General features: G+C 32.0%; 2 protein-coding genes across 2 annotated transcripts; one reads left to right on the forward strand and one right to left on the reverse strand.

Moving 5' to 3' along the window:
• The first annotated feature begins 2,649 nt into the window (after nt 1–2,649).
• Nucleotides 2,650–31,168, forward strand: LOC143080951 (GDP-mannose 4,6 dehydratase-like). The gene is made up of 11 exons (XM_076257151.1): nt 2,650–2,834; nt 5,513–5,557; nt 6,097–6,184; nt 8,669–8,778; nt 9,525–9,717; nt 12,046–12,150; nt 17,954–18,081; nt 21,912–22,030; nt 22,299–22,395; nt 25,557–25,625; nt 26,736–31,168. The coding sequence occupies exons 1-11, from the start codon at nt 2,775–2,777 to the stop codon at nt 26,796–26,798; spliced, it is 1,077 nt and encodes a 358-aa protein (XP_076113266.1). The 5' UTR covers nt 2,650–2,774; the 3' UTR covers nt 26,799–31,168.
• A 37,600-nt stretch (nt 31,169–68,768) lies between these two features.
• On the reverse strand, nt 68,769–70,233 carry LOC143080952 (uncharacterized). Its single transcript, XM_076257152.1, has one exon. The coding sequence runs from the start codon at nt 70,015–70,017 to the stop codon at nt 68,905–68,907; it is 1,113 nt and encodes a 370-aa protein (XP_076113267.1). The 5' UTR covers nt 70,018–70,233; the 3' UTR covers nt 68,769–68,904.
• Nucleotides 70,234–72,089: the final 1,856 nt, after the last annotated feature.

The following is a 72,089-nucleotide window of genomic DNA, read 5'->3' on the forward strand; positions in this document are numbered from 1 at the left end:
TTTTGTACCAAAAAATATACCTCATATAAAAAAGAAGATGTGGTATGATTGCCAATGAGACAGCTATCCACAAAAGACCAAAATGACACAGACATTAAACAACTATAGGTCACCGTACGGCCTTCAACAATGAGCAAAGCCCATACCGCATAGTGAGCTATAAAAGGCCCCGATAAGACAATGTAAAACAATTCAAACGAGAAAACTAACGGCCTTATTTATGTAAAAAAATGAACGAAAAACAAATATGTAACACATCAATTAACAAACGACAACCACTGAATTACAGGCTCCTGACTTAGGACTGAACAGAACAGAACAGAACAGAACATATTTTATTTCCAATTAAGGGCCCACAAGGGGCATACAGAGCATACATGAATAAGTCAAAAGAATATTGATTTGCATAGATACATAGATACAAACATTTTTTTACATACAGTTACAAACTCTTTTAGGTCATTTTTTAGTAGCAATAAACAAAAAAACTATGTTAATTGGACATGCTTTGATACTATATATGCCCTTGAATTTTTACTAGATAACATTTTTGTTCGCTTTGGAAATTCCGTATATCGTCAGATTATCGGAATTCCAATGGGGACTAACTGTGCACCACTTATTGCGGACCTGTTTTTGTATTGTTATGAGTTACAATTTATGACAAAAATAAACAAAGACCCATCGAAACAACATCTGATAAACAAATTTAATAATACTTTTAGATATTTGGATGACATTTTGGCTCTCAATAATGACGACTTCAGTATGTATATTAATGAAATTTATCCTGTTGAACTTACTTTAAATAGAGCTAATACTAACAATGACCACTGCCTTTTTCTCGATCTTGATATCTATATCACTAATGGAAAGCTGAATACTAAAATTTATGATAAAAGGGATGATTTTTCATTTCCTATCGTTAATTATCCGTTTTTAGATGGTGACGTTCCCTTGTCACCATCTTATGGCGTTTATATATCTCAACTTGTACGATTCGATCGTGTATGTAACAATGTTTTAGATTTTAACGAGAGAAATTTATGTATTACTGAAAAATTATTACACCAGGGTTTTCGATATCACAAACTAGTCAAAACATTTACTAAATTTTATCATCGGTATAAAGACATCATTCGTAAATATAGCTCAACATGCAGACTTCTAATACGTTCAGGTATTTCACATCCAATTTTTTATGGTAATATTCTTTATAAAGCACAAAGGTGTCAGTATTCACCTCAGAAACTTACAAAACCTTTGAATAGACTTATTAAGAAGGGATATAATTACGATACTGTTGTCAAGTCATTAAAGATTGCATATTTTGGCGTTAATATTGAGTCACTGATAAGGTCTTTGCATCGGAACTAAACACATTTATTCTAAAAACAGTTGTTGGCATGACACGGGTTATGTTCTTCTCATATATGTTATGATGGTATGATACTAAACCCCTAACGGGACGGATTGTGCCTGCTGTTCATATGATGAAATCATAATCTTTCAGTCAGTTTAATTGAAGTCTGGAGCTGGCATGTCAGTTAACTGCTAGTAGTCTGTTGTTATTTATGTATTATTGTCATTTTGTTTATTTTCTTTGGTTACATCTTCTGACATCAGACTCGGATTTCTCTTGAACTGAATTTTAATGTGCGTATTGTTATGCGTTTACTTTACTACATTGGTTAGAGGTATAGGGGGAGGGTTGAGATCTCACAAACATGTTTAACCCCGCCGCATTTTTGCGCCTGTCCCAAGTCAGGAGCCTCTGGCCTTTGTTAGTCTTGTATTATTTTAATTTTAGTTTCTTGTGTACAATTTGGAAATTAGTATGGCGTTCATTATCACTGGACTAGTATATATTTGTTTAGGGGCCAGCTGAAGGACGCCTCCGGGTGCGGGAATTTCTCGCTACATTGAAGACCTGTTGGTGACCCTCTGCTGTTGTTTTTTATTTGGTCGGGTTGTTGTCTCTTTGACACATTCCCCATTTCCATTCTCAATTTTACAATACAATTACTAACTCATATTCACTTTAATAAATTTACCAACAGCATTAAGGACCTGATTGTCTTCACAGTTTAATAAATAAATAAATTTATGCTGATTATCAAGTATAGAAAAATTCGTAATTCTTTGGCAAACAAAGTCAAAGAGAGCATCTCTAGCCGACAGGCACATACATAAATAGTGTGGCGGGGTTAAACTTGTTAGCGGGGTCCCAACCCTCCCCTAACCTGGGACAGTGGTATATAACAGTGTACATCATAAGAACGCAGTTTATTGTATGGGGAAGAGGTGGGGTGGTTGACCAACATTTGTTAATAACCTCCCCCCTAAATTACTAATTAATCTGAATTATTGAAAGATTGAACACCTCTTTATGCCCAAAAATTGTCATCCCCCCTTTATTTTTCTCTAACCTTTGTTGGGTTACAAATAACCAGTCCCTAAAATCAGTGGTTATTTTATTTTTGTGTTAAAAATTGTTGTCCGTCTAACACTGAAAGGATGCTGTAATCATTTAAGCTTTATGGACAACATCTTCTTATTTTTATAAGTAGGATAACTCCAAGGATGTCCGGAATTAAATAACATTTTAAACATCGAGTATACATTGTATCGCCAGTGAGATACGTATTTATTCAGTACAAGCTAAAGTTCTCCACACAGTGGAGTTAGCATACATAACTACAACAACTACAACAACAAAACCATCACGTGATCAAAGTCAAGTTTTTTTTCTCTTGAACACGTTACACGTCAAAATGGCCACGAATGGAACTACCCGTAGGAAAGTTGCTTTGATTACTGGTATAACTGGACAGGTAATGAGTTAATTTAAACATTTTAATGTAACATTTCGGCAGATTAACCAAAAAAAGGCATCACTGTTAAAACCCACGCCGTAAACTTTTGGCTTTAGGTTGTTTTAGTACAGGTGTAGCCAAAAGTGTTAGGAGTCTACGAACCCGAACTCGGACCTTAATGATGAATATTTTATACTCTTTAGGGCGTTAGCTTTCTTATACCATTATATTAATGAGGGATGAGATTTTTCAATAACTTTCAGTTGGATTTCAGGAATTTTATTTTTATTCAAATATTCACTATTCAATAAATCATGGACTAGTAAATCTATAACCCTCCCCCAGCTTATTATGTGCAGGTACTAAGATTTTTAAGTGGGTGTAATTAGGGTTCTGTGAAATTATATGGGTTATGCTCAGATCTGTTTGTGGACCTGAATATGAAAACATAAGATTTGATTTATTCAAATTTCAATAACTTTTTTTCTACCCAATAAATTGTTTTCTTACCTGCAATTCTAAGTTCAGACTTATTCAAGCTTCTTCATCATGATTATCTTTTTTTTAATTTTTAATGCATCATACCTGCCAACTTTTCAAAATACCTATGGGGGTTTTACATGAAAGATGGTTCTTATAGTCCTACAAAACCTTCAAGGGGGCCTTCTGGCCTTCAAATATATTTTAATGTGGTTTTTTGGTTTCTTCGTGCTTTAACAAGCTCATAGCCATTGTTAAATTAATTGTTTTCTTTAAAATATTGGACAAAATTTCCACTTGGGAGCCTCCATGGGGGAAATTCCCCGCAAATAGTGACAGTTGGCGGGTATGAATTGCATTCAGATTTTGTTGCATAAACAGTCATGACAGTTGAACTATTTAGTAAAATAAAACAAATTAAAATTATGAAGGTACATTGTAGTACCGAACATCTTGCCTAGAATTGATTTGGCTCGTTTAATTATCATTTAATTTTGACGAAATATTCACTTTGACCCTTTCTCAAAAATATAAAAATTTTAAAAAAAGTATTAATTTTGGTTGCGTCACATTCACTGTTCTAGAGTTATGACCCTTTTAAAATGAAAAAAAAGGCTGAATATTTGTTTTCCGTTCTCTAACTTAAGTTTGCCCTCACCAAATGTGTTATTGTACGCACACAACTCAGATCAAGTACGAAGTTGGCCATGGGTAGTGTCACTTTTACCATTCTTGAGTTATGTCCCTTTATGATATTGTATGCAAAAAAGTGGTGTCCTACATATCCCATGGACACATTCACCATTTATTCAGTTCTGAAATTTTGCAGCAAATACATTTAGTTAAAGTCATAAGAAACCTCAAATTAAAAAAAATTATGCATATGTTTTTAGCTCACCTGGCCCGAAGGGCCAAGTGAGCTTTTCCCATCACTTTGCGTCCGTCGTCGTTAACTTTTACAAAAATCTTCTCCTCTGAAACTACTGGGCCAAATTAAACCAAACTTGGCCGCAGTCATCATTGGGGTATCTAGTTTAAAAAATGTGTCCGGTGACCTGGCCAACCAACCAAGATGGCCACCATGGCTAAAAATAGAACATAGGGGTAAAATGCAGTTTTTGGCTTATAACTCAAAAACCAAAGCATTTAGAGCATATCTGACATGGGGTTAAATTGTTTATCAGGTCAAGATCTATCTGCCCTCAAATTTTCAGGTGAATCCGACAACCCGTTGTTGGGTTGCTGCCCTGAATTGGTAATTTTAGGGAATTTTTGCTGTTTTTGGTTATTATCTTGAATATTATTATAGATAGAGATAAACTGTAAACAGCAATAATGTACAGCAAAGTAAGATTTATAAATAAGTCGACATGACTGAAATGGTCAATTGACCCCCTAAGGAGTTATTGTCCTTTATAGTAAATTTTTAACAATTTTTATAAAATTTGTAAATTTTTACTAACATTTTCCACTGAAACTACTGGGCCAAGTTCATTAAAAATAGAGATAACTGTAAGCAGCAAGAATGTTCAGTAAAGTAAGACGTACTAACACATCACCATCACCAAAACACAATTTGTGATGAATCCATCTACTTCCTTTGTTTAATATTCACATAGACCAAGGTGAGCGACACAGGCTCTTTAGAGCCTCTAGTTTTTATAACTTAATGGATAGTTTTCATTATAAAACTTATGTACATATACTTTTTTCTGAAGAAAATTCTGTAATTTATTCATATTTAGAAGAAGTTTACTTTATTTTAATTGCTAAGCAATTCCCCGGACATATTTTCCTTATGCAAAGTGACCTCAGTGTGACCCATCTCATAAAAATCTGGTGATCGCAATAAACATGGATGTCCTTAAAATAAACTATTATCTGAATTTACATGTTAAACACGTGCTCAATTTCCATGCTTTTTTGTCGATTGTTGACAAACAGGTGACAATCGTTAAACTTCGGCTTCAAAACACGAACTTTAATTACCTGCCATATTTTCACAATAACACTGACCGATTGAAAAAAAAATTGACGATTATACGAAATTTACACGAAAAAAATGATAAATTTGTGCACATAAGACTAAGTTTATGATGTTTGTATGCATTGGTTCAAGAATTGGAAAAACATTATTTTTCACCGGTCACTCTTTTCTTATGACTTTAAATATTGGTAAATTTATTGATACTAGAACAAACATTTCGTATTTACAGGATGGTTCTTACTTAGCAGAGTTTTTGATAGAGAAAGGTTATGAGGTATGTATTAAACAATTATATCTTTATTATCATATTATATGTATATCATATCTCGATCCATATAAAAACCAAGATGCCAAGTAAACAACTATCCAATTTATAACAAAACAATTATGAAGAACAAAAACCACAGAATAACCAGCAAATAAGGATAGATATGGGTATGATACATATACATGTACATATATGTTTTGAAGACAATATCAAGAATTCCTAAAATGTACATGTATGTAATCATGTCGCAGAGAGATAATGAATATGTTCATTTGTGCATCCTGCTCCACCAGGGACAAATCAAAATTCAGATGAATATAAGTCCTATTTGGTATAAATGATGCTATGTAAGGAAAATAAGTTTAAGATTGTGGCTGAACATGCTAAAAGAAATTGGAACTGTAGCTATCATAGAGATACATGTATGTGACATACTTTACAACCAGTCTTCAACCATGAAGTCATAATTGTGTTAATTACACAATAGACAAAACTGATTAAGGGTTAAGAGGCCTGCAGGCTGACATACTTTATTATAATTTTAGGTTCATGGTATAATCAGAAGATCAAGTACCTTCAATACAAGCAGGATAGAACATTTATATGATGATCCTAAATCTCATAAAGAAGGATGTAAGTACAAACACAATACCTCAGGTCACCTCAGGTCACCTCAGTCCATTAAAAAACTTTTCCAACTTATAGTTTGTAAATCAATATTTGCACATTTTACTTGCATGTCTTTACAAAATTTGGCAAATATTTTCTAGTAGGGATACATTTTACTAGGCTTGGCATCTGACTAGTAGTTCACAGTGCAGTCTCATGCCTTCTCAAGCTAGATAATTATTATCAACAGTCCAGGCAAATTGTTTTCCATCTGAAGTCAAGTATAAAGCTCAACAACACTGAAATGTGATAAAATTGATATAAATAAGTAAAAATTACAGAACTTGCCTTTTGGCATAGAAAAGGGGAAGTAATCCATTAAACTTAATAAATAGAATGATTGTAATTGTATTCCTCATAAATTGTAAAAGACATTATGTGTTCATAAGAATATACTTCAAAAACAGAGAATATGAGGTATTCAATTCATCCATGACACAAAATCAGTTCAAGCAATACACATTGTACTTGGTTAATATTATTTACAAAAACAAATTATTTATGGATTGAATCAGAATAAACCATTGCTTTCTTAAAGTTATTTTTAAAAGAGAAATTATTTCCAAGTTTTTTTCAGTGAATTTTGACAACTTTTACAACTGTTTTCATGCTATAGTAAGGACCAAAACAGCCATAAAAACTTTTACATGTATTGTATCTTATAAAAAACAAGTTAGATTTTCTATATATAGATGGCGGTGGATGTAAGTAATACAGAGGGTTTTATTATTGCGTGCATTTTTCATATTTATTTTCATGTATGACCATGTAATATTAGTTTTTAGATTCTCGTTCACAACAGAACAAATGTACATTGGACCCAGTAAAGACACTTTAAAATCTCAACTAGGGATGGGAGTCAAGTGGTTTTTTTTTTTAAGTGAAAATATCAGTTAAATTCAAAATTTGTCTCTATAAGTGGTTACCCAATTTTGAAGTGCCTTCTCTGGGTACAATGTTTGTTTAAATACAACAGTTCAAAGTTGGTTGAATCTAAACATTAATTTGCTATGGTCTAAGACATCAAATAATACTACAGTGTAACTTGCCTTCTGGGGAACCAGAAAAAAATGCCAGATTAAGTAGGGTGTTGGAATACTCAGTTTTTTTCTGCAAGGATAGACATATTTTGGGACCATGAAAATGTGTCAGTTAAAGCAGGATGTTGGAATAACTGGGGTGTCAGAGTAGGCAGGCTACACTGTATAATCATGTATAATTTTCACAATTTGCATGTAAAACTATTACACTTCATAACATTGTGTATCTGTTAATTAGATGCGGACTGATGTCCAGTGGTTTTTTTCTGCAATAGTAGAATAATGTAGCAGGTATTCTGTAGAATTTTTTATTTTTGATATTTATAACTTCTAATTTCCAGCATAATATATCTTTTGTTGGATTTTTTTCTTCTAAATTTATGTATATAAGATAGAGAGTAAGACGATCTAAACACCACAGAGAAGAGAGAGAACTTGTATAGAAAACTGGATCCCTGTTAATATGTAGTTCTTCGATAGGCTTGCTGTAAAATATTTATTGGTTGCCTGTTAATAGCAATATCAAGTTGGGCTAGAAGTAAACCTGCACCAACCGTGCAACCAGACAAATCATTTGAAAGGGCCTGTGACCTTTTTAAATTGCTCAAATCATACTTTCTTAAATTTTCTTAATATATGAAGCCTCATCAGGTGTACACAGTGTTCGAATATTTGATCAAAATCATTGACAAAATCATTCATTGTAATACATGTATTACCATTTGTGTGTAGTGTATTTGTAGCTGGGAAAATAAGCGAAAAAATTATAATGCTTACATGTGTGAATGGAGGATATTTTAATCTTCATGTATCTTTTGATTAAGTTACAGACTACAATCTTTGTTGTATTAGTTTTGTAAACCAAATAAAATGGACAGAGCACTCAAAAACAAATAATTTGATGTCAATTTTAAAAATAATTAACTTGTTCTTAAAGAAAAAGAAGTTAAAATTTTTTGTTAATGAATTGACATCTATAACAAACTTGCTGCAAGGTGCAGGAATCTAATATCTGTTCTGAAAATATCAATGATGTCATTGTTTAATTAATCTTTTGAATTGGAGTTATCTTCCTTTGTCCATGATTATAGTTGAATCAACTACAATCAATGCTGTATACATGTTATACAATGCAATGTTTAATTTTACTTTCCACTGATAAATTAAAGCAATCTTTACCCTTCAGTGCTTACAAGCACTTTGAATAAAGTCTTTGGTTAATGAAAAGTAAATGTTACTTCGAAAAGAAAATAGCAGATTATGAGTGTGATTTTTGGTAAACCTAGAAAACTTGATATTGCTTTTAACAGCTGTGAATAGCATAGAGACAACCAGGACATTAACATCTACATGCATATTAATATTGTGGCTAACAGATGTTAGACATGTTTATTATTTTATGTTTCAGCCATGCATTTACATTATGGTGACTTAACAGATAGTACATGTTTAGTGAAAATAATAAGTCAAATTAAACCTGATGAGATTTATAACCTAGGAGCTCAGAGCCATGTAAAGGTACGATTTTTATTTGTAAAAGGAATCAAATAAGCTTTGAAAGAGGCTCATTTGTTTGATAAATTCATGTTGTAAAAACTTTGTATAAGTTGCACAATACTGACAATGAGATAATAGAATGTTATTTGAATATTTTAAAGAAACAATCAGGTGTTCTTATGATAGCAAAATGAGTTAACTGGCAACATGTTTGCATAAATTGATGCTAGAAATCTTAAATTCTATAATGATGATGATGGATGGCTACTTAACGTCTAGCGGCAAATAAACATGCATATTCAGGACAAAAACATATATCAATCATGTAATATGATTATTTACCCTTCTATGTACAAGACCGACATGCTGAGCCTGACTTTTTACGTGCTGGTCCGCATGAAGACATGTTACCTTTCCTGGAAACATTATTCTAACTCTGAGCTGGCCTGTCTTTGTTCTTAATCTTTAATGTTATGTGCTTAGCGGAGAAGCAACAAATACCATTAGGATAAGTAAACTATATTTGTTATCTGCAATTCACAGGAAACTTTGACGAAATGTGAGCATATGTCGATATCATCTTTGCCAAGTTGATAAAAATTTATACTTCAGTTTGGCTTTTAATATACATGTACATTGACATTGACTTTAATAACAGTTTGCCTTCTTGTCCTTCTATCTAACGTATTGTTTGAGCTAGCTGAATGCACAGCCAATGTAAATGCTTTAGGAATATTACGATTATATGATGTTTCTTTTTATTTAAGGTATCTTTTGAATTAGCTGAATACACAGCCAATGTAGATGCTGTAGGAACGTTACGATTATTAGATGCCATTAGAACCTGTGATCTCTCAAGTAAAGTAAAATTTTACCAAGCATCTACCAGTGAAATGTTTGGAAAAGTACAGGAAATACCACAGAAAGAAACTACACCTTTCTATCCTAGATCTCCTTATGGTAAGATTGTATTTTAAATCTCCTTAATATATAAAGATCTTATACTAGATCTCCTTTAGTTTTTATGGTGAATTTTTATTCTAAATCTCCTTGATATACAAGATTTTAGATCTACCTATGGCCACATTCTTTCCTTTATCACCTTATAGAAATATTTATCTTAGATCTGGTTATAGTGAGATTATATCCTAGAACACCTATGGTGAGATTCTATTCTACATATCCTTTTGGCAGATTCAATCCTAGATCTCCTCATGGTCAGTCCTGTCACTGTCAGATTCAGGTTTTATAATGTTATGCCCCACCTACGATAGTAGAGGGGCATTATGTTTTCTGGTCTGTGTGTTTGTCTGTGCGTCTGTTCGTCAGTCCGTTCGTCCCATTTCAGGTTAAAGTTTTTGTTCAAAGTAGTTTGTGATGAAGTTGAAGTCCAATCAACTTGAAACTTAGTACACATGTTCCCTATGATATGATCTTTCTAATTTTAATGCCAAATTAGATTTTCGACCCAAAGGAGTAGGTCCAGTAAGACAGACCCCTTTTTGGCCCAAAAATATAGCAGTTTTACAAAATTGTTAAAATGTAAACTTTTAGTTATTTATTGGACAGTATAATGCTTCTGCTACATAAATATGGGCTTTTTTTGACAATCCAATGCACATATATCGGGTACTATCACCATTAAGTCATGCTAAATTACTGCAATCTTCACAATTCTAGCATTTTAGTTAAATTTTAGACGGTTTTCGTGTAAAATGAAAGTGGCTGCATTTGTGTTCATCCTTAATATTGAAATGTAAGTTTTATTTTATGATAATACATAACATGTATAAAGTTTGAGGATGAACAGGGTTGCGGCCACTTTCATTTTTGACAAAAACCATCTGAAAAGTGACATTTATCAGCATATTTGGTAGATTTTTCATATTTGAACATAAATCATAACGTTTTAAATTACTAAATCAGTTAAAATCTTTCACATAAACCAATTAAATCAAATGAAATAGACAAAAGTGTTTAAAAAGTGATCAAAATCTTTTGTCAGATGAACCTGAAATTTGAGGCCAAAATTGGTCCTTATCGGACCTACTCCTTTCATGGTCCACTGAACATAGCAAATGATAGTGCAAGTTTCAGGTTAAAGTTTGTTTTTTTTTTGGTCAAGGTAGTTTTTGATGAAGTTGAAGTCCAATCGACTTGAAACTAATTCCACTTGTTCCCTATGATATGATCTTTCTAAATTTGAATGCCAAATTAGATTTTTACCTCAATTTCACGGTCCACTGAACATGAAAAATGATAGAGTGAGTGGGGCATCAGTGTACTGTGGAGACATTCTTGTATTAGAATATTCTTATGCCCCATTTATGAGCATTATGTTTTCTGGTCTGTGCATCTGTCTGTCCTGCTTCAGGTTAAAGATTTTGGTCAAGGTAGTTTTTGATGAAGTTGAAGTCCAATCAACTTGAAACTTAGTATACATGTTCCTTATGATATGATCTTTCTAATATTGATGCCAAATTAGAGATTTTACCCCATTTTCACGCTCCACCGAACATAGAAAATGATAGTGCGGATGGGGCATCCGTGTACTGGGGACACATTCTTGTTATATAAATAAGTTATGCTGTCTATCATGGATACTATTATTGCTGTAAAATTGATTGAAAAATGATTCATTTTATTATCAAGACTGAAAGGACCCCATTGGAAAAAAGCTTTGTTTGCTTTCATCCATCATTGGGTTAAGGCATTAGAAGTCCCTATGTAACAACCATTGATATATTTTAAGGTGGTATTATGTAATTGTATATATTAGAAATAAAATTGAGAATGGAAATGGGGAATGTGCCAAAGAGACAACAACCTGACCATAGAAAAAAACAAACAGCAAAAGATAACCAACAGGTTTTCAATGTAGCAAGAAATTCCCGCACCCGGAATAAATATTATTATTATTATTAGTCTATCCTAGATTTCCTTATGTTTAGATTCAATCCTAGATTTGCCTATGGTCAAGTTCTATCTAACATCTAGAATTTGAGATCTTCTTATGTATGGTGATATTTGTCATTCCAAAGTAAATGATACTTTATGTGTCCAAAATTTGCCTTTGAGGTATCTCAAAATAAGTCAAGTTTCTTTCATTTTATAATACATGTACCAATAATATTTGAAAAAGAAAGTTGTAACTATCCTATTTTAATTCAATGTTTTAATTGGGTGAAAGAGTGTATAATGCTTCACTCAGTCTTATTTACATGTGTATATTAAACTAGAAAAAAAAGCTTTTTGATATGAATAATGAGTAAATCTGTTCAATTACAGGTGTGGCCAAGTTATATGCCTACTGGATAGTTATAAACTATAGGGAAGCTTATGATATGTTTGCATGTAATGGAATCCTATTTAACCATGAAAGTCCAAGGAGAGGTGAGACATATTATTCATATCTATATGTTAAGACAAAAACTAGTTTCTGCAAGGTCTGATGTGGTAGTCCTTATCATCTGTACATAGGTTATGCACTTTCCATCTATTATATTTGTGTCGTTGCTTAAAACTATTTGCCCAATTGCAATAATCTTTTTTTTTATTCAAATTCTCTGTCTGCATAAAATCAGATGAAAGACATGGTCATAAGAGGTGGTCTTTATTGTTTGTCAAATGTAAAAAAGAAAATATCTGAAACATCAATGCTACATGTTTTAAAGCTTTACGTGTTTGGTGATTGAAAGCTCCTCTTTATTAATGTCTTATGAAAATCATTATCCTCTATTCTAAAGAATAGTTTTGACTTTAACATTTAATGTTCAGAAAAAATAAAATAGATATAGAAAGATGTGGTATGAGTACCAATGAGACAACTCTCCATCCAAATAATTTATAAAAGCAAACCTTTATCAAAATATTGCTTATATCATACATGTATGGTTTTATACATCTTTGCTGATAATTTCTTCTTCAAATCAATAAGGTTACAAAATCGGCTAACTTCAAGACACAAGCACAAAAATGTTTCTGCACATTTAGGGAAAAAAATAATCTTGACTTATTCCCCTTTGAACATATTTTATTATTTTATGACTATTTCATTGCTGACAATTAGTAACCTGAAAAATATGTTACGCTATAACAATGCAAAAAGTTGATGGAATTTTAATTGTTATGGCCTATTCAATTTAAATTTTCTAGCCACATAAATCAATAGAATTTCATTACTGTCTGGTTAACCATCTGTCACATGGTAGATATATAGTGTAACAGGCTTCTTCACTGAACAGTTTTACAACTATATAACTTATTTGTAATTACACATTGAACCTTTTTTTCTAACATAAAAGATTAAAAAGCATTTCATACTGAAAATATATGCTTAGATCAATGGTTTTACAAGACAACATGCATGCAAGAGGTGTAGATAAAAAGTATTCATCTTTATAATGTGGATTTATTTATTTTTATTGTATTAAAAAAAAAGGTGTGGTATGATTGCCAATCAGACAACTCTTCACAAGAGACCAAATGACACAAAAATTATCAACTATTTAACACTGTATGGCCTTCAACAATGAGCAAATCCCATATGGCATAGTCCGCTTTGGACTTATTTAGATACAAAGTATTGACAAATATGATATACAGTAACAAGTCAGCCACTGAAAAGGTTCTTGCTTTGCCGTTTGGGACAGGCATATACAGAATGTCATGGGCTTAAACATGTATCCTGGTGGGCAACCCTCCCCTAACCTAGGACAGTGATGGTACAGTACAGCATAAGGACAAACTATAAAAAATAGAGGAAAAAGGTTTTAACTCATCAGATAAACACAAATAGAAATACATGTACATCTAACAAAAACATAGAGTACATGTATGTGAATTTTAAGAATATGTTACTTTTTGAAGGGTGTCTTATCTCATGATCTAATCATTTACATCAAGTTGATTTGTTAATTATTTTGAATCAAGTCAAGTGTTTGAATTGGCTCTTTTCAATTGAGAAAAACTAATGGCTTTATATAAACAAAACAATTTAGAAGAAATAAATATGACAGACATGAATCAAAGACAACCACTATACTACAAGCTCTTCACTTGTGACAGACATGAATCGAAGACAACCACTATACTACAAGCTCTTCACTTGTGACAGACATGAATCAAAGACAACCACTATACTACAAGCTCTTCACTTGTGACAGACATGAATCAAAGACAACCACTATACTACAAGCTCTTGACTTGTGACAGACACCTATAGAATGTGATGTGGATCAACTATTTTGCTGGCACCAAACTCCTAATCTTGGACAGTGGTGTAACAGTTCAACATAAGATTTACAGTCTAAATTTGACTTTTTTTAAAGGATAAGATCATTTAATGAGTTGTCTCAGTTCACTCACTGTTGCCATAATAAATAAATCTTCTATATTTGCTCTAATTTATTCTCTATTGAACAGGAGTCACTTGCCATTCAACTGTTTTCCTAGTTCTTTGATCTACTTTAATGTTTTGTGATTATCTCTATTTTGTGCATTTTTCCTTTGATCTTTTTTTGTGATAGTTTTCATATCATGCTTCTTGCTTGAGATGGAAAATTATCGCTAGAAACTAAGCATGCATGTGGTGTTACTAATGAAATTGACATGAAATTGACAACGTCGTCATAGGTAAAATAGCGATAAACAGATTATCATTGTTCATCTCAACTCAATTGCCTTCCTCGCTTTCGCTGTCTAGGGTCAAGCTAGAAAATCAATCTCGTTGAGATAATCACGAATAATCTATAATTAGTTCAGTTTCTAACCATTAGGAATATGCCATCTAAATGATCTATATATATTTAGGATTGAGTTATTTCCCTTTAACTGCTTAATTGAAGCACTGAGTGTAATTGTACAAAGATAACTAATTATACCGAACAGTACAACAAAACACATTGAAGTTGGTGTCAAATTGTATATCATTTTATTTTAGATGTTACATGTCTTCTGATTGGCTGAAAGTTTATTGTCTATCAACTTATACACATAATTTGGTCATGTGACTATAAATTCATCAACGTTTTTTTCATGATTTATTCCTTAAAATGGATTTCTTATCCTACCCAATGTAATAATGCTTCTATTTGAATGGTAGAGACAAATAGTATTTTTCACAATTTTTTTATACGACGGCAAAAATTGAAAAATTTTTGGTCGTATATTGGTATGATGTTGGTGTCGTTGTCGTCGGCGTCGTCATCCGAATACTTTTAGTTTTCGCACTTTAACTTTAGTAAATGTGAATAGAAATCTATGAAATTTTAACACAAGGTTTATTACCACAAAAGGAAGGTTGGGATTAATTTGAAGTTTTGGTCCCAACAGTTTAGGAATAAAGGGGCCTAAAGGGTCCAAAATTAAACTCTGTTTGATTTCATCAAAAATTGAATAATTGGGGTTCCTTGATATGCCCAATCTAACCGTGTATGTAGATTCTTAATTTTTGGTCCCGTTTTAAAATTGGTCTACATTAATTATAATAAGGTCCAAAGGGTCCAAAATTAAACTTAGTTCGATTTTAACAAAAATTGAACCCTTGAGGTTCTTTGATATGCTGAATATAAAAATGTACTTAGATTTTTTATTATTGGCCCAGTTTTCAAGTTGGTCCAAATCGGGGTCCAAAATTAAACTTTGTTTGATTTCATCAAAAATTGAATAATTGGTGTTCTTTGATATGCCAAATTTAACTGTGTATGTAGATTCTTAATTTTTGGTCCCGTTTTCAAATTGGTCTACATTAAAGTCCAAAGGGTCCAAAATAAAACTAAGTTTGATTTTAACAAAAATTGAATTCTTGGGCTTCTTTGATATGCTGAATCTAAACATGTACTTAGATTTTTGATTATGGGCCTAGTTTTCAAGTTGGTCCAAATCAGGATCCAAAATTATTATATTAAGTATTGTGCAATAGCAAGAAATTTTCAATTGGACAATATTCAGCAATAGCAAGAAATCTTCAATTGCACAGTATTGTGCAATAGCAAGAAATGTTCAATTGCACAGTATTGCGCAATAGCAAGAAATCTTCAATTGCACAGTATTGTGCAATAGCAAATATTTTCAATTGCACAGTATTGCAACAAGCAACAGCATAATGAATTGCTCAAAGGCCAAAAAAATATTTTAAGTTCATTAGACCACATTCATTATGTGTCAGAAACCTATGATGTGTCAACTATTTAATCACAATCCAAATTTAGAGCTGAATCCAGCTTGAATGTTGTGTCCATACTTGCCCCAACTGTTCAGGGTTCAACCTCTGCGGTCGTACAAAAAAAGTGAAATGAAAATTATTTACTGATTTATTTGGAAGTTATTAAGAAAACATTTAAACCGTTGAAATTGGCTTGTATCAGTTTAAAATATAAAAAAGTCACTAAATTTGTCCTTAAATTACAAAATAAAATGTACTGAAAAACCTAATTAGAAATTAACAAGTCAGTTTTACAGAAAGTAAATTTTTGTTGTAAAAGTTTCATTAAAAGCATTGATAATCTTTGCAGTAAAAGCTGGTCAACATGTTTGTAAGCAACCTGAGCCCCTGCTATGCTTTAAAAATCTGACATGTGCCAGGTTAAATGACATGCTGATGGCCATTTTATTTTCACTAAATTACACTCCAATTTTGATGGGAATCCTCATATATTAAATTATATTCTTAAATGATATGACCATTTGGTCAACTTCTTTTTGTCGTTTTTTATTAAATGACTGGAGCGAGGACAAAAGGAACAATATCCCTCGTTGAATAGGAACGCTGTATATATTTTCACACCAAATTAAAACGTTGTAAGGACTGGAATGTAACCACCTGGGTTATTTTTACTTTTATTGTACGATTGTTTATCCAGATTTTCTGTCTTGTTTTGATTTTGAAACTTATCCGTTTCTCAATAATAAGGTGATGATTTGACAAGCTATTAATTCAATAAGAGGTCCTCAGAGCCTGGTAGCCAATCACAATTACTAAAATTATCACATGACATATAATCGAGGATAAGAAACCATTCCTTTTCTTTCATGTTTTTGTGAAATTGACTTTGGTTGCTTGTCAAGTTCTTAATTGATAGAGTGTCTCTTGTTCTATGATATAAATCCTTCTGATTTGTTTTTGTACAATAGCCAACATGCAAGTGATACAATGAAATAGTCCAGTCACTTCAAGTGTAATCTGTTTTCCTATTAGATTTTGCCTCTAAACAAACATAATCAAATGTATTGTGATACACATTAATGGACTTGTCTGTTCCGACCACTAAACTTGTTAAGAAATTGACATTATATAAACATGGTAGATTACTGATCAGTTTCACAGACAGGAAAGCAAAGTCCAATTTCTGACAAGAAAAAGTTTCAAAAAAGAAAGATGTAGATTTGTTTGACGTTGAAGACTAGAATTTTAATTATACAAGATGTGACCTGTCTTTCCTCTTTAGAAGGTTTTGTACTGCACGGCTATATGACAGATCTATGGAAATAAATAACTTTACTATAAATAATTTTTTCCCTTGGTCCTATTGTTTCTCTCCATATCTTTCTCTCACATTTGAGTCGTCTCCTGCCATAGCTTCTTATTTGTATCCTAATGCAGGCCCTGAGCCAGGAATTACCAAAGGGGGGTACTTGGACTCACGAACTCAACTTTAACAGTCACAATTCAAACAGAACATTGACTTAAACAGTGCTTATTTGTTTTCATGGTGGAGTTCGTACTAACCCCTGAAACCCCCTGGCTACAGATGTGTAATGTAACTTTACATGTACAGGAAACTTGTTCTTTCCATACAGCTGTAAATTGTCCTCAATACTTTGATATTTTGACATAGAGTTTTGTTTAAATTCAATAATTTATAAATCTTTTATATCTTTCTAAAAATAGATTTCAAAATGTATTTCCTATTTGCTTTTGTATTATAATAGAATGAAAGAGAAAGAATCTGGTTTAATGCATGACAATTACAAATCAAAGGGACATTGTTTTCATAACCTCTTTGCTTTGTTTGAATAAACTATACTTTTAGACTTAACAGGAATCATCTTTAGTTTATACTCTATGACTGTATATTATAGAAATTTGTCTTATTTTTAATCCTGGTCACGGCACCAATGTAGTTTATGCAATGCCTCAAAACCTTAAATGTTTAATGTTAATGCAGTTCTCAACCACTTTAACTTTCAATCACAGGTGAAACATTTGTAACCAGAAAAATTACTAGAGCTGTAGCAAAAATAGTGCTTGGACAACAAGAAAAAGTAGAACTAGGAAATATAGATGCCAAAAGAGATTGGGGTCATGCTAAAGACTATGTAGAGGTATGTCATTTCTTACTTCAGGTGTTTAGTTACACCTTTATTTATCAGTTTACAAAAGTTCAAAAGGTAAGGGAAAAGAACTGTTAGTCCATAATTTTGTTACTGTGGAATTGCAAAAAAAAATATGTCTTATTGTTGTCTTGCAATGGCTGCAGAAAACTCATTTTTAACTGTACATTTGTATCATTATAATTATACCCCCGCTTTAAAAAAGGGGGGGTATACTGTTTTACCTCTGTCTGTCAGTCCGTCCGTCCATCAGTCCGTCCGTCAGTCAGTCCGTCCCATGAAACTTTCGTCACATTTTTCTCAGGAACTACACATCCACCCTTTCTGTAATTTGGTATCAACATTTATATATGTCAGCCATACCGTGTGATGCGTTTTCAGATTCATCACTTGACAACTTCCTGTTTACCGAACACTTGTCTGATTTTACACATGATAGCCAAGTTGAAAATTTTCGTCACATTTTTCTCAGGAACTACAATACAAGGATTTCTGAAATTTGGTTTCAGGATTTATATAAGTCAGCTATACCGTGTGATGCGTTTTCAGATTCATCACTCGACAACTTCCTGTTTACCGAACACTTGTATGATTTTACACATGATAGCCAAGTTGAAAATTTTCGTCACATTTTTCTCAGGAACTACAATACAAGGATTTCTGAAATTTGGTTTCAGGATTTATATAAGTCAGCTATACCGTGTGATGCGTTTTCAGATTCATCACTCGACTACTTCCTGTTTACCGAACACTTGTATGATTTTACACATGATAACCAAGTTAAAAATTTTCGTCACATTTTTCTCAGGAACTACAATACAAGGATTTCTGATATTTGGTTTCAGGATTTTTATAAGTCAGCTATACCGTGTGATGCGTTTTCAGATTCATCACTCGACAACTTTCTGTTTACCGAACACTTGCATATTTTTACACTATTAATATTATCCACTTGCGGCGGGGGTATCATCAGTGAGCAGTAGCTCGCAGTTTCACTTGTTCATTCTTGTTACAGGTCGATTTTGCAAGCTGCTTTAACAAAATAAAGGATTGAATTTTTAATAACTTCGTGTTTAAAAATACCTAGAAATGATAGATCTGACTTTTGAACTTTGTAATTTGTATACTATGTATACAGAAAAGATATCTTGTATTGATATAAGCTTTCACATATCAAAGTCACAATAATAATGAAAAGGATATCAAAGAATCATATTGAAACAAGAGCAGTGCATCTCAAAGCAGTGGATAGAAAAAGTTTGATATAATGTATTTGATACTGCACTTATGGTGTTGAATATATTGTATTTGATACTGCTCTTGAGGTGTTGATATATTTGATACTTTACTTGGGGTGTTATTATATAACAAAGAAGTAACAGTAAACCTTGATGATGAATTTGAATCTGATTAAATTCTGTCATTTCTTCCCCTTTCATATGTCAGTCTCAAGCCTTAATTGTAATGCATATCTCCTCTACTCCTGACAAAATGAAAAATCAACTTGTTATATTATGAGAAAAAACATTGTTTTGTTGTGGATCAGTCTTAGTTTTCTTCAGTGGAACATTTACTAACTAAACAGTGTTAGTTTCTTGAAATAACATATTGAGAAAAGACAAATCTTAACAAAAATATGTACCAAGACCAGGATGGGGAGATTAGTTTTCAAACGTAAACATTCCAGGTTTGTATATAAATATTCTCCCATTCTACTTCTTCCTCACACAAAACTTGTAAATTAGGAGGATAGAAGTGCAATAATTCTGAAATAAACAATTCTAATGTTGAGTGATTATTTTTAAATTTTAGAATTAAATTGTGAATGGTGGTTTAATCTAATAACTGGTACAAAAATGAGAAATTATAAGATTATGAAGTTTTCGTTCCATATTTACCCTTTTATGTCTGGAATTTTAAAGGCAGAAATATATAATGGATGTAATTTAGTTAGGATAGTTGGAATATACCTAAAGTTGTTTTTCATCAGTATGTATGTATGAAATTTTAAGACTAAGGTCAAATTATTACACAGATATGTGATGGTTTACTTACCAAAGTTAAAAAAAAAAAGTTTTGTCTAGTTTCAGTTTTTTTCTTAAATAAAAATGAACATTTATGAAAATTAATTAAGAAAAACTATGTGAAATATCTGGAAATGGCAAATCTGTTATTTATCTTTTTATTATTTTATTATTGGTTGGTGCACAATGGGGTTGGATGCCCATGCCCAGTTGCAAATATTTCAAAACTATATCATGAAAATAACATCTTAGAAAGATATTAAAACAGTACAAAATTTGAAATTTGATGATTTTATTCTATAAGTCAAATGAAAAAATGCATTTTATTAAACAATTATTATGGTCTGCCAATGAAATAAGATAAGAGTATTCCACAATAATAAAACTTCATTGTCATGTGGGAGGCGTTATCACTATATAGAATATCACTCACTATCTATTCTGTTTTCAACAGCTTTTGAAATATACCAGCTAAGATTATAGTATTATAATTCATTGAAGTTCATATAGAGTTTATTGTCAAATAAAACGTGTATTGTTAATGTCTTCATGTAATAACTAATGTTACTTGAGGTACCTGTAGAAAAATAGTATTTTGAACATAAAGTATGGTCATTTATTATTCAAATTTAGAAAGACATATAATGGATTTATTCTATTTTGTATTTTTAACTACTGGTATTACTAGCATTCTTAAACATAATTGATATTATCAATTTCAAAATATTTCGTATGGGTCATTGTTGAGAAAATTTTATGTATTTATTAAAAATATGAATAAGTTGTAATTAACATCATTTACGCACGACAGTAATTATATGGCAGAAAAAAAACAAATAACTATATTAATATTGAAACTAGTTCATATCAAATATTTTTAGATTGCAATGCATAAGTTTTACATATTCAAATTTTAATTAAAAAAATCCAAAACTGCACCAATTTAAATTGCTCAATTGGTGCTATAGTAGTTAAACAACATATAAAATGCTATACTGCAAAATTCAGAAATTATTACATGTATATGCATTTATTATTGCAATTTTTTAAGAAAGGACAAAAATGTGAAAGGATTTACTGTGATCTCCGTAATACCTGCATACATATGTAGGTAAACAACATTGTGTAAAAGTAAAATCACAAAAATATTGAATTCTGAGGAAAATTCAAAACAGAAAGTCTGTTATCAAATGGTAAAATAAAAAATAAAACATGTCAAATGAATGGACAACAACTGTCATATTCCTGACTTGGTACAGGCATTTTCTTGTGTAGAAAATGGTAGATTGAACCTGGTTTTATAGCACTAAACCTCGCACTTGTATGACAGTCGCATCAAATTCCAAAGTCATATAAGATAACTGATTGTGAGTTCTAATTATTGTGATATTCACCTTGTCACATTATTATAATTTAGCTATAAAAAAATTGAACTTGCAATAATTTTTGAATTTACCGTATACTTAAATTAAAATAATCCCAATATAATACATGTATGTCCTATAATGTCTAAACCTAACCTCGTCCTGAACATGCATGAAATATTTGCCACTGGACGTTAAACAATGGTGGTGGATGATCATGCCCATTAAGCAATCAACAATCAATCAATATAATGTTTAAATATTGTGTATATTTTGTGTAAATATTGTGTATATTCTGTGTTAATATTGTGTATATTTTGTGTAAATATTGTGTATATTTTGTGTAAATATTGTGTATATTTTGTGTTAATATTGTGTATATTTTGTGTAAATATTGTGTATATTTTGTGTAAATATTGTGTATATTTTGCAGGCTATGTGGTTGATGTTACAACATGATAAACCTGAAGATTTTGTGATATCTATGGGAGAATCACATAGTGTCAGGGAATTCATAGAAAAAGCTTTCAAGGTTGTCGATATTGAGATAGTGTAAGTTTTATTGTTTAGAGATATTGTAATGTGTTCCATGGACATTTTCTCTAAAGATTCTAAAAATAGAAATCGAAAAAAAAAAATTTGATGTATTTCAAATTCATTTTGCAATCTGTTTACTAGTCGTAAGAAAAATTATTGTTAAATATACATTATATGTTTTAATAAAATTTTCATATTTTATTTAAAATGAACCTTTATAAATTCATGTAATTGGATGTTTAAAAACAATCAATCGTTCTTATATCTTGTATTTTATTTATAGCTGGGAAGGTGAAGGGCCGAATGAAGTCGGCAAAGACAAAAAGACGGGAGCTGTCCGAGTGGCAATAAATGCTAAGTTTTATAGACCAACAGAAGTTGTAAGTTTCTTTTGGGGTTAAGGTTTTAAATTAAGATAATTATTTATTTATTTATTTTTTTGCACATAAGAACTGTTTCGTTAACTCGATGTTAGTTCATCTAACAAGTAAATGACGGGAACAGTCAGTAGTTCAATGAAGCCTACATTAAAGATTTGCCTTATTTTTTAAGAAAATTAAATAACAAAAAAATGAAAATATGGAAAATTCTATGTTGAAATTAGAATTTGAATTAATGTGATAAAAAGAAAAATAGTTTTCATTTCATTTGAAAACCATCAAAACTTCCTTAAGATAAATGGCAGTCCCTGTAATGGCATATTTCTAAACAGGTGAATAGCACAATCAGTTCTCTAAGTTCAGTAATATTATAAACAATCCTATTTGTTAGATATATCAGAAAATAAATTAAGAGGAAATCTTTTGCTTCAATTGATGTTTATTTTTAAGACGAAAATTGTATTTCCAGGCCATTTATAATTTGATGAAATTGTGTCTTCCCCACACACAATGTATGTTTACTCTATAGAGAGAAACATTCATAGCATAGTTAGTGATCACGGCAATATCTTGTAACGTCTCAGTTTCTCAATTGTTATTATATTTTCTTAGCTCAAACGACTCATTTGCAACAGTTTTGATTTCTGGTGAATTATCTTTTTCTCTGGCTTTTTGAACATTGTTATAAGTCTTGGTGCAGATGACTTTTTCGCCTTCTGATTGGGATAAGAAAAACAGATGGATGTCATCGCGGGTTGTGTTTGATGGATGAGGTTCACGAATCTAGAGCTCAGGTGTGAAGGAAGAAATTAATTTTCTCTACATTAAGTAAACGAATTCTTTGTGTGTTACTGATGGTCTTAATGAATATAACAGGTCTAAGATAAATTAAGTTGGAAGAAAAACCTGTTGAAAGGTTGTACACAAGATGAATAGTAGAAAAAGTGGGATATTACGTTTTAGCATGGGAAAGTCTTCATTTGTGTCTGAAATTCATAATGACTTGATATTATTTTATAAGAAATAAACATGGCTTGTTCATTTTAGAGAAGGAAATTATACAACAATTTGAAAGGAAAAAAATGTTTAACCAAAAATAAAAAAATAAAAATATCATTGCTGTCTGTGATGAAATTTTCAATGTTAGTCAAAAGTTATGATTTATTATTACAAAATGTAAGAAATGAAAATTATATAAAGAAAACATATAGATAGTGTAACAAATTTGACTAATTTTGTCATCTTAACTTCAGATTCTCAATGATACTTAATTTTCTTCATTATGATTTTTTTTTTGTCATTGGAATAGATGAGTAAAAAAATTAATTAAAATAAAAAGGACTTAGGATAAAACAAATCAGTTTATTCATTTAGTTCAGCTTCAGGGAGAAAAAAATATAGGATTTTTTTTTTTAAGATATATTTATTTTTTTCGGAATTTAGAGCAATGTTTTGTATCCCATTAACAATACTTATATTCATGTTTAAAAAAGTGTTTGCTTAGGGATTTTAATACTTACCTTAATAATAAATGACAAATAAAAGTAATAAGGCCAGGAGATAATGTAAGCCATTTGTTTTATGTGTGTTACATGATAATTCTTGTCACTTTTTATCATCCTGAACTTCATCATCTTGAACTTCATCATTTATCATGTCCTTAAAAGGTTTTTGACAGTTTGGTGTTATTTATATAAGCTGGATGTTTATTTTTGTTGTTTATTTTATTGTTAATGTGGTTTGAGGTTGAAAATAACAGAATGAACATTTTTTTTTTATTTTTTGCGAGTGAAAATGGGTTCAAAATTTTCAGGATTTTTTTATTTTGTTTTTGGAGAAAAATCAGTAAAAATATTAAGATTTTTTAGTTATTTTTCTTTTTTTTGGAGGGGGGATCTCAGAATTTTTAGATCTGGACATTGAAAAAGTGCTATCGCATTTAGGCATGAGCCATAAATACAATACATGGTATTTTGTTTAAAGATCTAGAGATGGCTGTGTATGAGACAGTCTAGATTTTATTTTATTTATTTATTTAAATGCTTGAAAGGAAACCATGACCAGAAAACTATGTTCTGTATAAAAACATAAATAATTAGCGTGTTATAATGGGAAATTATGTTGTCATTAATTTGACACTATTGGAATGTCCATCATCAAGACTTAATTACTGACTAATTATCCTTGTAATTAATACTACTAATTACCTAACATTAGTAGAATGCCTGGGAAGATACTAGAATTCTTCATGGGAAGTTGTAGAGAATTTCTATGTAATATATATGTTAATACAATACACAGCTATATACAAACATTTAGGTTACAAAGAAAGTTTAAGGTTTTCACAAATCCAGTATATTATACATAGCTATTTACAAACATTTAGGTACATCAATAATTTAAGAAAGTTAAGGTTTTCACAAATCCAGTACTGTAAATTCAGAAATTATTGCGTGCATTTATTATTGCGATTTTGTCATTTTAGACTAAAATGCGATTTTAATTTTTTACAATTTTGAGAAAAATCCTGTTTAATCCATATAAAATATTTTAAAATGCGAGTTTAAATTATTGCGTTTAAAACTCTGTCGCATTTTTCGCAATAATGAAAACCTTGCATTAATTTCTTAATTTACAGTATATTGAAAATAAAAACTTATTGACATGTGACTTTATAAATTATTGATGTACCGTAAAATTGAATATTTTTTAAAGCATGTTCCTTTGTTGATGATGAAAGTATTCACTAAAAAAGTGAATTGGCACTAAACACCTAGTGGTATGCATAAATGAATGCAGACTCTACATAATTGACATTTTGAAAAATACAAATTTAATTAAGTGGAGAAATCTCAATTGTAATGAATTGATTTCTGTCTTTTAAAAAATACTTTAGATGTTGATTCAGGGTTACTTTGTATTTTAAGAGTGATTTTTTTACTCAGGGAACAGATACAGTCATAATCTAAAACCAACAATTTCATTATAGCCATGCTTATTCAACAAAAGTTTTGTCTAAATAGCATTAATATATTTGACATTTCTGTCAAAGTTAGAAGACTCATGAATAAAAATACATACATAATAATTAATTAGTGATTTTACCATATGAGTTTCTTGAGTGGAGGATATTTATAACTTTTTATATTTGATTATTTCAGGAATTCCTTTTAGGAGATTGTACTAAAGCTAAGACTGTGTTGAAATGGGAACATAAATATTCATTTGATGTAAGTATCATTAACATCAGGATCTGGAGGACAAGGTCTTTATTTCTTTGTCTTTTTTAATTTTTTCAAAGCTATTTTTCTCTATTTTTTGGCCAATTAATCTCTTCTGTATATTTTATTACCCCACTATTTTTTATTTTTATGAATTTTTGCCTTTTTTTCTCTCCATTTTTGTGGCATATTATTCTTTAATCTGTAAGCCCCATCCAGACACTCTTAAATTAAAACCGTTTAACTTTGTATCTTCTTATGCCAATTTTATAATGAATTAAAGGTTATGTCATTGGGACAGCAACCCAACAACATACATTCCATGAAATAGCCATCTAGATGTCAGTTCCTATAACCAATGCTTTCCTGTCATCTTATTACTAGTGTCATTAGTGACTGGTTTTCCCTTGAGTATATATGATTATTTGAGTTCATTGATATAATTATGCTGACACAGTTATGAAGGGGATATTCTCATTAAATGGGCAGGAAATATGAAGGTTAATAAATAGTATACATTATTATATAGGGCTTTTCTTTCTGCTCTGAAAACCCTGTAGTGACCTTGTACTGTTTTCTGCTTTCTGGTAGGGTTGCTGTCTCTTGGTCAGATTCCCTGTTTCCAATTTCTATTTACTCTTTGTCAAATACATACCTTGCTTACCTAACTGATTGACTTGAATTTGAATATTGTGTTAAATGATCATAAAAATATATGATCCCAAAATGAGACAACAATGGATTGAAGAAAGATGTAAACCAACTACAGGTCACTGGTTGTCAACAATGAGCAAACCCATCATGTATAGTACATATATAAATGGCCTTGTGATTACAAAATATGTATCAATCAAAGATGAAAGCAATGGTGTGATTTATACATGTAAACATATGTCTTTAGCTATATCCTTTTCATTAAGAAGTTATTTATTGAAGATTCTTCTTTGAGAGTCTTTTCATCACTGTTATGTATTTAATTCACGTATTACTGAAGGGTTATTCATATATCAAAATGAAATATCTGTATAATTAAATAACAAAACATGACTTGTTAACTTTTCAAACAAGAGTTATCTCTCTTTGTTCTGGTGATTAATGGTTATTTTTTGTATTTTTCAGACTCTCGTGACAGAGATGGTGAATTCAGATCTGAAACTGATGAAATCCAATCCTATTGCATAACATGACTTTTACATAGAATTAGTGGGATCTTATGAAATCATGTTTCTGTCCATTACAAATTTTCTCATGTTATCTTAGTGTGGACTCAGATAGATAAGTTAGTGAAAATTATAAAGATCTGAAATTGAATTAAATGTGCAGGGTATCTGACCTAAAATTGAGTGTGACTTTGAAAGGTTGTTTACAGAAATTATTATTTTCAAAGCATCACTTCATTTTCATGTAAAATAAAGTCCCCATATTTTGTTTTTGTATTGTACTTGTGACATTCCTTCAACAGATTATATCTGACGACTACAGCAATAAAGTTGTAGAGTTGCCTCCCTTAATCTTTTATAACTGTCCAATTTTTCGCTGCTCTCTCAATTTTATGTTGAAATTTCAAATGAAGTTAGAGTTAGCGTGACTGTTTTCAATTATTATAAAGAAACAGATCTAGTATCGTTGCTATTTTATTATTTCACTATTTTCACAAATTATATTTAGATAAAAAATCCATTAATAAAAATAAGGATTAGGGCCTATAATAAGCAATACTATATCATATCATTCTAAAAATATGCAATGGTCAAGGCAGTTATTTTCTTACATATATATCAGAATGTTTACATCGGATACAAGTATGAATATTTGTAATGGTCAGTTACTTACTGTTCTTAGGTGTATTATTGTCCATTATTTGATCAAAAATAAATAGAACATTATTTTATGTGCCTTGTGAAAATGTAAAAGTATAAAAACATTTTAATACATAGAAACAAAGGTTCTAATTGTTTTGTAGAAACTCATCTCTCTCTCAATGCAGTGGGAACCTTATCTGAACCACATCCCTCCCCTACACACTTTTGAAAGCAAACTCATTAAATATGTTCATGATGTTCAGATAATTTGTTTAATATTTGCAAGATATTATTAAAGAAAAAATAACTCTGGATATAATGGAATTTGAAATTTATAATGGAAATTAATTGGAATCCATTATATTTTATGTTAAAGAATCATCAATCAATATTTTACAGACATACCAAGTTATGATAAACACACATTCTTAATTGATCTTGTTTTCTTAGGGTATTATAAGTCAGAGGAGATGAGTTTCTACAAAGATATTTTATTCATGGGTTTTATGAATATTGACTTGTTATGTGATATTATTTTTTTTTAAATCTTATACAAAATTTTTCACTTTTTTATTATGATGCAGTTAAGATTTGTTATGAATATGCTATATTATTCAGGGATCTCCATGGATGAAAATTGAACGATGGAGGAACTTTCACATTACAAACCGTGTCTACGCTGTACAGTGTAGCGCGATCGGAAGTAATTTATCCCTCTATACAAGGAATGGTGAACATGCTAAATCATTGCTTATTTAAATTATATTTATTTGAATTTTCATTATAGAATTAGAAGTATCAATATTTTCATTTATTGCCGTTTTTAACCATTCAAATGCCAAGTCTTCATGGTCCCCCTTTAGTCGAGAATGACCAAAAGCTGTCATGAAGGTCCCCATGTAGATTTCTTGTATTTTTGGTAATTGTTATGGGGGTTAAAAATCAAATGATGTGGAGCTTATTTTTCATGGACAGTTGTCAAATTCAGAACCCATTACCGGTATGGCTGATTTACAGCAACAACAAAACGATTCGTACGGGTTATGTAAAAGATTAAAGAGATTTGTAAAGCAAACATTGACAAATGAAAACGTTTTTTATGACTTTATCTGTCAAATTGATGCTGTGCAACATGCATCTTTCGAGTCTGAATAGAAACCGGAAACGCGGATGTATCAATTTGATTGTAATATACGAAATGAATTCGGAATTACGATACGATATTTCTTTACAGGAAATATTTAGGTTTTTACTTTTAAACTTTTAAAGTAATTCTAAATTATCGTTACAGCAGTGTTCAAGTTATTTGCAATGAAATAATATTTACTGTTTTGTGTCTTATTTTTAACTTCTTAGAAAAGGGGCTCATTGCGTAAGTCAAAATAAAGCACGTGTTCTACTTGTTAAACTGTTTTCTTTGTAACTGGATTATTATTTTTTTTTTATTTAATCTAAATTAACATAACCATTTGCTAAAACTTAGTTGATTAATTCGACAAATGGATCGGTTATCCTCAGATAGTATTCTCCTGTGTGGTTTGTTGATCTACCTGTACAAGCTCAGGTACAAGTGATTAGCGATCTTAATCCGGATATCCCTCAGGTGTTAGAACTGTATTGGATTATAACATAAAAAGCCTAAGGGTTATGCAATTACATGCATTTGATTATAATTGATAAAAAAAATGGCGTCGGGCTGCAAAAAACGATGAAATTTTGAACGATGGCGGAAGACAATTTAACGATGGCGCAAGACAATTTAACGATGGCGCAAGTCATTTGACGATGGCGCAAGACATTTGAACGATGGCGGGGCGCCATCGTTAAACAGGCCATGGAGATCCCTGATTATTAACTCCTAGTGATTTTGTTACAATTGAAAATCTCCATTCAACAGTTTGATAAATTAAATATTTGCATATTACCAATAATTAAAACAAACAATTTTCTGTATTTTTCTGTTTATTGTTCACAGGTTAAAGGAAATTATTTTTAAATGCTGTTAAAAGATAGAGAAGCACAAAATATTAGAGTTATCTTTCTTTGTACATTTAATTCTTTGTGGGACCAATCAATAGTAGTTTATATGTCACTGAGGGATATGTATGTTACAGTTATACTATGTGTTTATTTGATAAACACTGTTTCAAAATTTATCATGTGGGTGGGGATTTCATTAAATATGGATGGTTGCATTTTCCCTTAGAATTTTGTTAGAGTTATGAGTGAAATGAAAATCTTTATTTAATGGTGGTCTTGCAAAAGTGTTTCCTGTTGAATTTTGGAACAGCCCAAAGTACTATGTTGTGCATTTAAAAAGTTGTATATTTATTTATTTTGAATCTCACATATCAAAACAAAAAATTACAAGAAGTGCGATTTATCATAGATGTCCATACAGTTATTAATCTTCCAAGGAAATAAGACAAAATGATCAAATATAAAAAGTAAATGGGTCTTTAATATTTTAAAGAAGTTTTTATTTTTTTCATTGATCTAAAGGGTGAAACAATTTAATATCTTATCAAACATATTATTATCTCCACTGTGAATAACTACAACAGAGAAAGGAAGATTAAACTAAAGAAAAACAACATCTGTAAAGTTGTTTATTGACTAGGTATGATAAATTAAACTACTTGTATGCTATAAGGCATAATACTTGGTTTTATTCATCTTCATTAGCAAAGGGTTACAATCTGACCCATTCCTTTTAAGATCATAACCCTTAGCCAGTGGAGATGGGTTTTACCATTATATTAGGTATCAATGATACTGTGTGACGTCATAATGGTGAGCATTTACATATTGGATGAAATATGGATATAGTTTTCTTCTAGAATTGAATTAGAATGTGTAGAAATATAATCAATTATCTAGTTCAAACTTCCTAGCAATATTTTGTTTTGGTGTTAATCATCCTCAACAGAGTTGGGGGGACATATTGTTATTCTTCCGTTCTTTATTTTCATCTCTTTTTATTGTTCCACACATTTTTCCCATGCTATTTCTCAGAATTGAATGGACCAACTTTGATGGAACTATACCATAATGTGGACCACTATGTGATGGACCAACTTTGATGGAACTATACCATAATGTGGACCACTATGTGAAGCAAGGGACATTGGAATGGTTCTAAATGGCTGTTACCATGGAAAAAGCAAAAATGTAAAACAAATCTATATTCTAAATCTTTTGTTATAAGAGCCAACATATTGAAAAAAAGAGGGTGTAATTAAGTGCTGTAATAAATATAATTTTACTCGTTCTAACGTCCAGTTTAGTATTATGACAATCAATGACCACCTTTTCCACCAAACATAATAGCTGGGACTATTATACTAACTTAAGACTTAGTATAATAGTCCCAGATAATATCCAGAATATTTACGGTACAGATGTGAATTAACAGAGAATCTATTTTATGAAATACACTGTACCAATTATGTTTTTTACAATGCTTACAGAAACTGTTATAATTTGGTAGGCAATCAGAAATATGTATTTACTTCAATTATAGACCATGAAGTTTATAGGTACTCCATGATCAATCCCAGGTTCATTGTCAGTTGTTGCAATTCATTTTGCTAATTTTGTACTATTTGTTGTGAAAATATTTATCAAATTTAATTCTTTTAAATTACAGAACAAAGTATGTATATAATAGATGAATTAGGTGATTCATGCAAATGGTGATATCAACTATTTATGGGAACTTTTCAACAATAAAATAATGAATTTGTATAATATCTTTCTTTTTTCTTTCTACACCAACCAACAACACCTCCGAAAAAAACAACTTCACAAGAACAACTTATGGTCTATAAATCAGTATTAAAGAGCCTGATTCTTTGCCTATCATGCTGTAAAAGTTATTTACCACACAATAAAAAGTCTGCACAATATAACTACCTACAGGTTGGTGACAATTTTGGACAAGGAATTAAAAGTGTCACTTATGCCAAACACATCTTGAACATATTTTGTGTTCCACAGTATAGCAGAAAAACTGAAAGAATGTTGATATAAATGCACTGTTTGAGAAAATTCTGTTCAAGTTTCACTGAAATCAAGTTAATGATACCAGATTTTCCTACCTCTTTTGTAGAAATGCTTAGCCATTTGAAAACCACAGAAGGTGGGGACTTAGATTTAAAGGAGAAGGTACAGGCAAGGTTGATACTTTGCGACTCTTGAATTGTTACAATCACATACAAAATGTGACAGGGTTTAACATTAAGGGATAACTAAACCTGGAACATTAGTAAAACAACACAGCAAATGAACTAACCCTAACCCATTTCCATTCTCAATTTTACATTTACGATAACAATAATATTTACTTGAGTACAGGGTTGAATTGATAACCTTTTAAAGCAACTTTAAGTAAGTGGTCGATAAGTTTACCCAGATCTTATCTAATTTTACCGGCTTGGTAAACAACATCCCCATAAAATTCAGGACGTGCTATCCAATCTATAAAACTTTTCTACAGGTACAGCCAAACTTCCAAACCAAATATTTGTGTATATGAAAGAATATAGTAATGTAATTAGTAATTTTAGGTACGAAATCATGGCTAAACATTATTTACTAGTAGTAGTACATAGATTAACGTTCATTCATATCTAAAACGCCGCTACAGATACAGACTTAAAGAATGGGTTGTAATATCTGAAAACAGTAGATGGTACCAGAGACATATATACAAATATGCATATATGTCTATGATGGTGTTAATGGCAAATCCCTGTCCAAAAAGGAAAATTAACAACAGAGAACGAAAAGTCGTCCCTTTTGTCGTAAGTTTATGTGTAGGGTTTCCTGTGTAAAACGGAAATACATTGTATATATAAACCTATAGGAAAGGGCAGTTATTGCTGTTTATATACTTAACTCATTTCAAGTCATACAGAAGAAGATGTGTATCATCTATGGGTGCCAATGAGATAACTCTCCATCTTAGTCACAATAAGTAAAAATAAACCATTATAGGTCAAAGTACGGCCTTCAACACAGAGCATTGTCTCACTCTGAACAGCAAGCTATATAAGCTACTTTTAAACCATTCAATTGGGATAACTGAATGGTAAACGTTACTTAGGGTAAATATCGACAATATATCTAGAATTGTTTTGTCATTTAACGAAAATATATCATCAATTAGTAAGATTTGTTGTTTAATGAAATTATCAAATAAATTAAATTTAGAATAATCTTTACTGAGTTTGTCCAGTAAATATTATTCTTAACAGTTCAGAAACACGCCTGCTATTATAAGGTGCACACATGGTGTCCATAGGAATACCTGTCATATTTACCTTTCTTAATAAAGAAGAGGGCATAAGTTCCATTTGAATTAAACTTAGTTGTGACCCTCTGGCATAATAATTTATTTTTGTATTAGATTCAATGAATGCAAGATTAGCCATGTTTCAGACTCAGCATCAAACATTTTCTGGGACTTGGAAGAAATATTATCCATTAACTCGCATATATGCCCCTTGAACGATACAGGTTCTTTGAGCTTCTATAGTTCGGTTTTTGCCACTCAAACCTCCTCCTAACACACGATCAGAGCTAATCATGACTATACTTGATATAAAAATAAGCACACGTGTCGCTTCAAATAAAAAACAAATCTCTTACTGTGGTTTTAATATGACTAATATAAAACCTTAGGCTCATTTCTATACACCGACCCAGCTGCATTAATTGTTACTTCGAATTAATTTATTAAATGCTTGACAATTAAAAAACAGAGTTCAAATTCTCATTTATTTGATTATCTTCTTAAATTCCGGAACGATCCGTAACAACATTATGTTTATTTAATCAAATATTTCCGCAAGATTCAATATATATAACAATTTTAAATTCGTGCTTGTATCAGTAATTGACCAGTAGCAATTAAATGTTTATTAGGATTTATAGAAGTGATATTGACTATCTTTAATCTTATTACTGGTGAGATATTTGGCGGGTGTTTACATTAAATAAATCCATCTTTCGAGTATTTATATTTAGTATTTAAGATTCAAATCGGAACTTTTGAAGTTTGAAGAACATCAAACAGAGACAAATTTTAAAGTTAATCTTTAATGTTTCTTTTTTAAGATGTAACATTTTATTTTCATTTGAATCATACTTAATAAGTTAGGAACAAATGTTGACTCTTTGCATTATAGAAGTGAAAAGGTAACTGCTGACAAAAGAGAGGCGAGTTAATTTATTATTACACATTTGGTTCCGGTCAAAAGAATTGTACTTGTTCCCAGTCTTGACCAGAAGGTACATAAACTAGAGGCTCACTGTTCCCAGTCTTGACCAGAAGGTACATAAACTAGAGGCTCACTGAAATCTTTAATAATAGTGCTCTAAACAAGTATGCTGATTTTATAAATGCAGAAACAATGCCTACAGGGAATTATCCGTCCTGATAATTATAAGCTCCTTTTCTTGTCGACTTGTTCCTTTATTCATATGAGGCTGACTTCTACAAAAAAAAAACTTCTAAGGAAGAAAGAAAGCAAGTTAGCAGTATCCTTCGACTTCACTTTCCGCTATGTTCTTTCATTAAATATTTTTTAAAAAATGTGACTGTTGAGAACGCATCTTTCCCATTGAATTGAAGATAATGAATGCAATAGATACAGCTAGCTCTGCCTTACATTAGTATTTAATAAAAATATTATAGATTCTTTATCTACATATAACTTAAAAAGTTCTCATTAATCTTTTTTTCTCGTCATTGTTTGTATTGTATTATGAAAAATATTGATGTTGTAATGTTTATGCCCTTTGGGGCCCATAATTGTAAATAAAAAATCTTCAATCTTGACTTTCATATAGACATTGACAATGAAGGTCGGTTGAAAAACAAAACTTTAAGACAAAAGAGTTATTTATTATTATCAATAGTGAACTTTCCATTTTTTTGTACCAACATTCCAGCAACGCCATCACACGAAGTATATATCTTCTTTTTGATACAATTTTCATGGATTTCTTTTTTCTATCATGATTTCCTTAATAAATGGTTGCTGCTCACAAGGAAACTATCAAACCAAGAGTTTTAATTGGTGAAGTTGAAAACATCCTTTCGTAAATTTAACGGTCGCTATCACGAATTGGTTGACCGTTATGGAATGACAACGGATAGTTTCCGCAAAAACTGTCATGTGACCTTTCCCCGAATCGGTGACCTACCGAATGAGATTTGGGTTGGTACTTACATAAGCAACACTACGGGTGCCACAAATGGAGCATGATATGACAGTTACACATTTCAGTTAAACCTGAGATCTCCTCTAGTTGTCAGTCTTTAGTTTTCTGTGTTGTTTTGTTTTGTGTTTTTTTGTACTGTTTTTTTCTCGTTTGTCTTTTCTTTTTAATCATGGTGTTGTTAGTTTATTTTCGACTTATGAGTTTGAATGTTTCTTTGGTATCATTTGGCTACCTTTTATATCCAATCTAATTAAAAACCGATCTCTCATCGCTCCCGTTTTCTGATATGTCACATGTGATCTCAAAGCGGGTTTCGTTAGATCTCCCACGCGACGGGACCGATGAGAGATCGGTTTTTAATTAGATTGTTTTATATCTTGCTATGCGATATTGGTTTTGATCATTATTGAAGACCATACAGCAATACTTGTTAACTTCTATATCATTTGTTCTCGATGGAAAATTGACTAACTGGCAATTATAAGACATCTTGTTATTTGTGCATTGTGCACGTTCAACCCTCTCCCTGTAATATGTGACTGTGATATAAAAGTAAAACATGAAATGACCTTTACCTAATTTGACCTTTAGACAAAATAGCTACGAATGCTTGAAATTGCAAAAGTCATAATAGAAAGCAATGGAGCTACGAAATTAAAATGTTTTTAATCTTAAAGAGTTTGCAAACACGAATGCAAAATCAAAATATCGAAGGTACAACATACCTACAGTGTTCTATGTTATTTATTTTAGCTTAATTTTAAAAGAGTGGGTCCTTTCCCCCTTTTTTATGGAACACTTCTCTGTCAGCAAAATTTGTTTCCATGCCAGCTAGTACACAAACAGCTATTGATGTGTGTTTGTTTTTTCTACATTGGCTAGAGGTATAGAGGAGGGTTGAGATCTCAAAAGTTGTTTAATCCCTCCGCATTTTTGCGCCTGTCCCAAGTCAGGAGCCTCTGGTCTTTTTTAGTCTTGTATGATTTTTGATTTAAGTTTCTTGTGTATAATTCATAGTTTAATATGACGTCCGTTATCACTTAAACTAGTATACATATTTGTTTAGGGGCCAGCTGAAGGACGCCTCTGGTTGCAGGAGTTTCTCCTGCATTGAATACCAATTGGTGGCCTTTGCTGTTGTCTGTTCTATGGTCGGGTTGTTGTCTCTTTGACACATTCCCCATTTCCATTCTCAATTTAAGCTATAATATATTTTTGTTTAAATTTATATGTTTATAAAGAACTATATGGTGTATTTCTTATTTATTCAAACTCAGTGTTGGAATCCATGTTACTCTAGGAATGCACGAAGTTAAGTTCAAACCAGCCAATGAAGTAATGTTTCATGTACTTAAACAATTTCAAATGTTGCAAAAATATTACATTAAGGGTTAATTTTGTCTGTTTCACACAATCTGGATCAATACCAGTCACTGAAATGGACAATGATACAACATAATGGTCAAACACGGACTTGAATTATTCAAACAAAAAAGGAAGAAATATTTGTTTTGTTTTCAATTAGTCGTATTTTCATATTGACAATACTAGTTTATAATATTAAATTCTTTTCAATTTACCCTTCAATGTGGTACAATGGTCAAATAAAACGTTTTCCCTTTATTTAAACATAACAATGAGAGTTAAATGGGATACTGTCCGCGAATTATTTTATTCAAACTATGAGGTATTGATAATAGTTCGTTTTCATTGAAACTTCTTGAAATCAAAACACGCAGAATTTAATTTTTCCGAATATGCAAATAAATGTTTTCAACATGTCAAAATATGTTACTTCAGGATAGACTTATAATTAGGGGAAAATAAATATAGCATATGTTCTTCCTCCATAAAGATGTTTATTCTCGTTGTTTATTTTAGTAACTATTTGATAGAATTACTGATACAACGTTAACTGCATGACACTATGCAAATACCAGTGAAATGTACACTTAAGAAGCTTATTTGAGGAGATGACATCAAATAATGTGATATAAATTGGATTAACCACTCAGCATTACGTTTGAGCAATTTTATGGTGTAACAATATGTTTCTGAAATAAAAAAAAAATAAAAAAAAGAGGTTTTAAAATAAAGTTTCCCATGCATTTCAAATATGATTCTAGCTATTGAAAATATATTAATATATTTTAATTTAAATAATGATAAATTGAAAAATTTGTAAATGAAACCGTAAATTTTTTTTTTTAGTGGAGCATGTCTTCTATTCGATAAAAAATATTATCGCTAATTTATAAAAAAAATAATTACAGGTTATTAGAATATTTTTTATAAATTATATATATTAAAATGAATTGATAAAATGAAATAAGAAATTCCATCAAATCGAATAGATTTTAATGTTAAAAAATCAAATTACGCGTGATTGACATTTTCAATTCACGATTTTTATTTTATAGAAAGTTTTATTACATAAATAATAAGTTTTTAATTTTAAAGATTCACTATTTCTATTTTATCTTGAAAATATTTATTTTTCTCTTGAAATTTACTTTTTTTTTTCTTCTAAATATTGATTTTGTGTGGTTAAAATATTTGCAATTTTCTTCTTGATTTGTGATTATTGCGGGGAACTGTTGTGGAAAAAAAGATACCGTAAACTCCCGAAGACGATTACTACGGTACACGCGGCAAAGCGTCTATATTTCTATAGACTAAGGATATTTTGTACTGTACACGCGGTTAGCGTCTATATTTCTATAGACTAAGGATATTTTATCAAGTATTTACTTCATTGTATAAATGTTATTCTTTAGTGTTTTAGCATTTTCAGCTGATTAAGCGCCACAATACACTTTCGCCACATAAAAGCAAATTTAAAACCAATTTCAATATTTTTAAATTTTCTTAATAATTTTCAAGGGGTCTTCCTAGATGTATTAATAAAATTTTAAAAGCATTTCAAACAAACCCTTAGTTTAACAAGGCGTATGAAGTATTCTTTAGAATTCTACAATCGTATGTGCCGAAAGCGAAATAGAAAATAATTACAAGTATTTCATACCCCCTACTCCAGTAGTTTGATGCCCTTATACCGTTTAAATTGTTTTGTTATGATTTTTAATTTTTAATTTTTAATCTTCTGTTAATCCAAGATTCTTTCACAATGACGACATAGAGCTGTAATGAAATGGTTATACGAATAGTCAAAATTTGTAGTTTAATATAAAAAGGGAGATTTGGTATGATTGCCAGAGAGACAGCTATCTACAAGAGTTCAAATGAAGTGGATGTAAGCAACTATAGGCAACAGTAGGGCCTCTAATAATGAGAAAAACCCATACGGTATAGTCGGCTATAAAAGGCCACGAATTATGAAACAATTCAATTGAAAGCACTAACGGACTAATTTATAACAAAACAATTTACGAAAAATAAATACGACTGACATGAACCATATACAACCACAGAACTTCAGGCTCTAGACTTGGGACAGGCACACATAGAATGTAGCGAGGTTAAAACTGTTTGCGTGTGCCAACCCTCCATCTTACCTATGACAGCGGTGAAACAGCATATGTGGTACGGTGCGTTACGTTTGTGTGAATTCGTCATACGTTTGCGCGATTAAACGCATTACGTTTGCGCAAAATTTACCTGTTCAAAAGTTACTATATTTGCGCGGCTTTATAAAAAAAATCATATGAAAAACGAATCCATAACTTAAAAAAAACCCAAATTTACTCAATAAAATAAAACAAAACGATTTATTTGAACTGTTTTATCGGTCATCTTACATACACATGTTAACGATACATTGGAAAATAACGATACATATAAAAATACCTATATACATTTGAAAATAGCAATGCGGTGGAATCAAGGATTTGTATAGTAAGATCTTACCAGGGGCGGATCCAGCCATTTTAAAAAGGGGGGAGGGTCCTAACCCAGGACAAAAGGGGGGTGTTCCAAGTAGATGTCCCCATTCAAATGCATTGATCGTAAAAAAAGGGGGTTCCAACCTCCTGACCCCCCCCCCTTTTGGATCCGCGCCTGTTTCCTATACAAATTCTCGGTGGAACATGCTCATTCATTGGAAAATAACGATATATATGAACACATCCATACATTGAAAAATAACGATACATTGGAACATGCCTATACATTGAAAACAACCAAACGATACAGTGGAACATGCCCATACATTGGAACATGCCCATACAGTTGAAAATAACGATACCTTGTAAACTAACTTTACAAATGAACATACATAATTATACATTGTAAAATAACGATACATATGAACATACCTATACATTGGAAAATAACGATACAAATGAACAATACATTGGGAAAAAAAACAATTCGATGAAACATGCTCATACATTGGAAAATTACGATACATTGGGACATACCCATACATTGGAACATACCTATGCCTTGGAAAAAACCCATACATTGGAAAATTACGATACATTGGAACATACCCATACATTGGAACATACCTATACATTGGAACATACACATACATTGGAAAATAACTATACATTAGAACATACACATACATTGCAAAATAACTATACATTAGAACATACACATACATTGCAAAATAACGATACATTGGAACATACCCATACATTCGAGAAAAACGATAAATTGAAAAAAAGTAAAATCATAAAAAAAACCGCCGAGGAAAAATTAAAACGGAAAGTCCCTAATCAAATGACAAAATCAAAAGCTCTATAACAGATCAAAAGAATGGTTCTCGCTACATTGAAGACCCATTGGTGGCCTTCGACTGTTGTCTGCTCTATGGTCGGGTTTTTGTCGCTTTGACACATTCCCCATTTCCTTTCTCAATTTTATAACAACTGTCATATTCCTCACTTTGTACAGACATTTTCTTATACAGAACATACCCATTCATTGGAAAACAACGATATTTTTGAACATACCTATGCATTGGAAAATACCCATACATTGGAAAATAACGATACAACATTGGAACATGCCTTAAACAGTGGAAACATTGGAAATAACCCTACCTCTTTCTGTTTCACACAGATTCGACTGCGACATACAACCACATGACAAAAAAAAACAGAGAGCAAGAAAGACAAACAATTCCATACAAAATTATACAGAAAACGTTTTTGAGAAACACAAACCCCATCAAAAATAAGCGATGAAATTTAAAGTTCTTGTAACGTGCTTAAGCTGAGTTAACAAATATGGCAGGTCCTTTGAGCTATCTTTTGGTGTATGAACAATTGCGCAAGGTTTATACTTTTAGCTAGCTTACAATGTTACGTATCAACATTCATTTAAGATACTTTTATATATGTTATAAACTTTGAAAGACACTTTGAGTAAGTTTACCATGTTTTAACATTTATAGGAAAATCGAGTTAGCTTTCAATGTATGCACATTTAGATATAGAAAATCGAGTAAGTTTTCAATGTATTCACATTTAGATACAAAATACACTTTGCTAGATATAAGAAGATGTGGTTCGATTGTCAATGAGACAACTCTCAATCCAAGTCACAATTTATAAAAGTAAACCATTATAGGAGTATCTTTTCAAAAATGTCTAAAATAAACATTTTTACGACGCATAAACTCGAAATAATGTATCAGCATTTCGTGTATATATTTTTTATAGACGACATCTTATTTATAATCGAGCTGACTTTCTGATAGATATAAATATATAGCGAACTCGTGAAATTGCATTTTATTTAGGTCTGTTTGATTTCATATTATAGGTTAAAACAGTATGTTAATAATCGTTTTTATCTGCATAGGAACGAATTTTTGTAGATGGAATCAGTCAAGCAAATGGTTTACTCTTGTTTTACTTTTAATGTTGACATTCTTTTCCTTTTGCTAGCTAAACACGCCTAGTTTATGCGTGACCCATCTCTAGATAAAAGGTGCAATTGAAGTTCACATGAATACGGATTTCAATAAATGAGGTGAAATTATTCACTTGCAAATGAATAATTCAGAAGCGATGTTAACTAGCTGCTAAAATCGAATTTGTATTTCACTATTTCAATATTTCACTTTCATAAAAATGATTGAAAAAATAACTCATATTTTTTTTAATATATCTCGTAGTTAGTGCCCCTTTAGGATGCGAAACGATGATTACGCTAACCAACCATGTAAGAATGTTCGATTTACCGGAAGTTTAAAGAAATATCGTTCAGTATCTCTACCTGGTATTTTATATTACGGAAGACGTGGGTTCTCTATATTTTCTATTTTTTACATAAATATATATAACCAGGTTTTTATCAGTAGACCACACAACAATTCCCATTTCTCTTTCGACACGTATTAAACAGAATAGCATACGTTAGGTAACACATACCACCATCGTGTCAGAAACAAATCAAATCTTACTTGATAAATATTTTTTGCTATTGAAAAATAAACAAAACATTTCTTTTCATGTTAACAAGCACAACTTTATTGAGTTTTTAGAGATTACTAATAAATAACGACTTTACCGCCACTTGAAGATGTTGTTACTTAGCCTTCTGCTGTTATTGTAAGATCGAAAACAGAACAATTTATAATTTAGAAAGTTCAAATCTGTGTTTAGACTTCGTGCTGACATTCTGCGATTATTTGTTCAGGATGAGTTATCTAATCATTAGTAAGTAAAAGACATAAACAGTATTGTTTAAATATACACATAACGTTTCATATACACCTGTCTTTTAAAACATATGCCATGTTATATCTGCATTGCGTTTTAACTTGCTATTCAGTAGGACTTCAATGTTATATTATTAATTAGGGATACAGTATTAGGTGACAGACAAAACATATTCAGCAAGAATTTCTAAATTCTTAGGCTTGTATATTAAGTTCTATAATTCACAAAAGTCTCCCTACTCATTAAGGATTAAGTATATCTAATATAGATAAACTAGGGAGCACTGCATGCTCATGAAACTCTTAAAGCACGACTGAGATGTCCAAATTTAAAAACATATATATATATATATATAGATATATGTGAAAATTATTTTTTACGCCTATATATAGATATATGTGAAAATTATTTTTTTACGCCTATATATAGATATATATAGTAATCTCAACCTGTTATGGTGTTTCAGACCGTAATTGTAACGCTGAAGTGCGATGGTTTGACGAGATGGTAGCATTGTGACACTATCCTCCTGTTGATATCCGAAGTTTGTTGGTAATAACGATGTATTTTCCCAATGTTTTTTTCATGTTTGCATATCGATGTAGAAGTAATGTTTTTGTTAAAACTAACTAGTAGAATGAAAATGTAATTGAAGGCATATGCTCTTTTAAAAGTATAGATGAAGCAATCTTTATACTAACTAATAAAAATGTTCTTTTCCTTCTTTCTAACAATTTTGCTGATGTTACAAAGAACGTTAAATTACTCCATATTCATCTTAGTTTTCCCTTGTTGAGATTCTGGATGATTCTGGAAGCCGGTTATCCTGTGGTTAGATAGTAGCACATACAATTACGAAGCCGGTTATCCAGTCGTTGGATAGTAGAACATACAATTACAAAGCCGGTTATCCAGTGGTTATCTAGTAGAATATACAATTACGGAGTCGGTTATCCGATTGTTATCTAGTAGAATATACAATTACAGAGCCGGTTATCCAGTAGTTGGAAAGTAGAATATACAATTGCAGAGCCGTTTATCCAGTGGTTGGATAGTAGAATATACAATAACGAAGTCGTTCATCCAATGGTAATCTAGTAGAATATTAAATTATGGAGCCGGTTATCCTGTGATGGTATAGTAGAATATACATTTACGGCGGCAAAACATCCATTGGTTGGATATTTGAATATAAAATAACGAAGTCTGTTATTCAGTGGTTGGATAGTAGAACATACAATTACGGAGACGGTTATCCAGTGGTTAGATATTATAATATACAATTACGAAGCCGGTTATGCAGTGGTTAAATAGAAGATTATACAATTACGAAGCCGGTTACCTAGTGGTTGGATATTAGAACATGCAATTACGAAGCCGATTATTCAGTGGTTGGAAAGTAAAACATCAAATTACGGAGACGGTTATCCAGTCGTTGGATAGTAGAAAATAAAAACTACAAAGCCGGTTATCCAGTGGTTGGATAGTAGAACATACAATTACGGAGACACGGTTATCCAGTGGTTGAATAGAAGATTTTACAATTACAAAACCGGTTATCCAGTCGTTGGATAGTAGAAAACACAATCACGGAGACGGTTAATCAGTGGTTTGATAGTAGAATATACAATTACGAAGCCGGTTTTCCAGTGGTTGAATAGAAGATTATTCAATTACGAAGCCGCTTATCTAGTGGTTGGATAGTAGAACATACAATTACGAAGCCGGTTATCTAGAGGTTGGATAGTAGGACATACAATTACGAAGTCGGTTATCTAGTGGTTGGACAGTAGCAAATAAAAATTACAAAGCCGGTTATCCAGTCGTTGGATAATAGTATAGACAATTGCGGAGTCGGTTATCCAGTGGTTGAATAGAAAAACATACAATTACGAAGCTAGTTATCCAGTGGTTGGATAGTAGTACATACAATTACAAAGCAGGTTACCCATTCGTTGGATAATAGAATATACAATTACGGAGACGGTTATGCAGTGATTCATTAGAAAAATATACAATTACAAAGCCGGTTGTCTAGTGGTTCGATAGTAAAACATACAATTACGGAGCCGGTTATCTAGTTGTTGGATAGTAGGACATACAATTACGAAGCCAGTTATCTAGTTGTTAGATAGTAGGACATCCAATTACGAAGCCGGTTATCTAGTTGTTAAATAGTAGGACATACAATTACGGAGACGGTTATCCAGTGGTTGGATTGTACAATATACAATTACGGAGACGGTTATGCCGTTGTTGAATAGAAGAACATACAATTACAAAGCCGGTTATTCAGTGGTTGGGTAGTAGGACATACAATTACGGAGACGGTTATGCAGTGGTTGAATAGAAGAAAAACAATTACGAAGCCTGTTATCCAGTGGTTGTATAGTAGAATATACAATTGCGTTGCCTGTTATCCTATGGTTGAATAGAAGATTATACAATTACGGAGCCAGTTATCTAGTTGTTAGATAGTAGGACAAACAATTACGAAGCCGGTTTTCTAGCGGTTGGATAGTAAAATATACAATCAATTAAGGAGACGGTTATCCAGTGGTTGGATAGTATAATATACAATTTTTGGAAGGTTATTCAGTGGTTGAATAAAATATTATACAATAACGAAGCTAGTTATCCAGTGATTGGATAGACGATTATTCAATTACGAAGCCGGTTATCTAGTGGTTGGATAGTAGAACATACAATTACGAAGCCGGTTATCTAGTGATTGGATAGTAGAACATACAATTACGAAGCCGGTTATCTAGTGGTTGGATAGTAGAACATACAATTACGAAGCCGTTTATCTAGTGGTTGGATAGTAGAACATACAATTACGAAGCCGTTTATCTAGTGGTTGGATAGTAGAACATACAATTACGAAGCCGTTTATCTAGTGGTTGGATAGTAGAACATACAATTACGAAGCCGGTTATCTAGAGGTGGGATAGTAGGACATACAATTACGAAGTTGGTTATCAAGTGGTTGGACAGTAGCACATAAAAATTACAAAGCCGGTTATCCAGTCGTTGGATAATAGTATAGACAATTGCGGAGTCGGTTATCCAGTGGTTGAAAAGAAGAACATATAATTACGAAGCGAGTTATCCAGTTGTTGGATAGTAGTACATACAATTACAAAGCAGGTTATCCATTCGTTGGATAATAGAATATACAATTACGGAGACGGTTATGCCGTTGTTGAATAGAAGAACATACAATTACAAAGCCGGTTGTCTAGTGGTTCGATAGTAAAACATACAATTACGGAGCCGGTTATCTAGTTGTTAGATAGTAGGACATACAATTACGAAGCCAGTTATATAGTTGTTAGATAGTAGGACATACAATTACGAAGCCGGTTATCTAGTTGTTAGATAGTAGGACATACAATTACGAAGCCGGTTATCCATTGGTTGGATAGTAAAACATACAATTAATAATTACGGAGACGGTTATGCCGTTGTTGAATAGAAGAACATACAATTACAAAGCCGGTTATCAAGTGGTTGAATAGTAGAACATACAATTACGGAGACGGTTATGCCGTTGTTGAATAGAAGAACATACAATTACAAAGCCTGTTATTCAGTGGTTGTATAGTAGAACATACAATAATGAAGCCAGTTTTTAGTGGTTTGATAGTAGGACATACAATTACGAAGTTGGTTATCTAGTGGTTGGACAGTAGCACATAAAAATTACAAAGCCGGTTATCCAGTCGTTGGATAATAGTATAGACAATTGCGGAGTCGGTTATCCAGTGATTGAAAAGAAGAACATACAATTACGAAGCGAGTTATCCAGTTGTTGGATAGTAGTACATACAATTACAAAGCAGGTTATCCATTCGTTGGATAATAGAATATACAATTACGGAGACGGTTATGCAGTGATTCATTAGAAAAATATACAATTACAAAGCCGGTTGTCTAGTGGTTCGATTGTAAAACATACAATTACGGAGCCGGTTATCTAGTTGTTAGATAGTAGGACATACAATTACGAAGCCAGTTATATAGTTGTTAGATAGTAGGACATACAATTACGAAGCCGGTTATCTAGTTGTTAGATAGTAGGACATACAATTACGAAGCCGGTTATCCATTGGTTGGATAGTAAAACATACAATTAATAATTACGGAGACGGTTATCCACTGGTTGGATAGTACAATATACAATTACGGAGACGGTTATGCCGTTGTTGAATAGAAGAACATACAATTACAAAGCCGGTTATCAAGTGGTTGAATAGTAGAACATACAATTACGGAGACGGTTATGCCGTTGTTGAATAGAAGAACATACAATTACAAAGCCTGTTATTCAGTGGTTGTATAGTAGAACATACAATAATGAAGCCAGTTTTTAGTGGTTTGATAGTAGGACATACAATTACGAAGTTGGTTATCTAGTGGTTGGACAGTAGCACATAAAAATTACAAAGCCGGTTATCCAGTCGTTGGATAATAGTATAGACAATTGCGGAGTCGGTTATCCAGTGATTGAAAAGAAGAACATACAATTACGAAGCGAGTTATCCAGTTGTTGGATAGTAGTACATACAATTACAAAGCAGGTTATCCATTCGTTGGATAATAGAATATACAATTACGGAGACGGTTATGCAGTGATTCATTAGAAAAATATACAATTACAAAGCCGGTTGTCTAGTGGTTCGATTGTAAAACATACAATTACGGAGCCGGTTATCTAGTTGTTAGATAGTAGGACATACAATTACGAAGCCAGTTATATAGTTGTTAGATAGTAGGACATACAATTACGAAGCCGGTTATCTAGTTGTTAGATAGTAGGACATACAATTACGAAGCCGGTTATCTATTGGTTGGATAGTAAAACATACAATTAATAATTACGGAGACGGTTATCCACTGGTTGGATAGTACAATATACAATTACGGAGACGGTTATGCCGTTGTTGAATAGAAGAACATACAATTACAAAGCCGGTTATCAAGTGGTTGAATAGTAGAACATACAATTACGGAGACGGTTATGCCGTTGTTGAATAGAAGAACACACAATTACAAAGCCGGTTATCAAGTGGTTGGATAGCAGAGCATACAATTACGGAGATGGTTATGCAGTGGTTGAATAGAAGAACATACAATTTCGCAGCCGGTTATCCAGTGGTTGTATAGTAGAATATACAATTACAGAAACGGTTATCAAGTGGTTAGATAGTAGAAAATACAATTGCGTTTCCGGTTATCCTATGGTTGAATTGAAGATTATACAATTACGAAGCCAGTTATCTAGTGGTTAGATAGTAGGACATACAATTACGAAGCCGGTTTTCCAGCGGTTGGATAGTAAAACATACAATCAATTACGGAGACGGTTATCCAGTGGTTGGATGGTAGAATATACAATTGCGGGTAGGTTATTTGGTGGTTGAATAAAATATTATACAATAACGAAGCCAGTTATCCAGTGGTTGGATAGTAGAACATTCAAATACGGAGACGGTTATTCAGTGGGTTGATAGTAGAATATACAATTACGGAGACGGTTAGCAAGTGGTTGGATAGTAGAATATACATTTGCGGAGCCGGTTATCTTATGATTGAATAGAAGATTATACAATTACGCAGCCGGTTATCCAGTGGTTGTATAGTAGAACATACAATTACTAAGCCGGTTATTAAGTGGTTGTATAGTAGAACATACAATTACGAAGCCGGTTATTCAGTGGTTGGGTAGTAGCACATACAATTACGGAGACGGTTATCCAGTGGTTGTATAGTAGAACATACAATTACGAAGCCGGTTATTCAGTGGTTGGATAGTAGGACATACAATTACGGAGACGGTTATCCAGTGGTTGGAATATAGAATATACAATTGCGGAGCCGGTAATTCAGTGGTTGAATAAATATTATACAATTACGAAGCCGGTTATCTAGTGGTTGGATAGTAGAATATACATTTGCGGAGCGGGTTATCCTTTTGTTGAAAAGAAGATTATGCAATGACGCAGCCGGATCTCCTATGGTTGAAAAGAAGATTATACAATTACGAAGCCTGTTATTCAGTGGTTGTATAGTAGAACATACAATAATGAAGCCAGTTTTTAGTGGTTTGATAGTAGGACATGCAATTACGAAGTCGGTTATCTAGTGGTTGGACAGTAGCACATACAAATTACAAAGCTGGTTATCCAGTCGTTGAATAATAGTATATACAATTGCGGAGTCGGTTGTCCAGTGGTTGAATAGAAGAACATACAATTACGAAGCGAGTTATCCAGTGGTTCGATAGTAAAACATACAATTACGGAGCCGGTTATCTAGTTGTTAGATAGTAGGACATACAATTACGAAGCCAGTTATCTAGTTGTTAGATAGTAGGACATACAATTACGAAGCCGGTTATCTAGTTGTTAGATAGTAGGACATACAACTACGAAGCCGGTTATCCAGTGGTTGCATAGTAAAACATACAATTAATAATTACGGAGACGGTTATCCAGTGGTTGGATTGTACAATATACAATTACGGAGACGGTTATACCGTTGTTGAATAGAAGAACATACAATTACAAAGCCGGTTATCCAGTGGTTGGATTGTAGAATATACAATTGCGGGTAGGTTATTTAGTGGTTGAATAAAATATTATACAATTACGGAGACTGTTATGCAGTGGTTGAATAGAAGAACATACAAATACAAAGCCAGTTATCCAGTGGTTGGATAGTACAATATACAATTACGGAGACGGTTATGCAGTGGTTGAATAGAAGAACATACAATTACGAAGCCTGTTATCCAGTGGTTGGATAGTAGAATATACAATTACAGAAACGGTTATCCAGTGGTTGGATAGTAGAATATACAATTGCGTTGCCTGTTATCCTATGGTTGAATAGAAGATTATACAATTACGAAGCCAGTTATCTAGTTTTTAGATAGTAGGACATACAATTACGAAATTTTTCCAGCGGTTGGATAGTAAAACATACAATCAATTACGGAGACGGTTATCCAGTGGTTAGATAGTAGACTATACAATTTCGGGTATGTTATTCAGTGGTTGTATAAAATATTATACAATAACGAAGCCGGTTATCCAGTGGTTGGATAGTAGAACATTCAAATACGGAGACGGTTATTCAGTGGGTTGATAGTAGAAAATACAATTACGGAGACGGTTAGCAAGTGGTTGGATAGTAGAATATACATTTGTAGAGCCGGTTATCTTATGATTGAATAGAAGATTATACAATTCCGCAGCTGGTTATCCAGTGGTTGTATAGTAGAACATACAATTACTAAGCCGGTTATTCAGTGGTTGGATAGTAGGACATACAATTACGGAGACGGTTATCCAGTGGTTGGATTATAGAATATACAATTGCGGAGCCGGTTATTCAGTGGTTGAATAAAAATTATACAATTACGAAGCCGGTTATCTAGTGGTTGGATAGTAGAACATAAAATTACGAAGCCGGTTGTCTAGTGGTTGGATAGAAGAATATACAATTACGAAGCCGGTTATTCAGCGGTTGAATAGCAGATTATACAATTACGAAGCCGGTTATACAATAGTTGGATAGTAGAATATTCAATTGCGGCTAGGATATTCAGTGGTTGAATAGAAAATTATACAATTACGAAGCCGGTTATCCAGTGGTTGGAAAGTAGAATATACAATTAAGAAACCAGTCATACAGTGGCTGGATAGTAGAATAAACAATTATGAAGCCGGGTATCCAATGATTGGATAGTAGAATATACAATTACAGAGACGGTTATCCAGTGGTTTGATAGTAGAATATACAATTGCAGAGTACAATGTATGTTAATCTGTTGTTAGATAGTATTATATTTAATAACGGAGTCAGTTATCCAATGGTTGGATAGTAAAATTACAGAGACGGTTATCCAGTGGTTGGATAGTAGAATACGCAATTACGGAACCAGGTATCCAGTGGTTGGATAGTAGAATATTCAATTACGAAGCCGCTTATCCAGTGGTTGGAGAGAAGAATATACAATTACAGAGACGGTTATACAGTTGTTGGTTTTTGTTTCTGTCTACCAGAACTGATTTTAATTAAAAAAAAAGAAATTCAACAAAAATCGACCTTTATTTTTCTGTTTTGAAATGTTATATTACTGTCTGATCGAGTTATTTTTTAGCAACTAAGTGGTGTGGGTTTTGTTTGTTTTCAAGGCCGTATAGCACAAGAAAAAAGATAGCACCTGTTCATATATATATAGTATGTAGATTAGAAAAGGTTCCTGAATACCGTTCTGCATAACACTCACATGCTGCACATACCGAATTTGGCGGGATTTAATAAGTTTGTTGACGACAAATCGTCCTCTTAACCTGGGACAGTGATGTTTCAGAACAACATAAGAACAAAATGTAATAAAAGAACAGAGTTCCAATGTCCCAGGCTTACACATATTTTACCTATCCAAGGTACAATTAGGGCAATTACTTTAAATAAAATTGAAAATGGAATTGGGGAATTTGTCAAAGACACAACAACCCGACCGAAGAACAGAAAACAGCCGAAGGCCACCAACATATTTTATAAATATCTAAGAGAAATGAAGGCTTCAGAGAATGCATTGCGATTTTCGTAATAATTAATATTTCCAGGAATTGTACACTTGGAGCGCTAACAATGCAGTTTTCAATATGATCAATATTTCTAAGGGACATAACTCTTTTAAGAATAACTGATCAACAGTGATTTTCTAACATTTTATAGACATTTCTGATATAAATCTATAATATAAATTTCATAAAAATCTGAAAAGATTTGAACACATTAGAGGACTCTTAGAGTGCTCACAAGGCAAATTTCAATAAAATCAATATCTCCGAGAGACAAAACTCTTTTAGAAATAATTGATGGGCACTGATTTTCGAACTTGCCCAAGACTTTGTTAATATTATCATATTATATAAGTTTCATAAAAAATCTGGTAAGAACTGAACACAAGAGAGCGCTAACGATGCAATTTTTCATATAATTAATATTTCCAAGAGGCACTCTTTCAAAAATGATTGATCGGTATTGATTTTCGAACTCATCCAAAACATTTCTGATATAAACCTATGATATAAGTTTCATTAAAATCTGACTAGAACTGGACACATTAGAGTGTTCACAAGTTTATTTTCGTATAATTAATACTTTCAAGGGGCATTACTCTTTTAAGAGATAATTGATTGTCACTGCCTTTCGAACTCGTCCAAAACAATGCTGATTTAAACCAATGATTATCAAACACGTTTCATAATAATCTGGTAAGGATTAAACCTGCATGTGAGATCGGAACGACCGACATCCGTTATTTCTATTTATACTGCACTCGTTCTATTTGAGCAGTCAAAATGCGTTGACTGTATATTTTTATGTCATATACAGTCACTGACCCGATATCACTTTTTCTCATGAATATTTAAATAGAAGTTGCCGAAATAATATTTAATTATTCATACGACCTCTTCAACCTGTCCTTGTTTCCAATGCATACAACGATGCGTGGAACGACTCAACCTTGTTTCTTTTGCAATTATTGGAAAAACATATTTCATTTGTTAATATATTTTGTTTGCAACCTATAAATCATTGTTTTATGCTTAATATGGTTGATATTTTAGTCCATACTCAAACGATTTCGTTCACCATTGAGTGTGGGATTCAACAGGTAAATGTACATTTCATTGTGTTGTATATTTCTCCGCGAGCATGATATGAGGCCTTTTTAAAGGAGATGTTCTCCAATATTTAAATCAAATAAATAACCTTAATGCATGTTTTTTTTAGATTGCAGTATAAAGACAATAATAGTGCATTGATTGGCACAGCCTCGCATTTTCCCGTTTCTAAGCCTCATCCTTATATCGTTGATATGTCAAGTCAATGCAGTATTATTGTCTATATCTCCCGCAAAGCGTTGGACTAGGGACAAATATCAGTTGAAAAGGGCATAACTCATTAGGTTGATATAAGGCAGAAAAAACTAACAAAAACACTAAAGTCAAAAAGATACAGATCTTAAAGTACTCGCAGTTACTGAAAGCTATTGCAAAGCCAATAACTAGTAATAAAAAATACTATGTATCTCAGACTTATATATCAATCAGTACACATCCAATGGACTTAGTGTTTATACGTTATTTCCTGTCAGAAGAAAACATGACCTTATGAAGGTCGTACGGTGACCTATAGTTGTTAATGTCTGTGTCATTTTGGTCTCTTGTGGACAGTTGTCTCATTGGCAATCATACCACATCTTCTTTTTTATATGACCTTATGAAATGCCAAAATATATATGTGTCGACTTCATTTGTCAGCAGTAGGTGTTTATTTTGCAGGTAAACATAATACATTTTCTTAACAATAGGAGATCTTGAATACAAGAGTTGAAGTAAGCATGTAAACACCTCAATTGTGTTTTGTTTATAATACACCCTATTTTTGTGTATATCTTTTCGTCCGGGTTGTCATATTGTGTTTTGTTTATAATACACCCTATTTTGTGTATATCTTATTGTCCAAGTTGTCATATTGTGTTTTGTTTATGGTACACCCTTATTTTGTGTTTATCTTATTGTCCAAGTTGTCATTTTGGTTTATTTCATATTAAAAAAACAACACGTCTTTTTCGAGTATTGCCAATTAAAATTGAATTAAAAACAGTGAGTGTCAGTCGTGAAAAACAACATTTCTTTTTATTCAAACATTGAAATATTTTGTGAATTGGCAGCACATTGAAATGAATCTGGAACATCTCTTGAAAGTTAATTTCTGACATGTTCGGAACAACATAAAATAATTATGTTTATCTAATAGAAAGAATCTATAGCAATCATCCAAGTTTCAATCTGCTTTGTTTATTTTTGTTTCTTTATTTAAAGGATAATTTTGATTTTGAGAATTAGGATTCTTGTTATCTAGACTTAGTTTTTGAACATTAACGTGAAATGGTAATACTTTATCACTGGCATTTTGTGACGCAGCCCGCACTTCCTATAACCTCCCGAATCAAATGCAACTGCAAAGGCTTTAACGTTGATATGATAGTTCTTGTGTGGTCCTATTTCGCAATCAAACACTGTTATCGCGCCTACATGTAACATAAACAAATATAAAACCAATTACCGTTATTCTTATTTATTTTTAAAACAAAACCCTATTACGTATATTTACACATATAACATTGAAGAACTGTAGCATGATTGTCAATGAGATAACTTTTCTCAAAATACCAAAGGACAAGGATATGAACAGTATGTCCTTCTACAATGAGCAAAACATATTGTATTGCTTGGACCAAACAATAATTGTCTTTTAGTCCAAGTGTATTGCAAGTCAAGTTTTTTTCAAGTCTGCTTTTATCCTCCATTTTCTATGAGGTATTTACTTCTCGGTCTTTCTTTGCATATAAAAATCTCGTAGTCTTTCTGGGGACGCTAAAGTACGATGGTCACGCTAAAGTGCGATGGTCTACGCTAAAGTGCGTGGTTCGAGCATCTGAAATCAAAGTTTAAACGTCTTCTATACTACTACAAATTATTACACCCAGCCTTCCATTGGTTAAAAATATTAGTGTCGAAATTTCTGTGGTTTCTTTGCTTAATAAATTAGAGACAAGTATCTTGTTTTAGGGAGGGATAAATCCTACTATGAAGAGGACCACACTGATTCAAACAAAAAAACCTCTGAAACTGACATTATCAAGATGCTTGATTTCTTGATTGAAAACATATTTGTTACGTTTGAAGGACGGGTTTTTCAACAGACTGTCGGCATTCCAATGGGAACCAATTGTGTCCCTCTTCTTGACAACTTGTTTCTTTATTATTATTAGGCTAACTTCATACAGGAACTTCTTAGTAAGAAAGATAAGAAGTTCGCAATATCCTTTTACTTTACTTTCCGCTATACAGATGATGTTCTCTCACTAAATAATTCAAAATTGTGTGACTATGTTGAACGCATCTATACCATCGAACTAGAGATAAAGGATACAACAGATAAAGTTAAGTATGTCTTATATCTTGACTTACATCTAGAAATTGACAATGAGGGTCGATTGAAAAGAAAACTTTACGACAAACGAGATGAGTTCAGCTTCCCATGATTCAATAAACAGATTATTGGGTTTTATTTTCGAGTACACATTCAATCAAAGAGAAAGGGGAAATTACGGAAGCGTATTAGGGACATAGAAAAAATAAAATTGGCAGTGAATTTTTTTTTCAAATTCGAAATTTTGACTTTTCAAATCTCAAAATTTTGACTTTAACTTGAAATTTTGACTTTTCAAATCCCGAAATTTTGACTTAAACTTGAAATTTGACGTTCTAAAATCTTCAAATTTCGACTTTTTGAAAAGTCGAAATTTTGACTTTTTTGAAACTCGTAATTTCGACTTATAAAGAGTCGAAATTTCCACTTTAAACTCGAAATTTTGACTTTTAAAAACTCGAAATTTCGAGTTATTTAAAACTCGAAATTTCAACTTATTTTAAACTCAAATGTTCGACTTTTTTTAAACTCGAAATTTCGACTTGTTTTAAACTTGAAATTTCGACTTTTTGTAAACTCAAAATTTCGACATTTTTTAAAAATCGAAATTTCGACTTTAATCTCAAAATTTTGACTGTTGAAATCTCGATATTTTGACTTTTTCTAAGTACTTTTAAAACTTTGATGTTAGTATTCAAACACAGTTATTACAATTTTAGAAGGAGTAGACATGGACGCAAATTATTAAAGTGTCATCCACACATTTTGGCAATTTATATTTTGAAATTGGTTTTGTTCTTAAATTAAGATATGGCTTAGCATTTAATATTGAATTCGGAAAGAACATGCATGTTGACAGAAAAAAAATGTTTTCCCATATTCCATGTTTTAGTTCCCACGACACTGTCATAGGATCGTTAGATCTGAGAACATTTAGCATTGCATGTTCAAAGGCCTGTTTGGTTTCCCTATAGCAAGTCACTGACTTTGCCTTGTTTAAACAATGGTAAATCAAGTAGCCAAAAATGCCATGCATATTCAGGACGACAAATGAGCTGCTCGGTTTTCTAGTTTTTGAATTTTGAAATAATGGTTATTTTTTCTACAAGTTGACATTCTTATGACACAACTATTAACCCTTGTCTTTATATATTAGACTGTTGAATAAAAGTATGTCGTAATATAGGTGTGTCGGAATAACGGGGTTGTCTTGATACACATATATGAAGTCCAGACTTGAAATTTGTATTTGAACGTGAAACATATTTTATTTATTCTTCGGCAAAAACAAGATTTTCTATCTAAAATAACCTCTTTAAAATGGTTTAGTTTATTAAAATATGCTTATCAAGTTTATGATGTATATGGCTCTCCGCTTGCTGATATAAATGACTGTAGATGTGATAAACGCAAAACGCAGTTTGAGTTTTAAAAAGTCGAAATTTTGAATTTAAAAGGAGTCGAAATTTTAAGTTTAGAAAAAGTCGAAATTTCGATTTTAAAAAAAAGTCGAAATTTTGAGTTAACAAAAAGTCGAAAGTTCGAGTTTAAAATAAGTCGAAATTTTGAGTTTTAAAAAAGTCGAAATTTCGAGTTTTAAAAAAGTCGAAATTTTGAGTTCAAAATAAGTTGAAATTTCGAGTTTTAAATAAGTCGAAATTTCGAGTTTTAAAAAAGTCGAAATTTCGAGTTTAAAGTGGAAATTTCGACTTTTCATAAGTCGAAATTTCGAGTGTCAAAAAAGTCAAAATTTCGACTTTTCGCGAAAGTCGAAATTTCAAAATTTTAGAAGGTCAAAATTTCAAGTTTAAGTCAAAATTTTGGGATTTGAAAAGTCAAAATTTCAAGTTAAAGTCAAAATTTCGAGATTTGAAAAGTCAAAATTTCGACTTTGAAAAAAAAGTTGACTACCAATTTTATTTTTTCTATGTCCCTAATACGCTTCCGTAGGAAATATTTAGTATTATTCATGAAGGTTATAAAGGAGACGGTCTTAACAAAAACAAAAGGTCCATTAAAGTTTGAGATTTAGCTACATATTATTCGAAGCCAAACATTTCCGAACATTTAATGTAGAAATATTACATCATTTTTTTCAACAGAAATTTATATCGCTGAATTACATTCTGATTAGCAGAAATGTATATTGCTGAATTACATAAATATATATCTCCGAATAAAATTCTAAATAATAAAAAAGTGTATCGGTGAATAACATTCTGAATAACTGAAATATATATCGCTGAATAACATTCTGAATAAAAGAAATATATATAGGACTCTAAAGTGCGATGGGGACGCTAAAGTACGATGGTCACGCTAAAGTGCGATGGTCTACGCTAAAGTGCGTGGTTCCATACGCTAAAGTGCGATGGTCCGGGAAAATAAATGTAGACATAAAAACGTAGTTCGATAATGACGTTAACAGTTGTTTATACAAACTAAAAAAAATGAACATACCAGAAAATATATTAGGAATATTTGATTAACAATTTTTACACCATATGTCCATGACTTACGAGTAATTGATTGAATTTAACCGTTCTTTGTCGGCTGAATCACAATGTTTATTTTTTTCGAGTGCTGAAAAAAGGACTTGTATCCTACAGTCGACCATTTTACTATATAATTACAAAACAGTATAGGCATACTTATCCTGCTTCTATTTGAAGCGAACGGACACATTCGAATCATTGTTTATGCGGCAGTTTACTTTGTGATCCCCGTTAAATGCCGTCGATTTTAATGAAAAGTAACGTTGGTAAAATAGAGATACATGTTTTCATGCGTTAACTATAAATTGTCTGCTAAAACATAAGTTCGTACTGTATATTGTAGGAAAATACGGAAAAGGAGAAAGCTCGGCGAACATTGCATTTCTCTTGCATTTAGATTTAAGCTTATGCAAATAAATGTTGCATATCCCGACAATGAACGAATAAGGGATTTTTAACTTTCAATGACAAATGTATGGGAGGTTGTAATATTAGTGTGAACGGCAATCTTCACCAATTATCCAAATATTCAATACGCTCCGAATTGTTAAAAATTCATTTTACATGAAATATAATATTAGCAAAACATAAATTACCTTTATAGCAATTATTACTTGGTCGGACTTGTTAATTTAGAAATAAATTACTTCCGCCTACCAGTAAATTGTAAAGCCTATCACATATGTTATACCTTAGCATAATAACTTTTGCAAAAAGACTTTTTAAACCTCGATGTTTTAATACTTCGAATCTTACCCTTTGGACCATCACACTTTAGCCTGATACACCATCGTACTTTCGCGAACAAACAACCAACGCACTTTAGCGTGAGACCCCATCGTACTTTAGCGTAGACAATCGCACTTTAGCGTGACCATCGCACTTTAGAGTACCATCGCACTTTAGAGTCTTACATATATATCGCAGAACAACATTCTGAATAATAGAAACGTATATCGCTGAATAACAGAATGCATATCACTGACTAATATTCTGAATAACATAAGTATATATCGCTGAATAACATTCTGAATAGCAAAAAGATTTATCGCCGAATAACATATTTTGAATAACAAAAATGTATATCGCTGAATAACATTCAGAATAACAAAAATGTATATCGCTGAATAACATTCGGAATAATAAAAATGTATATCGCTGAATAACATTCGGAATAATAAAAATGTGTATCGCTGAATAACATTCAGAATCACAGAATAACATTCTGAATAAGAGAAATGTGTATCGCTGAAAAACATTCTGCATAACATGAATGTATATATCTGAATAATTACATTAGATGTATGTATCGTTATAATACTTTATTCTGATTGGCTAACTGCACATCACGTGTTATTCCTTGAGCAATTGCATTACTCAATAAAACTTTTCATTCATGATAACACGTGGTCCCACAATAAAGTGCACAGGTGAATTAAATAAAACAATTATAAAATTCGTGTTTTCATGATCATAGCTGAAAAATGTAATTATAAGTATTGAATGCTTCTTTTTGTAACTTCATTGGGTTGTAAAAACGTTGACCGAAGTACATTTTGTATGAAGCGCGGAATCGCTTCATTCTAAAAATGTGCGCACGGTCAACGCTTTTACAACCCTATGAAGTTACAAAAAGAGGCATTCAATACTTATAATTACATTTTTTAGCTATGATCATGAAAACACGAATTTTATAATTTTCAAAATAACATAAATATATATAGCCGAATAACATTCTAAATTACAAAATGTTTATCGTTGAATAACATTCGAATAACAAAAATATATATCGCCGAATAACATTCTGAATAACAGAAACGTGTATTGCAGAATAATAGAATACATATTGCTGAATAACATTCATAAAAGCAGAAAGGTGTATCGCTGAATAAAATGTTCTGAATATAAAAAATGTGCATCGCTGAATAACATTCTGAATAACAGAAATATATATCGCTGAATAACATTCTGTATAAGAGAAATGTATATCGCTAAAAAAACATTCTGCATATAGATATAGGAAGATGTGGTATGAGTGCCAATGAAACAACTCTCCATCCAAATAACAATTTATAAAAGTAAACCATTATATAGGTGAAGGTACGACCTTCAGCACGGAGCCTTGGCTCACACCGAACAATAAAAATTACTAGTGTAAAATAAATCAAACGGGAAAACCAACGGTCTAATCTATACAAAAAACGAGAAACGAGAAACACGAATAAATTACATAAAGAAACGACAACTACTGTACATCAGATCCTGACTTCGGACAGATGCAAACAATTTGCCGTTACATTCTGATTAACAGAAATATGTTTTGCTGAATAACAGAAATGTGAATCGGTGAATAACATCCTGAATAAAAGAAATGTGAATCGGTGAATAACATTCTGAATAACAGAAATGTATATTGCTGAAAAACATTCTGAATAACAGAAATGTGAATCGGTGAATAACAGAAATCTATATCGCTGAATAACATTCTGATTAAGAGAAATGTATATCGCTGCCTAACAATCTGAATAAAAGAAATGTATACCGCTAGCTGAATAACATATATATCGCTGAATAACTATCTGAATTACAGAAATATATATCGCTGAATAACTATCTGAATAACAGAAATATATATCGCTCAATTACATTCTGAATAATAAAAATGTGTATCGCTGAATAACAATTTCAACTTGGTTTCATTTATCCCTGGAAATATGTCCCCATCAGAGAAACAAACGGGGGAAGGGGGTCTCTTGTCAATAGGTTAAGTGCATTGAAAAGGAACAATCGGCATTCTAACAGGATGAAGCAATGTCTTGAAGAAGTCTTCAATTTATTTTGAGAAGTACTTAAAAAGGTACAAAAATAAGAGCCACATTACATTCGTTTTGAGAATACGAAACATACCAGAGTCCCTTGTAGGTCAAACTATGCAGCGTCATCAAAGGTACATAATAATTTCAAAACGTGCTTAGAAAGGTACAAAAATAAGAGCCCATAAGTCCGACAGACGATTTAACACCTTACTAAATTCCGGTATTCTCTTTGAACTTTATAATTATCTCCCATGTCAAAACATTATTATAGTCTTTGATCACCATTAAAATAATATTTATAAAAAATAAGTAAAAATTTCGGATTATTTACTATCGATATGTAAACTTCTAAATTACCCAATTGGATTAATGCATTTTTAAAAGGTCTAAATAATTGAGATTATTTGAGCAACAATTTGTATTTGATGCCTAAAACAACAAGCTTTTAGTGTGTTTACACGGTAGATAAAGATAGATATTTTCAAATAAAACCAATACATTGTCACAGCTAATGTATGTAATTATTTTGAAAAATAATATGATTTAAAATCATTTTACTTTAATGAGTACTGATCATTTTAAAGTATAATAATAAATATTGAAATTAAAAGTTATAGAAATATGTCATATATTTTTCAAATAAGACCTTAGATTTTGTTTTTGTTTGACACACGTACGTTCAATTGCACTGTATTTCTAGAAAACCTTTCCACATACAGTGACCATCATAAGCAATTAAATATTCGTGAAAATAGTACGAATAAAGGTATGACAAATAATTGATTATTAAACTTGAATGTAAGACAGAAAACTTGACCACAAAAATACTAAGATTATAAAGTGACTGACAAATCGAAAATCCTTAAACGACGTTAAAAAATAATATCAATTTTTAATTAGTGGTCAGTTGATTGATTGATTGATTGATTGATTTCAGAAGATAGTAAAAGTGTAAAATCTTTTAGCACGCACTGTCGAATAATGAAGACCGTTTTATTGACTTAAATAGTTATTTTACACGAAAACATAATACGATTGTCAAAACTAAAGTACCTCTGTAAAACAGTTACAGGTTATGACACTTTGTGACATAATTAATTGGATAAAAATCAAGATCAGAAAGAGGTTAAATTTTTCAGGTGCAAAAATCAAAGATAGAAATCTGACTCGCATATCATGTTCAGTGCATCGCGTCTATCTAAAACTTTAAAAAGTTGATAAGAAACAGTGCTTTAATACTAATACATTTCAACACGGCACGGGTGTGAAAATGTTTGTCCGACCACAACATAGTTTTGATTATGTTAACTTTATTGACTTTAAATGGTGATATGCTACACTGTTTATTTAAATAAAAACATTCAAAAGAGACATGCAACAAAAAAATTACTAAGTATCAAAAACGTGCAGATTGACAACAACTTTCTTTGTGTTTGTGTAGACGATTTAACTATAATTAGCGTGTAAAATGAAATTTGCAAAGTTTAGGCATTTGAAATAAAAAGATTTGGGTGAATGGAGATAGTTTTAATTCGGACTAATATGAGTCATGTACTCTTACTTTTGTATACAAACAGATGGTGATATGAAAACATTCGTCTGGATTTCTCACTAATACAGAAAAAATGTCGTTTGTTTTTGCGAGCCTTTTTTTTTTTTTTTTTAATTTTTGACAGAAACTATCAATGTTCGTATTTATTATGTATAAAACAATGCCTACACTTAACTAATTATATGATATCAAAATATTAAATAACAACTGTATTTATGAACGTCATACAGCAATTAAAGTCTCTTGGTTTTCGTTGAATCTGTCTGTCTGTCCTTATGTCTGTTTTCTTATTTTATTTGCCTTTTGCTATTCCATTCATTGTAATTGTTCTGGACAATCTGGTTTTACACTTGTAATTTTTGGGGCCCTTTATAATATAGCTTAGTGTTCGGTGTGAGCCAAGGTTCCGTTTTGCAGACCGTACTTCGACCTATAATGGTTTACTTTATAAATTTTGACTTGGATGGAGAGTTGTCTCATTTGCACTCATATCACATCTTCTTATATCTATATTCTGGTACACTTATATGGAACCACAAAGCGATGGTGAATTTGATTCTGCCAACTTGAAGTATAGACGAAGTATAGACTTAAGAGAAATCTCACCGTGTGTGATACATCTCCTGGCAATTTATTATTGCTGCGATGGAAATATTTACTTATTTTATTAAATAAAACAAACAATATTTTATTGGGCATTATATGTTGTTTAATCAGACAATCATCCGCGCCAGATACCTCTTAAGATAAGGACAATAAACCCTTGTTCCATTAATTTCTGTTTTGCCTCCGGCTAACTTACAGAACACCTATCTGTTATTTGCAGAAAAGATTCTCGATAAATGTTGAAATGGAGGTTGATTTTACAAGTATATAATGCAGCTTCAGTGTACAGACCATATCTTGCTGATTATGATGAGGTATTAGAGAATACAATTTCAGAAAACTTTGAGTCCTCATAGAATATGGGACATACCAGAATTATGATTACTTAAGGGAATAAAATATCATGACCGAAAAATGGAACAGACACTACAAAAGTTACGAAATAATGGGCACTATGCAGACACAGAAAAATATACAAGCTCATGACCGAGCGATACATCAGACACAGACAATTATATACAAGCTCATGACCGAGCGATACATCAGACACAGACAAATACACAAGCTCATGGCCGAGCGATACACCAGACACAGACAAATATACAAGCTCATGACCGAGCGATACATCAGACACAGACAAATACACAAGCTCATGGCCGAGCGATACATCAGACACAGACAAATACACAAGCTCATGGCCGAGCGATACATCAGACACAGACAAATATACAAGCTCATGACCGAGCGATACATCAGACACAGACAAATACACAAGCTCATGACCGAGCGATACATCAGACACAGACAAATATACAAGCTCATGGCCGAGCGATACATCAGACACAGACAAATATACAAGCTCATGGCCGAGCGATACATCAGACACAGACAAATACACAAGCTCATGGCCGAGCGATACATCAGACACAGACAAATACACAAGCTCATGGCCGAGCGATACATCAGACACAGACAAATACACAAGCTCATGACCGAGCGATACATCAGACACAGACAAATATACAAGCTCATGGCCGAGCGATACATCAGACACAGACAAATACACAAGCTCATGACCGAGCGATACATCAGACACAGACAAATATACAAGCTCATGACCGAGCGATACATCAGACACAGACAAATACACAAGCTCATGACCGAGCGATACATCAGACACAGACAAATACACAAGCTCATGACCGAGCGGTACATCCGACACAGACAAATACACAAGCTCATGGCCGAGCGATACATCAGACACAGACAAATACACAAGCTCATGACCGAGCGATACATCAGACACAGACAAATACACAAGCTCATGGCCGAGCGATACATCAGACACAGACAATATACAAGCTCATGACCGAGCGATACATCAGACACAGACAAATACACAAGCTCATGACCGAGCGATACATCAGACACAGACAAATATACAAGCTCATGACCGAGCGATACATCAGACACAGACAAATACACAAGCTCATGGCCGAGCGATACATCAGACACAGACAAATATACAAGCTCATGGCCGAGCGATACATCAGACACAGACAAATACACAAGCTCATGGCCGAGCGATACATCAGACACAGACAAATACACAAGCTCATGGCCGAGCGATACATCAGACACAGACAAATATACAAGCTCATGACCGAGCGATACATCAGACACAGACAAATACACAAGCTCATGACCGAGCGATACATCAGACACAGACACATACACAAGCTCATGGCCGAGCGATACATCAGACACAGACAAATACACAAGCTCATGGCCGAGCGATACATCAGACACAGACAAATATACAAGCTCATGACCGAGCGATACATCAGACACAGACAAATACACAAGCTCATGACCGAGCGATACATCAGACACTGATGAAGCAATATTCCGAAATAGTTGATAATCTTCTGTCAAAGACAAAATATCTAAGGCCCAAACCGAAAGATAAGCAGATAATAGCATGCAACGTTCCAAAACAAACGCGGGTCATCTTCAATCAAACATACAAGTCCATGAACGAAAGAGTGACGTAAAATGACAAGCAATATATCGAAATAAATTGTCAATCTTAGACAAAAATACAAGGCCATCAATAAAAGATAGAACAGAAAATAACAAAACACTCGTTGAAAGAAAATGGCCCATGTACGAGGATGCAGGACATTAAAGCAAGCGGTTTTGACATACTAGGGGATGTTTTAGCGCAGCAATTAAAGCCTATTTTAGCGCCGGATAAATCTATATAAATGTATTTTCGATAGCCAATTTTAGCGAAAAAATAATTTTATTGGTTGAATAAGACTAAAATCCACCAACAGTAATTAATGCTGTCTGAATTAAGATTCTATGTTTTCAACTACTTAGTATGCTTTGCGCAGAAGTTCCATGTAATCCAAAGAGGACAGATAATGGTTCAAAGTTGTTCCATCATATCCTTTATAGTGATTAATGTTTAAGTTGTCACAAAGCCGTTTGTGTTTTTCTGTAGTACATTCATCAAATTTTAAACAACATCATAGATTAAAATAAGAAGTAAAAGGGATTCTGCAACTTACTCTCGACAAGATAGAGAAAAGAAACAGATATGAACATTAGGGGATATTTCAAGAACCGACTTACAACCGAGTTAACTTTTTACACTTTTAATGGTGTATTTTATTTGAAATTATGTTTTTATATTGTGCTGTCTTGGTCTTATTTAAATATATTATTCTATTATAAATTAATTTCTGACGCTAAAATGAGCATTGTTAATTTCAATTTTGGCTAAAAAGGGGTTAAAATAGGTTATACTTTTGCGTTAAAGCGTCCGACTTATTTTGCTTTAAGGGAACGACCAACTAACCTTTTCGAGGAGGGTGTATGATTTTTTTCCTAGAATAAAAAAAATGGATCCCCAATATGATTTAAAAATATTGTGAACAAGCCGATGACAAAAAAAATATTCAGAATCCAGATTTCCCCCATATGGGATTGTTAGTATTTACAGATGTTGAATAACGACACAGAACTGAATTATTTCCTTAGACGTAGTAAAAATGTACTGAAAGTTGAAAGTGCATATCAAATTCCGCATATTTGCATTAGGGGTGAATAAGCATGCACGCAACGAATTTTGACATATTTGGTGAATTAGGTTTTAGATATTTTATCAGATATGATCAAAATTTTGAAAATAATTCATATTTCAAATATGCTTTCAACAAATGCATATTTTCTTTACATTACTTTAAGCTTGGAAATGCTATTATGGTAATTCTATTCTCAGTGATTTTTATGCACAAAATTAGAAAACTATATGTCCCTCGACTAAATTAAACATTTATTAATTAAAAAAAAAAATATCGTACAAGAAATTGTATTAAAAATATTGTAGCATATGACAGAAAGAGTAGTGTAATGATAAAATACAAAATAATATATCTGGAATTTAAGTTAGATGATGATGGATGGCTGTTTAAAGTGTCTCGTAAGTCTTTATAGGCTGTGTATTGATCCTTTTTTTTTTATGATGTTGTTTTGTATTTTAATGTAGATCAATATGTGACACTTTACTAAACTATTATTTATCTTATCTTTATATCTTATCTTTAAAGTCATGCGGCAAATGAAATGCAAATAATCAGGGCGAGAACATGTTCTTGTATGAATAGTTACCCTGATTTTCGATAGACCGATTTCAAACGTGCTAGTTTATAAGGTAGACAATTCGCAGGAAGACATTTGACCTTACTACGGAAGCGTATTAGCGCCACACACTTTTTTTTTTTAATTTTTCTTTCTATGTTTGCGTTATAACGCAAACCTTTTGGTTTGAGTTATAACTATAACGCAAATGTTTGCGTTATAACGCAAAGGTTTGCGTTATATCGCAAAGGTTTGCGTTGTAACGCAAAGGTTTGCGTTATAACGAAAACATAGGAAGAAAAATAAAAAAAAATATTTTTTACTCCTTAATGCTGCGAGATTAGCAGAAAAGCAGCAACTACTAAATTAAAAGTATTTCGTTTGACCTGGTCTGGATTTGAAACCGACGTTCTCTCGTACTCGAGGCCAACACGTTTAACACTGCAACACTCGTAATGTGCCTTTCGCAAATCAGGAGTCTGTGTTACAGAGATTGTCATTTAATTGTTGATAATATCATTTTTGATTTTAATTTGTTGTTTGTACATAAATTAGGCCATAAGTTTTCCTAAGTTGAAGTGTTAAATTACATTTCGGGGCCACATATAGCTAACCACAAACATGTTTAACCCCGCCACGTTTTTAACTTGTCTGTTGCAAATCAGAAGCCTGTTTTTCAGAGGTTGTCGTTCGTTGATGTATATCATATTTGTTTCTGGTTTGTTATTTGTACATAAATCAGGCCATAAATCAGAAATCTCGTTTGAATTGTTTTACATTTCGGGACCAAATATATAGCTGAGGGGGAGGACAGGGGGGTACCCTTCTCCCTTCTCCCACCCCTCTTCTCCTTTCTCCTACCCCCGTTCTCCTTTCTCCCATTAGAATAAAACATCTCCTTTTGAGATATTTTTTCTTGAAATATTAGAAAATTTTTTAAAAGGAGAGATATTTTATTTTTTCTCATTTCTCCAACTTTTTCTCCTTTTTCCCAGCCTTCCTCTCCTTTCTCCTACCCCCTTTCTCCTTTCTCCCACCCCCTTTCTCCTTTCTCCTACCCCCTTTCTCCCTGTCTCCCTTACCCCTGTCCTCCCCCTCATAGCTTAGCTTACTGTGCAGTGAATTCTTGTTACTAACGTGTTGGCTATTTAGTCTTCGGAGAACATTTGTTTGATTGGCAATCAATCATACAGCATCTTTATAATACAAAATGTATTGTATTAGAAAATCGGCAGCTAAAGAGAAGGGACTGAACTAAAAAATAATACAGGCGAGTGAAGCCACTGACTTGGACAATACAACCAGGTGAGACAGACGAGCAATGCTTCTACTGAATTTAGCAGGACAGTCGACAGACCATTAATGAATACGACAGTGTAGACGACACACCACCAAGTTTCCCGATAAAACGAGTAAACAAACCAGATAGGAAATATAATAGACAAATAAGGTCCCTTAAAAAATAATAGATAAACCGTGCATGAGAATCGAGACCTCTGAGCATTGTGACTAACTGTTCAATGGTAATAGTTGCACTATGTACAAGTTTTCATTGTGTATTTTAGTTTAACGACATATGGTCCAGATAGTGAAAAAAATCGAGATTTTCGCCAGTGAAAATTTATTTGGCTCCAAAATATTTCGTGTCTGTACAAAATCATGTGGTCTATAAAGGTATTACTACAAGATATAAATAACAGGACTTGACTTCTAGTAAATGAACAAAACAGAACATCCAATATAGACTACCAAGGCCATATATATACCCATGACCAAAGGGCTTGACCTGGGAAAGGTATACGTCGAAGAAGTTTCCGGATAAATTCTTCAAAGATAATCTGTGTGTAAGCTTTATATATATACTTCATGTTTAAGAAAAGTCATTTGATGTACTGTCCTAATGTTTTATTGGTTGAATGGTAGGGTATTTTCGGACAGGAATTACACTACTGTATATCATTATAGCGTTATATATTATGCGTATAAAAGTTGTTTAAAAAAAAATTGAATGAAAGAATCAGCAAGAAAAATATAATGGTGTTTTTTTTAAATAATACAAGTATATAAAAAAGAAACTTTAACCTTATTGTCACACGGATGTTTTAATGTATGCATTACCATGAGTCTAACTTCTTAATTCAAGTTATCAATTTTTGTAAAATATATTAGTTGTCAAGATAGCATCCAGTGGCATCGCTTATTTTCGTCAAATGATACTATATCTTATATCTTCTCAGATGACTTATAAAGAGCACGACCTTGAAATGTATCGTAACCCCTCTTCAGCATCTGTCTAACTGTCACATCTTGACCGATTTCGCAATTTTTTAAATCTTATATAATAAATGCTCTCCAATGTTTGGGGTTCTTGGCTTTCAAATTTCTGTCGTTGAGCGTTCCTGATGAAGGTAAATCAAGAATAGCGCTTCGAGCGCAAGAAATTTATAACGTGTTGCTATTATTTTTTAACCCTTTTTATTTAAAACTAGCTATTACTGTGTGTTTTTAGTCATTGTTTCGTTGGGTTGCTGTTTCGTTGAAGAATATTGATATCTTATTGTATTCAGTGATACTCAAGCAAAAATATTTAAAAATCCAAAACTAAAAACAAACTGTCAGAAGCTTGTGTAAGAGAAACGAACGGACCGAACGTTTCTCCAACCCGGGCAAGATAAGTGTGAAATACAGAAGACCAAAAGCACCAATGTGTTGTTTAACCTCTCGCGACGATATTCTTCATTTTTTATTATTTATTTCATTGACATTCAAACAGAAATCTGCCTTGATAGATTAAGTCTTTAGTTTTCTATGTTGTGACTTGTGTAGAATTGTTTGTATTTTTGTTCTTTTTCTTGTTTGTCCATGGCGATGTCAGTGTATTTTGTGACTTGTGTAGAATTGTTTGTATTTTTGTTCTTTTTCTTGTTTGTCCATGGCGATGTCAGTGTATTTCGACTTATGAGTTTGAATGTCCCTTTGGTATCTTTCGCCTCTCTTTAAGTCCTTCGAAACCAAATACACCATACTACCTCAAAGGTCATTTTCACTTACAAAACAAATTAGTTAGAATATTTACACAAGTATTCCAAGATTCTTAAACGAATATTTTGTAAGGTGATAGATTTCCCCTATTCCAAAAAAATCTAAAAATCAAAAGAGTTCTAGGAAAATGCCTCAATTGCTCTTTTTTAATTTTCATTTCAAGTGTTATAATTACTGAATACCCAGAAGAAGGGCGAGACAAAAGATAACAATAATTGCTGTCCAAAAAATAGAAATCTGGGTACTCGTGAAAAACTACTGGCTGAACTCAAGAGTTATATATTTACTTTCTTAGTTATGCATGACAATTGCTTAAGTCTAATTGCTTTTTATAACGATGCCAAAAGTCCCAACTTCATTTAAATATTTAGTAGCATGAATTTCAATAAATCAAAATATGTCTTAATATTACTTCATTTATATTACTACCCAAAATAAGAGTAAGAATAAGTCATAATATTTTTGGTGCTGAGTTACAAATTAGAGAATTGTGTATCTTATTTATCGTATATAATATTTTGCAAGTTAAAATATAATTGTTCGTATGTTTATATATAAGGAAAATTGTAATGAAAGCATCCAAATATTTCAATACAAATAATTCTTTTTTTTTTTAATTTAAACATTGTTTTATGATAATAATTTTTGTTTCGTTTTAAGTAATACAGAACCAACAGATCTCTATTAGAAAAGTTTTAATACTTTATTATTTTTTAAAGCCATAACTTATTAATAAAATATTGGACTAATTTAAATGATGAATTTAACCGTCTACAAAATTAACAAGTTTCAGATAATTTTCATTTGCATAAAAAGCATTATAAAATAATGAAATTATGACATTATCTTCTACTTAGTCTTCAGAAAAGAAAATCTGCCAGAATTTATCAAACAGCACTCGTGTGCATAATAAGAAATTAACAAAATTAAATAATAATTAAAAAAAATAATACTTGACTAATACAAATAAAAAGAATTCTTTTTTTTTTGCAGTGCAAGAGGCTTCATGAATAATTAAATATTCTTTGGCAGGTACACGAATAATACTTATTTGCATAATTAATTATTAATCATGATTTTTTAATTTTTCTTTGAATTTTACTATATTCTATTGTACCCAGATATTAGAAGAAACAATTTGTAAATATCAATAGTGAACACAAATTCTGACATTGTCCGGCTCTGTTAGCAGCAACAATCACCAAACATCAAATAAAGAAGGAACCAAAGATAGAAAGCCCATAAATAAAGATAAGAATCATATAAGAATCATTTTCGTATCGAAAAAAATATAAAAGAATCATTTAAAATATATTTTAATGTGTCTCTTAAATCTAAGAATTCAAAATTTTAACATCATAAATATACAGTATCATTAAAAATACATAAAAATAGTTTAATACCTTAAAGCACTAAATATCACAGTTAAAGGCCATTAGCTACAATTAATGTCTGAATTTCTGCTGTGCTGAATTCCTTGTAGATCAGAAAACGGCGGTAAAGAGCCAGGGAAAACAAATTGTCCCAAACTCTGAGACCTCAAGATTAGTTCTTGTTGTGTCAATAACCCATGGCCTGGCAACAACGGGTGGCCACTAAATGGATGTTGTGGCATCCCAGGACGGACCATGTTGGAATTATAAAGTCCAGATGCTAGCGACAGTTGTAGAGTTGTTGGAGAATGTCCCTTCAAGTCAATAAGTTTTGGAGGAGGGCTTGGTATTCGGTCAAAAATGTCAAATTTCTTTTTCTTTGAGTTGTCATACTGTTCACTTTCTGATCGCTTGCGTTTTGTTGCCTCCGTCTCTAATCTATCATCTGTTCCTATGATACTGTCAATAGTGAATAATCTTTTTCTCACTTCTGGAACTGGTGGATTTTCAAAACGCACTAATTGATGATTTTCGTCGCCCGAATTATCATTGTTTTCGTCATCAGAACAAACATTTATTCCACTATCTTCTTCATTATCAGAATTTTCTTCTTCCGAATTTCCATTTTCAAAGTCTGCGGCATCTTCACCAGATTTAATAGACGGTTTAACTCGCCTCTTTCGTCGCCTGTAATTGCCATTTTCAAACATTTCATCACATTTTGTATCTAATGTCCAATAATTGCCTTTTCCTGGTTTTCCTTTCTCTCGTGGAACTTTCATGAAACAGTCGTTAAGACTTAGGTTGTGGCGAATAGAGTTTTGCCATCCTTGTTTATTGTCATGATAGTATGGAAATCGTTCCATAATAAATTGATATATTCCATTCAGAGTCACTTTTTTGTCTGGTGCATTCTTGATTGCCATGGCGATAAGGGCAATATACGAATACGGCGGTTTCTGTGGCTGTTCCCGTCGCTGCATTTCTTCTATCATCCTTAGAGCATAAGCTCTGTTAAAGTCCATGGAGGGTACCAGCATCTGAGAAGGATAAGGATAAGGAGATGAAGCTGCTCCGATAGCGGCATTATACTGTCCGTACAAGACTCCAAGCATCGGATTCATGGAACCACATGGCGGACGGAAATGTACAAGTTCGTTCGGTGAATTCATCATGAATATGCGTGAAGAATCACAACTTGAAATACTTTGAAAAGTCTTTAAGCATCCAGTGAATGTCCAAAGACAATTGAGATTCTACAGTAATGTCTGTCGGCGTCAATCACCACTTGAAGACTGGTCTGCTCGTCCAGAAACCAGTGGTATTATATAAGTATATATTACAAGTTAAAATGTCTTATTGTTTTTGTATGGTTCGTTGATGATTAAATAAATGACGGCGTGAATAAACATTTATTGAGTGGCTTTTTTGTCCGGAAGGTGCGAGGGGCTGTCACTCTCGTGGTAATCTCTGTTAGTGATAACTTTATCGACCAATCAAATCGCAGGAGAAAGTCTACGTTATTTACAAAACGACTTCTAACTATGTTTTTGCCCACCCATGTGAGTTACTCTTTGTTTATTTTGAAATTTAAAAACGAATGTATGGCCACCCCCCAGAATAAACAAAACTTAAGTAGTTTTTTTGCTAACAGATCATGTTTAACGTTTAATTAACTATTCCCGTGATCACATCTAAATGGACGATTTTTATCACTGAATGCTTTCATACAGTGAAAGGTGTTCGTATTAAATACATTCAACACGCAACGTTTGTTACGATTTCGGCAGATAAAAACGCAATACATAAAACAAATGTTATTTTTGTGCATTTCAACGGCTGATGTTGCTACTGTTTAAATTAATTACATTTTTCAACAATGCCGTAATTCTTTATAAAATATCGTTTTTTATTATTCTGGGGAGGAATACTAAAGTTAAATGATTTTTGTTTCAGCTTGTACAACAATGATAAATACAGTATGACAGAAACTATGATATATTATTTATTTATGTGAACATTTATAAAACCACCACGTACCTTTCTCTCGAGTTTAGATAATAAAATATTGAAACAGTTGTAAAATGTATTTTCATATTTATACTAAAACACTTGGGCTGTTTTTAATGAGACCCATTTATTTCGTTTTTGTTCGTCGTTTTGACTTTGACAAATAACCAGTACTATTTTATTTTTACTTGACCGAATGTTAACTTGAAAGTCGAAATTATATAGGTGATAATATTCATATGTTGAAAAACATAACTGAATTTAAAGAGGAAAAATATGTTAAAAAAGTTTATAATTTATTAGTTAGTAAGCGACAGTAAAAGAAAGTCTTGTTCTTTTATACTATTCTCTCTTTTATACTTTTCTTCGAGATACCTTTCTTTTCTTAGTGTTAGAAGCGCCCTATTTTTCTTTGACAGTATCGTCGATGATTTAGTACTGTTCTGTTCGGATTTAGTACTGTTCTGTCCGGCAATATTCCTTAATTATCAATGCATATATAAACCATGTGCAATCCACCATTTTCTACATAAGAAAATGCCTGTACCAAGTCAGGAATATGACAGTTGTTATCCATTCGTTTGATGTGTTTGAACTTATGATTTTGCCATTTGATTTGGGACTTTCCTTTTTGAATTTTCCTCGGAGTTCAGTATTTTTGTGTTTTTACTTTTTTTTATATCCCTGTTTTCCCCTTTCTACAGTTATAACGGTGATAGCAATACATGATAATCCAGCCAGACATTTCAAATGTCACAACCAAAGGCGGGAAAGATATATTTTGACAAATATTTAATATTTATAATAACTAATTAATCTCAGCAACTTTTCCCATCCCACGGTCACTTGTTAATCTGTATAATGATCTATAATAGTTAAGACGGAAGCCTTACCCAACCTTACCTTAATTAAATAAATCTCATAATCGCATTGATGTTGGATTAATACATTGATGAAAACATTATTTTCTATAAATCTTATTTGATATCATAATTTTTACATAAGAATTTAGCAATTTCCTGTACTTTTTGTTGACTTTTAGTTTGATAACTGGATAAAGCAATATCGAACCTACACTAGACTTATTAAACATTTGTAAACACGTAGCGAGGAAGAAATTAGATGCTGCCCTTTTTTAACTTGATAAAGCATAATCGAACATAAAGCAGACGCTGAATTCAACATTAGAAAAAAAACATAGAGAGGGAAAAAAAATTACCCTTTTTTTTTTAAATTT

Source organism: Mytilus galloprovincialis, chromosome 6, assembly GCF_965363235.1.
Source record: "Mytilus galloprovincialis chromosome 6, xbMytGall1.hap1.1, whole genome shotgun sequence".
NCBI classification, from domain to species: domain Eukaryota; kingdom Metazoa; phylum Mollusca; class Bivalvia; order Mytilida; family Mytilidae; genus Mytilus; species Mytilus galloprovincialis.

Coding starts and splice junctions, on each gene's coding strand:
- LOC143080951 (XM_076257151.1), top strand. CDS start 2,775: ATGGCCACGAATGGAACTACCCGTAGGAAAGTTGCTTTGATTACTGGT. Junction 5,558..6,096: donor TGATAGAGAAAGGTTATGAG/GTATGTATTAAA, acceptor TTATAATTTTAG/GTTCATGGTATAATCAGAAG. Junction 8,779..9,524: donor GAGCTCAGAGCCATGTAAAG/GTACGATTTTTA, acceptor TTTTTATTTAAG/GTATCTTTTGAATTAGCTGA.
- LOC143080952 (XM_076257152.1), bottom strand. CDS start 70,017: ATGATGAATTCACCGAACGAACTTGTACATTTCCGTCCGCCATGTGGT.